The sequence below is a fragment of the Vitis riparia genome, chromosome 13 (assembly GCF_004353265.1).
Source record: "Vitis riparia cultivar Riparia Gloire de Montpellier isolate 1030 chromosome 13, EGFV_Vit.rip_1.0, whole genome shotgun sequence".
In the NCBI taxonomy this organism is placed as follows: domain Eukaryota; kingdom Viridiplantae; phylum Streptophyta; class Magnoliopsida; order Vitales; family Vitaceae; genus Vitis; species Vitis riparia.
This window is the reverse complement of record NC_048443.1, coordinates 18554346-18617379: the sequence shown is the minus strand read 5'-3', so window position 1 is coordinate 18617379 and position 63034 is coordinate 18554346. Positions and strand designations below refer to the sequence as shown.

General features: G+C 35.3%; 2 protein-coding genes across 4 annotated transcripts; one reads left to right on the top strand and one right to left on the bottom strand.

The window, feature by feature from the left end:
- The first annotated feature begins 4114 nt into the window (after positions 1–4114).
- LOC117928624 (protein SUPPRESSOR OF K(+) TRANSPORT GROWTH DEFECT 1-like) lies at positions 4115–13809 on the top strand. 3 transcript variants are annotated; one of them, XM_034848560.1, is made up of 9 exons: positions 4130–4389; positions 4667–5174; positions 6550–6655; positions 10446–10644; positions 11995–12063; positions 12154–12228; positions 12319–12417; positions 12528–12683; positions 13384–13809. In XM_034848560.1, the coding sequence occupies exons 2-9, from the start codon at positions 4700–4702 to the stop codon at positions 13507–13509; spliced, it is 1305 nt and encodes a 434-aa protein (XP_034704451.1). In that variant the 5' UTR covers positions 4130–4389; positions 4667–4699; the 3' UTR covers positions 13510–13809. The 3 variants fall into 3 exon arrangements, with proteins under 3 accessions (XP_034704452.1, XP_034704451.1, XP_034704450.1); XM_034848559.1 differs by having other exon boundaries at positions 4130–4393; XM_034848561.1 differs by lacking the exons at positions 10446–10644; positions 11995–12063; positions 12154–12228; ... (1 more) ...; positions 12528–12683; positions 13384–13809 and having other exon boundaries at positions 4115–4393; positions 6545–6631.
- A 450-nt stretch (positions 13810–14259) lies between these two features.
- LOC117928626 (organelle RRM domain-containing protein 1, chloroplastic-like) lies at positions 14260–21522 on the bottom strand. The gene is made up of 10 exons (XM_034848562.1): positions 21102–21522; positions 20910–21007; positions 20520–20760; positions 20334–20431; positions 20181–20246; positions 15625–15706; positions 15167–15261; positions 14976–15082; positions 14732–14875; positions 14260–14528 (listed from the first exon to the last, which is right to left on the bottom strand). Exons 1-9 carry the CDS (start codon positions 21473–21475, stop codon positions 14789–14791), a joined length of 1248 nt encoding a protein of 415 aa, XP_034704453.1. The 5' UTR covers positions 21476–21522; the 3' UTR covers positions 14260–14528; positions 14732–14788.
- Between the last annotated feature and the right edge of the window lie 41512 nt (positions 21523–63034).

Genomic DNA, 63034 nt, shown 5'->3' with positions numbered 1-63034 from the left:
GAAGATAATATATGACTTATTTTAAGTTTTGAAAAGAATATTCAACCCTAATAATTTGTCTTTTAATTGACTCTAAGTTGTGTTTAAAAAAAAGTAGGTAAAAACAAAATAAGATAAAAATAAAAATGAATAAATAAATTAATAAATTACGAAGATTAGAGGCTTAAAGATTTATTTAGAATTAAAGCAACCCAATGGGCTAACTCAATGCGGAAATGGGCCATGAGGGTGACTGGCATGGAGAGCATGAGGGCCTCCATCAACATGCTTGGGCTGGGCTCCAACTCAAGCCCAAATCCGTCACCTTAGGCAAGCCCAAAAAAGTGTCTAAAAAAAATTTCAAATGCAAGCATTTAACTTATTCAAAACTCATCAAGCCCATCTTGCAGGTCGTGCCCATGCATTTCTATCCCTAACTCCCCACTTTTTGATCCCCTTAGGCCTTTCCCTCACCACCGATGGAGCACCTCTCATGCACGAGAGCATTAAGAAGGCTCAACGTTGCTGGTCGGCGAGGACATCTGGGATCTTGGCCTCCATCTTTTCTTCTTCGTTTCTGGGCTCGATGTGGCTACACCTACAGATGGCGGCATCGGCATGGATCTCAGTGCTGGGGAGATGGTCGACTGGAATGGCGCGGGCTCCCATGGTTCGTCCAACGGCTCCGTTAATGGCTGTTATCGCCACCACCAATCCAAGTCAACCACTGCGAGTTGCCTCAACATCTTTCACGAGCTTAACAATAAGATTGTCATGTAGGTGGCGGCCAAAATGATGAGGGTGAAGCTGCATGTTTCTTTTCAAAACCACGTGGAAGAACGTCTTCAGCTGCTAGCCTTTTAGATTTTGCAAGGATTGAGAGTGGCAGAGGAAGGGAACCGCCGCTTGGTAGCTGCCCATTTCCCAGCCATAGAAGAAGGCTCACACATAGAGAGGTTGGGGTAGTGGTAAGTATGAGAATATAGAGAGAGAAAAGGTGGTGAGGGGTAGGTTAGAAAAATGAATATGAGAGGAGCTTTAAAGAGAGAGAGAGATGGGTTGGAGAACGAGTGTGGATATGGGTAAGGGGGGGGGGGCTATGTGCATGAGGAGTATGGAAAAGTATGTATGGTAGGCTTGAAAGAAAAGAGGGTATGAAGATGGGGTGGGCATGCATGAAAAGAAGGCAAATAATCTAAAACAAAGCAATGTTGAGCTTGAAAACTAAGTGGTGGCATCAAAATAGATCCAAGGACAACACTAGTAAATGCAAAACTTCCAACAAAAATCCCACATCCAAGCCAAAGAAACGATAACCAGAAGAAGTAAAATAAACTGAAGAATAAAAATGAGTCCATGAAGTCATACCTGAGAGCGTTTCCTTAGCCTCCCAAGTTGAATAAGATCCCCCCTCTGTAGGTACAACGCCCGCTCCCTCCCAGCACCTCTCTGGATTTTTTTTCCTTTTGTTCTCTTCTCTCACAGAACCCTCCTCCTCCCTGCCTCCTAATCTCCCGGTGCCCTCTAAAACCCCTCAACCTCAAAAACCCTCTATCACAGCCATCACTCCCTCTCCTATTTCTCCATCAGCAAGCATGGCCTCCCAACCACCCTCATGGCTAGCCATTCTCTCCTGTCACCCGTCCTGTGCTGCTCCTCTCTTGGGAGGTGCCCCCCCTCACTTCAAAGGAATGCTGAAACAAAGCCTCTTCCTGGGTGGTCCCAAAACCTAAGGAAAAACTATTTTTTCCTTTATTTTTTAAGGGGTCTACAAGGACGTATATCCTAACCAAAACTATAAAAAAAATGATTTTTTTTTTTTTAATTTAGACGTCATAATTTTTTTAAAAGAAAATATTCAAGGATTTTCCTCATTATTTTCCTTAAAGTGACCATTATTTAAAGAAATACATTCCTAATACTTATTTTTCTTCTTTTTAACTTCTACATAAGTCATCAAATAAGTCCTTTTACATATAAGAAAAACCATTTGATTTAGAAACATTTTCTTTTTCTTTTTTAAAATTCATAGCAATGGTTGGGCCTTATATTTTAGAAATAATTTTCAAAAACAAAATCAAACAATGAACAGTTTTTAAATATTAAAGACCAATTTGGGAACTGTTTTTTAAAACAGTTTTATATTCTCCAGAACAAAAAATATAGTGTTTTAAGATAATATCTTTTAGTTGTTTTCTATTGTTTTTATTTGTTTTCTAAAAACTATTTTTAAAAAATAATTATACAAACATATAGAATAATTAAAAATAAAACATTACATATAAAAATTATTTTTAAAAAATATTAAAATAGGTTAAAAACATTTTAAGTTTCTAAGCAAACTTTTGTTCTACAAAAATTAGAAAACAATTTTTAAAAATTGTTCTTAAAAGTTATTTTCGAAAATAGTTACCAAAAAGGTCCTAAGTAAAAGTTGTTACCATAAGCTTTTAAAAATAAAGGGAAAACATAGAGAAAACAAAAACAAAAACCATAAAATGCAAATAATGTAAAATATGGTATCTTTCTTTTATATTCTCTTTTCACTACCTAATACCGATACCAAAAATCCTCAAATATGATCTTTCTTTGAATTACATGTGTTTTTGTGAATTTTCTTTAACTTCTCTAAATTTTTCATTAGGGCAAATAGATTCTAAATCAAATAATACTTTATACATGAAATTTATTAATGTTTTAAGATAATTTGAAACTCAAAAAATTTGATTCGATTAGTAACAAAAAGCTATGAAACTCAAAACTGATCCAATTAACATAAGAAAGTTACAAGTCATAATTCATTTTGAATGACTTTGCTACTTTCTTCTTTGCATTTAATCATACTTTTGCAATAAGCAAGAAAAAAATATAAAAAATAAAAAACCACTAGGCTAGTAAACTCTAAATCAAGTAAGACTTAATGCATTAAATTTATTAATGAATTTAATAAAAAAATAATTTTAAACTCAAATAGTAAATCAATCATTACTAGAAATTTATGGATAAAAATTGATCAAGAATGATTTTATTTTTTCAATTCTAAATGGAACCATAATTTTTTTATTCTTTTTATAGGTAAATAGACTTATAATCAAGCAAGATTTAACATGTTGAGTTCATTATTGAGTTTAGTAGTTTTTTTTCCCAAATGGAACTCAAATAATGAACCAATTAATATAAAAAAAATTATAGACAAAAAGTGATCTAAAGTAACTTTATTGTTTCTCTTATGTATAGAATCTTATTGTTATGATTTTTCTTTTTACTAGACAAATATGTAGACTCCAAATTAAGCAAGACCTAATACATTCCAGTCTGATAATTTTTAAAAACAACTTTCATATTTATCTCATTAATTTTATTTTAAAAAATTACTATCACTTCAAATTTAATTTTTTTTATTTATCTTTTTAATTTTAAATTTTTTTATTTTAAAATATTAAAAATATATTTTTTTATAAATTAAATTTAATTTGATAAGATAAATTATTAATAATTTTAATTATTTAAATAAATTAATGTTAATAGAAAAGGTTGGCACCACATATTTATAATAAAATTTTAGAAATTAAATCTCAAATGAAATATTTTATATAAATTAATTAATTTATTTTATTTAAAATATAATAAAACATGTTTTAATAAAAATACTTTTTAATTTTTAAAATAAATGAATATAAATATATTAAAGGAATTTGAGTTAACTTATTTTATAAAAATTTGATAAATATTATCTTTATTCATATTTAGGTTAATTATATTTATAAAATAACTTTAATATGTATATTTTTACTTATTTTGTTATTTTAAAAAAAAATTCTAAACATTTTTATGAGTTTTGAACTATTTCTTTTTTTTTTTGTTGATATTTTTGATATATTTATAAAATTTAAGTATAGACCGTATTTACTAATATTTTAAATCTTATTTGAAAGTCTATTTGCTGCCACACGAAAACTGGCGTACTCTCTTTAACGGGAGGATCTACACAGAATAAAATATCTACTTCATATATTATCATTATAAAACCCTGATATAAAACATTATTTTATTCATAAGCTCCCCCTCAGCCGCCAAATGTGAAATCAAATAGGTGATCAGGCACTTTCCTCTCTACAATACTCTCCCAAATTTCACAATTCGTTCTTTTCCACAAAAAAAAAAAAAAAGAAGACCAAAAAAGACCAAAAAGAAGATCCTTTTGGACCCATTGGTTTTTCCATAGACCAATATCTGTTCTTTGATTTCCGGTTTGAAATTTCTTCAGAATTTTAATTTGGAGGGTTTTACATTTTTGAGGTTTCAGAATCCGACAAGCATCGCGTGAAGGGTCCTTTTGGGTTTGATTTGTTTATCATTCTGAGTATTGGGTTTCTCGATTTGATTGAAGCCAAAGTGTTTCAAGGATTGGTGGGTACGATCTCGTTTGAGATGTTATAAATTTTTTGGTTGTCTTTTTTTTTTTTTTTTTTTTTGTGCGTTTGATCCAATCGATGAGCTCTTAGAATCGGATTGTATTCGAAGTATTAGAATTCTCGGGAAAACAATGGAAATGACGATTTCTGAGTATTGGGTTTTTGGATTTCGATTTACTTGGACTGTTTAAGGCATTCTGCTTATTCATAAAAATTTTCTATCAATAATTAACAATTTTGAGTATGGGTCTGATCGTGCAAAGCTGTTTCAGGTTTGATTTCCATGCATTTAATGTAATTGGAAGATGTATAGCAATTTTAAGGAGCAAGCTATAGAGTATGTTAAGCAGGCAGTTCAGGAAGATAATGCTGGCAATTATAGTAAGGCGTTTCCGCTTTATATGAATGCCTTAGAGTACTTCAAGACGCATTTGAAATACGAGAAGAATCCTAAGATTAAGGAAGCTATTACTCAGAAATTCACTGAATATTTGAGGCGGGCAGAGGAGATCAGGGCTGTTCTTGATGATGGGGGGACTGGTCCAGCCTCAAACGGGGGGAATGCGTCAGTGGCTGCAAAGCCAAAAACAAAGCCCAAGAATGGAGATGGGGGAGATGGGGATGATGCGGAGCAAGCCAAGCTTAGGGCTGGGCTTAATTCTGCTATAATCACTGAGAAGCCAAATGTGCAGTGGAGTGATGTGGCTGGGCTTGAGAGCGCCAAGCAGGCACTGCAAGAGGCTGTCATATTGCCTGTTAAGTTCCCACAGTTCTTTACTGGTTAGTTCCTCAATCCTGATATCTGCCTTTTTGTCGGTCTGTTCTTTATACTCGTTTTCCCCATGTGGCTATCTGAGAAGGGGATATCAGTTTGGTACATGCGTGCACAGTCACATGTGTATAACAATATCAGGGAGCACCATTGGCAGAATAAGTACAACTAGTGGTAATTTTCCTTTTTCAGAACCGGGTGCCATATGGTTTTCTTGTGTGGTTCGAGTTGAAGTAAGTGTGGAATAGCCATTGGGTTTATAGCACACTCCGACCAGAAACTCGTGGATTATAATGGGAGAATTCAAAATTAAATTTCCTTTCTCTTATTGTAAAATGTTAAAATCTGATTTCTATACTGTTCTTAATTACTTGGGATCATGGATTATTAAGGTGGGTGTTATTTAGGTGAAATTAGATGTCATTTTAGTTCATATAGTTGCTATGCATTTATGTTATTGGGCGTATTGGTTAGTTAAAGGGATAATGCAAAATGCTGGCTTAAAAATAATGACTAACAAAGTGAAATTTAAAATTGTTTTATTTACAAAGAAAAAACAAAGAAGCAAAACAAATTTAAACTGAATCCGCAGATGATAATGATTATGTTGTAGTGTGGTGTTGTAGCAAGACTATTTGCTTGCTATCATCTGTATAATTAGCTTTATTGTGTTTACTGGAAGGAGCATATACTGCATGTAAGTGGCCATTGCAACAAAATTCATGGCAATGGAAGTTCTATAAATTTTTATGCTGAAAATTGTGAAATATGAGTAGGTCGAAAACCATAGTGAGGAGCCAATTCAAATTGGCAGAGACATGGGATTATTAGAGGTTTCCAAGTTTTTTCAATTTGAATTGAAAACCTATTTATCAGATTATAGTTTCAATCTCAGTTCAGTTAATCACATGAAAGATCCCTTATTGATATGGGTGTATGCTATGACACTTTCCTAAAAAGACAATCATAGATATGATTGATTCATAATAAGAAGGTATTTACTACCCTCCATGTTGACACTGCTAGTGAAGAAATGTTTCATTCATCAGCTATGCATTTTAAGTTCTTCACAAGCAAACCCTTCTCAGGTTTTTCTCCCTTTTCAATCCAGTCTCTGGGCCTTGTTTTTCTAAGTATAATCTTCATGCAAAGAAGAGGATCTGCTTCACCTATGACGTTAGGGCATGCTATCTTTGCTGACATTTGTACAATGAAATTTGAAAGAGACAAGATACCCATTTTTTGCATTGTTATGCTATCATTTAAGCTATCGCCTGGTTTCAGTTGCTTCATCTTTATCATCTGTTAAATTTAAAATGCTAAATGGTTATTCTTTTTCCTTTTCGTGTTCAACAATTTGCTTGATCTCTTACTCAAGTTTAGGGAAGAGACGGCCCTGGAGGGCTTTTCTATTATATGGTCCACCTGGAACAGGAAAGTCATACTTAGCCAAGGCTGTTGCAACAGAAGCAGACTCAACATTCTTCAGGTAGCATATTCATAATCATCTAAAATTAGCCATTTACTTTACTATAGCAGATACAAAGCTAGTAAGCATCTATTTCATAAGCAATCCTGAACTCCAGTTAACATTTTCACCTCATTGTCATTGTATTTTTGTTGCTTCATTCAATTATCGAGCTCACTTCTCCATCTTATGTTCTATTTTTTAATTTGGTATCTTTTCCATGCTTCTCTTTCAAGTTCCTTTCTTTCATGGAATTCTTTAGCTTGTCTTTCAGTTATGGTTCATAATGTCAATATCATAAGGAAATTAGATTTTGAGGGTTCTTATTGTTAGTTTCAATTTAAAACTGCATTGAGGATGGTGTGGATGAAAAATTAGAATTAAACCTGATTGTTTATTCATGATTTTCATGCCTATTGGCATCTCATGATAACCATATAGCATGGTAGTGTGTTCTAAATAGTGCATTTCATCCTTGACATGAAAGGGAAACTATTGCATGCCTATTGACATCTCATAATAACCATATAGCATAATGTGTTATGAATAGTACATTTCATCCTTGAGGAGCATTTGTTCATGGAAGTAAAACTATTCCAGAATGTTTGCGATGTATTTAAATTCACAAGTTGTTCAATTGGAGGAGTAATCAGCTTAATTTTCTTTTTCTTTTTGATAGATAGGAGTAATCAGCTTAATGATAATAACAAAATAAAAATGAGGTTGATTTTTGAAATATTGAAGTAGCAAATAAAAAAGTTCAAAACGAAAAACAATTGGACTCATATTTAAGTGCCATAGAAGGCACAGAATGACACCTTTGGTTTTGATTAAAAATCCTTAGATCTGAAATTTTAAATTCAGAAGGGTTTAGTGCATTAAAGTGCTACTAGAGTTTCTTGTCCAGAATTTTTTTTTTTTTTTTAAAGGTACTTGAGTTTTAAGTTTCTCTGTGTTGTTTTCACTTTGTGAGAAATTGTACTAGACTGACCAATGGGAGTAGGACTTTGCCAAGTGATTGAAGAACTTAAGTTATCAAATAGGTAAGTTTGACAATGAAAAACAAATTGAAATGTAATTGTATTATATTTGTTATTTGTTAACAGCCAGCAGGCTGACAGGTTGTACTGGGTTTGGCTGAGATCTAGTGGTGGTGAAAGCCTTAACATTTTCCCTTCTTTTTTCTCCTTCTTATCTGATCAATTAATACTTCATTGGTGGTTGGATTTGTGAAACTTTAAGAACAAGAATAGTTTTCTGGTAGATATTCAATGTTTTCCTCTTTTCAATATAGAATTTTTTAAAAACATGGGGAGTTGCTTTTCTTTTCTTATCTATTCCCTTTTTAATTCCTTTTTCTTTGTGGTAAGGAGAAAGAATATTATTAAAAGTAAAGATTAGTTACACTTTCTCGATACCATAGTACCTCAGCTTCTTCACATATATTACCTATAAAATTATTCCTTGGAAAAATGTCAGCTGCAATAATATCATGATCTGCTCTAGCTGTACTATCAGGTAGTTTATTAGCTTCTTTGAAAACATGCCTACAAGTTATTTATTTATTTTTTATAGGAAAATGAGAATATACTAAAAGTTCTAGTCAGACAAAAGGGTGTACATCCAGTACACAAAATGTATACATCTAAAAAGAAAAAAGATACAACCAACAATCACAACCACAACCATGTTTTAATTACTTAGAGCACAACCACTGAATGAAGTCTAGCGGGAATGGGAACCAGCTTGAACATCATCTTGAAGAGACCCTCATGACCACAGGTATAGGTTACTTATAAGGGAATCCTTAAGAGATTGATTCGAGCATTGCACCTCTTTAAGGTTGGTTGATTATGCTCCTGCCAAACTGTCTAGAATGGGCAAAAAGCAGTTGTTCTTCAGGCCTTTCTTCTCTTATCCACAAAACTCACATGCCAACCTACTAGCAATTCCTTCACTGAAGAAGGAAGAATCTGTAAGGTGCCAAATGAAGAGAATAAAAGGTGCCACAGTATCCTAGCTTTCTGCATATTGGATAAGGAGATGGCCAATTCTTCTGCATTTTTATACATATGTCTATAACTCGCCAAGAACCATCCCCTTTTTTGAGTTGGTCTATGGTTAGGATCCTTCTCCATGCAGCCTCCACATGAAGAAACTCACTTTGGTTGGAGCCCAAGAGCCTTACACTATCTTTGAGGTAAAAGAGTTTTCCCCCACTAACTCCAAGGTAGAGTAAAAGACTTAATGGAGAATTCTCACTCTCCCTAGCCTTAAAATGCTATTCTATCCTCCTCCCTACTCTTCCTTCCTAACACATGAAGCTTTCAAAGGGGCATTTAAAAATGTTATCCATCTCTCAATCTTGGAAATGTCTTAAAAAACATGGGTTCCACAATACCAGCCTGCCCTCTATAGCTTGAACATCATCCACCCAAGCCTCCTTGGAAGTTGCAAAAGAGAATAGAATAGAGATGGAAAAGAGTCCTTTAAAGGAACATTACCACACCACACATCTTGCCAATATTTGATTCTTTTCCTGTTGCCTACCTCAAACCTTGTCCTAGCCTTAAAAACTTCTCATCTTTTTCTTATTGCCTTCTACAAGCCAACACCATACCCTTTCCCCTCAATCTAAAGTGCCATCTTCTTGGCTCTTCCCCAAACTTTCCCATTATGACCTTTCTCCATAGGACATCCCTTTCCAAAGCAAATCTCCCACACCATTTTCCTAGTAAGGCTTTATTGAGAAAGGATAATTCCTTGATACCTAGACCCCCCTTCTTATTATCTTTGCAAATCAACAACCAATTCAGTAAATGTGGTTTCTTATCAAGTTATGAACTCAAATGATTTAGAATGTTCCAGATGTTGTACACTAAAATAGAGATGCTATCAGGGACCTTTAATTGAAGCATTTATAACTATCCTGAGGAAACATTTTACAAGAAATCTCATAATCCCATAGCAGACTGCCCAAAAGAAGACCATCTCTAAAAGTCACAGTCAGTAACACCACTGAAGCATCTCCCATATATTTAACTCCTGCACTGCAAATACAGCAATCAGAATTTCCAATGACCTAACATTACAGCATGCAAATTACTTATGGAGCCATCAATATTGAGCTTAAAGCTGTCTATATCTAGAGGAATATATCAAATCTATGATATAGCTGGTCATGACTGAAGAAAAAACTTCTAACTACACTTGAACTATAAATTAAAGATAAAGAGAAGAAAACCCCAGTAGTTTACTTTCAATAAATGAACAATCGTTCAGTGTAGTAGCCTGATATAGTAGCAAACTGTTGCAGTAACTACTTGCTAAACCTTAAAACTTGTCTAGCGTGCTCTTCTATTGACTTGCTAATTTGTGACTTCTAATCAATTTATGCCTACTATTTATATATATAATATAAATGACAAAACTTTACTGGCAAACTTATTTGCCAGTCATAGAAAAAGATTTCCATGGGAAATCTTATTGAAGCTATTCATCCATTTGATTTTGTTTCCCTGGAAAATGCATTTGCATGTTATTTATGTCTTTAAATGCATAAATTGGTGAAATGCATATGATATATTGGCATGGTACAAAACAAACATGTTTGGCAGTCTTTTCATGCATGCAGCGACTTGTATAATAACTTTAAACCCATATCCTGCATATTTGTGCTTTGCACCTTCTGTAGAGTTACAAATGCATAAATACAAACGAAAGAAGGGTTGGCTTAATATCATAGATACAGGTTTATTTTGATAGACTTGAGCCTACGAAGTCACAAATGCCAAATATTGTCTTTCCACAGTGTGTCTTCATCTGATCTAGTTTCAAAATGGATGGGTGAAAGTGAAAAGCTAGTCTCAAATCTGTTTCAAATGGCTCGTGAAAGTGCTCCTTCCATCATTTTCATTGATGAAATTGATTCCTTATGTGGCCAACGAGGTGAAGGCAATGAGAGCGAAGCCTCCCGACGTATTAAAACAGAGCTTCTTGTTCAGATGCAGGTACTCTTATAATGGATAAGAACAGCCTTAATCTTCCTTCTGTTTACAAGTATTATGATTAGACCTAATTGATATAATTTGTATGTAAATGCATACTCATTTGCATGTGGAGATTGTGGAGTGCATTTGAGGGTTGGGGTGTTGAGATGTAGTTGTTTGGAGATATATTAGCAATCAGTTTCACTGAATTTTATTTCATGGACTGGTACAATGAGAAATTTTTATTGTTTCTTAAAAATCATGTATATGTATTACTGATGGGTAGCGAAGTAAGGGCTGCTGATTTCATCTTCCAACTTTGTGCAGTCCATGACAATGTCCACTTAGGTTTCTGAACTCTTTGGTTTGCTACATATGAGTTAGGTTAATGTTGGTTATTTTTTTATGCATCTTTAACTTAGAAGAGCTCAGAAACCTCTTCTTGATTAATCAGAAACTCATCTATGGTCCAAGTGTCTCTTAAAATCTGGTTTATGACCCTACTGAAGAAGCCGGGATTGAAAAGATCTTGTTGATGGAGTCTTTTTTTTTTCATTTTACAGACATTAATGATTATGAAACTGCAAAGGATCTATTACAGTAGCTTATGATACCACATATACTAAATTTCTAGCATAACATGATCCCTTGACTTATGTCTTCTTGAGATTTGGTTTCTGACCTAACAGGGAACTGGGATTGTGAAGGTTTGGTTAATGGATTATTTGTTTTCTTCTCACTAGGGTGTGCAAACTGCAAAGGATGTACTACAGCAGTTTTGATATCAGTGTACCAACTTAAATTTTATGCTCTCTACTTCACACATGCCACATGTGCATGAACACATGCGCACATGTGCGTATGGCACACATACACAGATATGCAAACTGCAAAGGATCTATTATATCAGCTCCTGATTTCAGTATACCACATATTCTAAATTTATAGCTCTCTCTTTTCACACACATATATGCTTACTTCACCCTCCTCCCCCCCACCCTCCTCTCTCTCTCTCTCTCTCACACACGCACACACGCACACGCACACACACACACACACACACACACACACACACACACACACACACACACACACACACATCACCCTCCTCCCCCCACCCTCCTCTCTCTCTCTCTCACACACACACACACACACACACACATCACCCTCCTCCCCCCCACCCTCCTCTCTCTCTCTCTCTCACACACACACACACGCACGCGCGCACACGCACACACCCACCCATGCATACTCATGTAAAGATTGATCAGGCTCAATGCTTCTCACACACACCTATGCATACTTGTGTAAAGATTTTTCTGGCTCTTTGCTTCTCATTTTCAAATGGGGTTTTATCTATTTAAATTTTAGGGTGTAGGGCACAATGATCAGAAAGTTCTTGTTCTTGCTGCCACAAACACTCCCTATTCCCTGGATCAGGTGAGAAAAATCTTATCTTGTAGAACTAACTTTACCTATCTGAGATTGTCAGAATTGCTACTTTTGGGCTAAAGTTACAGTGACTTGCAGGCCATCCGACGGCGATTTGACAAGCGAATCTACATTCCTCTTCCAGATTTGAAAGCAAGGCAGCACATGTTTAAGGTAATGGGATTTTATTAATGTTACTGTATGTTTCTACAGAACATTATTTGTTTGACCGGTTGCCTTATGGATCTTGATGGCTATGTGTAGGTTCATCTGGGAGACACTCCTCATAACTTGACTGAACATGATTTTGAACACCTGGCTTATAGAACAGATGGATTCTCTGGTTCAGATATTTCTGTTTGTGTAAGTTTCAGGTTTTGTATCAGATGCAAACCCTTTTTCTTGCTTAGCAGTTTCTTAGTGAGTTATGTGGCTGAAAGTAGTTGGCTGATCCTCTTTTCTTTATTCGATAGGTCAATGATGTACTATTTGAACCTGTTCGGAAAACTAAGGATGCTTCTTACTTTGTAAAAACTTCCAATGGCATCTGGGTCCCTTGTGGCCCTACTCAACGCAGAGCTGTTCAGGTTACTTTGCAGGAACTTGAAGCACAAGGCCTTGCTTCAAAGGTATGGATTGGTGGAAAACTGAAACTACATTTACCTCATGTTGGGTTATTGGAAAATTGGAAATTTTGAGGGAAAATGCAGAGAAAATGAAATATAGAGAAAACAGGGGGAAAAAAAAGTGAAAGAAAATTAAATACAGATTTAAAGCTAATAAATTATTTTTACATGTTTCCTCAAACTCCAAACTTATTTTACTTATTTTTCTTCTTGTATATAAAGATTAATTATATTTGATTTTCTTTCGTATTTTCCATTGTATGCCAAACAAAAGAACGTCTTTTGGCTTTACATTTTTTTTCCTTTTCTTAGTACTTTCCTAGAATGAAACATAGCATTGGAGCTTCAAAAAATCCAGTGCCAGATATTATTCCAGAAAAAATCACATTGTTCTTTCTGTTGATTAATTTCAAAATTTCTTAGGATGACAGGAAAATGACTTCTTTTTTGCAGTAAGTAGTTGTAGAAAGGTCTGCATAATATGCCTTACAATCATTGAGCACACATTATTCACTACTTTGACAGCAATAGCATGCCTGAATAAATAAATAAAAATGAAATATATACATTTTCTTTCCGCATTATTTTTCTCAGGAAAGGGATTTCTAAAGAACTGCAATTTCTAGCTTCAGCTAATTGCTTGTGTTCTTTCATCGTGAAAGGTAACTGAATTTATCCTTGTTGGTTACTGATGACTTGGCAGATCCTCCCTCCGCCCATCTCAAGGACTGATTTTGAAAAAGTACTAGCAAGACAGAGACCAACAGTGAGCAAAGCAGATCTGGAGGTGCACAATAGATTCACAAAGGAGTTCGGGGAGGAGGGATGATGCCCCTTTTGGATCTTAGTCACAGGACTCCTCATTGATTGAGCCCTTTGGCTGCCATCTGGGTGGCATTGTAAATCCTGCCAGCCCTTCCAAGAGGGGGAAAATACTTGTGTGTTAATGTTAATTTTTGCCTGTTTCAAATCAGGTGGATGTTGTAAAGTGATGATACTGATTCTGCATGATTAATAATGCCGACAACTTTGGCTCTTGTCAATGTCCTGGAAACTACTGCTGGATTATTTGATCATTATCTGTCACATATAATGAAGATGAGTCAATCCATGGACTATTCCTCCCCCACCAACAATTCGATGCCATTGGAATATTTTTGAATGCTTGGTCCACAAAACAGAGCTATGGGTTTCATCATGCAGGAGCTTCTGACACAAAAGGGCATCAGTTGAACAGTTCTATTGTCATCAAAGACAGTAGGAAATCACTTCATTTTTTTTCTTCTTTTGCAGGGAATTGTCAGGAAAATAGGCCTAGCATTACTGTACCATATTACATTCATTTCCCGTCAAAACAAACAGACTGTCATAGAAGAACAGACAAGTAGAGAGTCCAACCTCTTGGTTTATTTCATGGCCAAGAGGTGACTGAATGTGTCAAACCAAACAGATTATTATATAACTGGTAACAGTAACAGTAAGTAGCATTTTCTAGCTTTAGTCAACCTATTCCTTTTTTGCATTCCTTCTAAGCAAAGCTGTAGGTGCATGAAAGATTCATGAATATGGGGAAGAAGACTGATTCCAAAATCCAAGACCCAGTTTTCTTAGATAGTGAGCACTTTAAAATAAGAATGTATTAGCAATAGAAATGCTATGGAATCTAAACTGATGAATCTTCAATTAGACATGTGAAAGGCAATGGACAGGTAGGCTTTAATAAAGTGCACAAAATTCTCCACCAAGGTATGAAGTTCAAATCTTCAATTAAATATGTGAAGGCTTAAGGCAGATGAAGGTTTTTCCAACTACTCAATTCACAATTAATCTGGTGAACAGCCAACACTCCTGCAAAACCAGCAGCCAATTCAAAGTTAAAAATCATGTATAGCCAGCACCCCCCAGCCCAAAAGAAGAAAAAAAAAAAAATCCAGTTCTCACTCATCACTGAACCTAGCAATCTTAAGATTTTCCTCATGCTTTGGATCTTTAATTCTGCTTACTACAGGATTAGTATGTTCTGAAAAATCCGTACAGCTGATGATACTGACCTTTTATCAGATTGCCTATACTAGTAGAACCCTCTTGTTTTGGCAGGAATTCGCATGTCAGACTGCTGGTCTTGGACGGCTCCTGCTGTACTTTTGTGGGGTTGGCTTGGCAACATCAACAACTATCATCCACCCATTAATAATCTGAAAGCACCACCAACAGAAAGTTGGAGTCAAGTCTTTCTCTATCTTGAAGAATCAGATTTGAGTTTACAATCACACAAGGGCTCATCTCTGAACCTACCTTGCCATTCATTTCTTTGAGAGCTGCACTAGCAGCCTCTTCAGTCGTATACTCTATAAATGCATAACCTTTGGACCTTTTAGAAATTTTATCCATTATAATCTTAACTGTCAAGAAAAGAAATCCATCAGTTCATTTTTGCTACATGAATCAATAATTTATTTTGATGGGTGGAAAAAGGTGAAAAATACCTTCAACAAGTTCACCGAATCCTTCAAATGCTCCGCGTAAGGTTTTCTCAGATGTATAGAAAGATAGCCCTGTCCAAAAATAAGTATTTCCAGCACTGCTTTAAGTGGAAAGGGAAACAAGGAAAAAAAAAAAAAAAAGGAGGGGGGGGGGGGGGCGGTGGGTGTGGGGTGTTCATCTAAGCCTTAAATTCCAACTTCAATCAGGGGCTTAGTTTCTAGGATTTAAAACTTTGGAAGATACTAATAGTTCTGATGTTTCAGAGCTTTTATTTTTTGGTCCACCCACACTAAACATTATTCACATTATTCAAAATATAGACTTGTCAGAACATCACAAGTATATGCAGATATAATTCATATGTAGAAGACTAAAAGACAAATACCAACAAAGAGCAAGGAGAAGTAAAATAAACGAGCAGAAAATGTCTTAAACTAGATACTTGCAACTTACCAGTTACAAAAGTTTCTTAGTTTTTATATTTGTCGGTTGATTTGCTTCCATAGAATCCAGTGAATCTGTAGAATTCTGTAAACTACCACCTGGAAAATGCATATTTTGTTACTCTACAAGGTAAAATTCATGGAATGGTATAATATTAAATTAAACTAAGATCCCATTTACGAGTGATTTTAAAAGGGGTTAAAAGTGCTTTCTAATACATGGAAGCACTTTCTTACAAAAATTAGGTGTTTGACAAATTTTTTAAAATCACTTCCAAATATCTAGAGAATCACTTGAATTGATTCCTAGACAATCACTTGGAAGGTGATTCTCCCAAAAATGACTTTTTTATTATATAATACATCATCAAAAACACTATCAAAGCACTTTTTTTTTGTTCATCTCCAAGCACTAAGCAATTCTCTCTAGAAGTGTTTCTCATGGAAGCGTTGCTAACCAAAGTGCCACAAAAGAAAAATGCATTAACTAGAATCACTCTCACACGGCCTCTAAAGGTTATTGAAATGAAATACATGACAATTTGCATGTACAAATAAAATAAAAATAAGAATAGTAATTCAGAATATTGAAACACAAATTTTCCACTAAGAACTCAGATATTAAATGCAACTTTTTACAAGGTACTAGAACAAACTTCGTCTCCCTTAAAATAAAATAAAAAGCTTAAACAAAAAAAGTTGCAATAAAAAATATAAATAAACAAGTACTTATGCTGGCTATACTATTTATCTGAACATGGCTGAACAGTTGAATCCATATTAATTAACAAAAAGATTATCCTTGTGTTAAACATGTCTAGATCTTTTTCCTCAACAACTTAATGATCATGGCCTCTTTCTTGAAGCAGTCAAGTTCTATAGAACTTAATTGAACCTCATCATAATTTCTGGGGTTGACAACACAAGTTCTGTTTTCAACTTTCCAGGGTTTATATAGATGACAGTTTGACGGATGGATTTACATTGGCTGTCAACCTAAGACAACCTCCACTTTATTGAGTCCCATGCCAACCACATAAAAAAGATGATCCGCTATGTCCAATACTGCAGCAACCAAAAGACGAATCTTTATTGAGTCTTGTTCATCATCCTACTTTATGTCCAATACTGCAGCAACATACTCATGAATTCATATAGATAATCTCAGCTACTGAGAAAATGTAGCTGATGGCTTCTTGTATGCAATTATGGCAGGTAAACATAGCCAGTGGATTTGTTTCACTTTGACAGCCTGAAAATCAGGCTTTCAAGGGACTTTAATTAATGAGTTAAAAGTTATATTCAGGTCAGGTTCATCAAACTTATGACTTTCTAAAAGTCCTCGTGAAGAAACTCTAGAGCCTTAATGTTGTGAAAAACCACAACAAATAATAATAATATGGAGAAGAAAATAAGAAATTTTTTTAAAAAAAAAAAAAAAAAAAAAAAAAAGCAAAGCACGCAACGATTTACGTGGTTCAGCCTACAACCTACATCCATAGGCAAAGAAAAGAAAAACTTCCACTATTATATAAGGAAATTACAACCTAGGGCTCTCAAATCTCAAAGTCCTAATTACACCCAAAAAGAGACTTTCTCTCCAAGTCAAAATCTCTTCCTACATATTTTCCTAATTACACAGGAAGATTCCATATGAGAAACTAATTGTATAATTGTTAAAGATACCTATTTCTAAAAGCAGATCTCACAATAGGATATTTCCTTTATGATAATAGGAAACTCCCTTACAAGAATATGTCCTATTAGGAAACTATTAATGATTTTCCAATTGACTCATAAACAAAATCTCAGACCCTTTCCAACACTTAATATGTTAGATCACTTATAAGGCATTCTAACTCAGATCAACACTTAAAGCAATCATGAATTGAACCAAGTCACTTATCAGTGTTGTGCATAATGCGCGCTCCACATATTCATTGCCTATAGAAATATCTTCTCTTTAAACAGATGCATTCTCAGTAAAAATGGTGATGAATCAACTAATCACATCTTGAGCCATTAAAATGTTGTTCAGGTTTCTATTAGCAATCATTAGGTCTGAATCAGATGCTTCTAGTTTCAGTGAAAGATCTTCTCCTCAGGTGGAAGTTTAAGGGCTTGGATAAGAAGAGAAGTAAGGTTCAGTACATGTCTCCCTTATTCCTGTTTTGATGCATGTGGAAAGAGCGTATTCAAAGGATTTTCAATGAAGAAGAGCTGTCAAATCATAAATTGAAGGAAATCTTTATTAAATCCCCATTAGAGTGGTCCCATGCTTTGTTGGGAATGGATAATTATGCATTGTTTAAGGGCATTCCTCTCAATGTTATTCAGCTTGACTGGCTTTCAATGTTCAAGTCATAAGGGTTAAGAGAGGAGAGGGGATTTGTTTCGATTTCTGTTTGAAGGAGCTGTATTAATATTGATGGAGGGGTGGGAGGTTTTTGTTGTATATTCTCATATGGTTCTATATAGATGTATAGGTCTTTTTATTTATTTATTTATTTTTGGAGAAGGCTTAATCTTCCATTTCTTTTATTAGTTTTTTTAAATTTGGGGAGGATTTCTCATCCTTCTCAAATACTTGCTTTACCCAATTTCTAATACATTTTGTTTAGGATAAAAAACAAAAACAATACTATTAGTAGTAGTAGTAGTAGTAATAATAATAATAAGAATTACACATTGTTGGACAACAACAACAACAACAACAACAATAATAGTAATAATAATAATTACACATTGTTGGATTTTTTAAATAGCCTCAATTGTGGATAGTTATGTCTTTATGAAGGTTGTTTTGGGTAGATGCATTTTATTTTGCTTCATTCAGTGCCTTCTGTATGCATTCTGTGTACTTTTGCACAGCCATACTATCTCCCAATCCTCCCTTACTCATCAACAAGTTGGATACTCTTGCTGGCTTGCTTCAAAACTTTTGGATTCAAAGCATCACTTTATTTTTTTTTGGTATCCATCCGCAACTCCATTTTTGTGCCACATTCCTCATCTGACTCCAAGGGCATGTAAATGAACCATAAGCTAGAAATAATACAACAAACGTAGCACAAAGTGAATATTTCATATGAACCAACTTTTATAAAAATAACCTACCCTTCACCAAATGTTACCATACTAGGTAAACCCTTAGTGTGTGTGAACAATCTCTCTCTCTCACTCACACACACATACACATACACACATACATCATAACCAAATATCCATTATCAAAGCCTCTTGGCATCATAAAGCAGTGTGAACAATACTTCCTTCCTATTAAACCTCTCTATAACAATTATTTCATTCCACTTTTAGAATGGCATTTGTATCCTCTAATCCCCTAAAACCTAATTGCCTGTACCTGAACTTGGTCTCCCTTGGATGGTATTATTTAAGAATATTATGAAATTGGACCCAATCTATAATCTCAGGGGCAACTACAAAAGATTAATGCATCCACTGCTATTCTTCTCTCATTCCAGAAACTTTTCCAGCATTTTATTACATTCTCTTGCGTTGTCAGTGGTGATTAACATGCTAATCCTATAGATCCCAGCGTAACCCTTATGATTGCCTTGATTTACCACTTCCTTATCTTGCTCCACCAGCCATCAGAAATTTTCTCTTTGTAAAAACTGCATACTAAGCCACATAGCAGGAATTCTTTTAACCCCTCCAACAGTCTACAGAATTTTTGAAGAACACTATAATACTTTACTTTGAGAGTCTCGCCTTAAATAAATAGCTTAAAAGGTTTTGAATTTTGTCAACCATTCAAAGCTTTTCACAAATTCGAAGTGCACTGTGGAAGTTTGGCACACACCTGTAATAATTCATCCTGTTATTTGAAACTTTGACAACTTAAGACCAGTTATAGATTGCTCAACACATAATCCAATGTTTAACCTGAAGTTATGAAGGTTTTACCTCTATGGCTGTTCTTAAGTACAAGTATTGACCTTAGAACTGGTCATGAGACTAGTGGCTTATGGGGGTGGGGGCTTGGAGTTTTGATCATTGGATATGGAGAAGTTTCAGAAATGTTAGATGCAAAGAGAAGCTTAGAATATGAAGCCTTGGGTGCAAGGGACTTCAACACAGCTGGTCTAAAAACAAATTGGTACATACTGACACATGCTGAGACTTGCAGATAAGTTGGTCAGATTTCTTTACACATAAAAATAAATAATGAAACTCATCCAGGAGCTTGCACCAAAATTTGATGTTATGGATATTTTAGTGGTCTGGAGAATCAGGGTTATTGTCTTTAAAACCATACACTTTCTATGATATTAACAGGCATTTGTGTGTATGTTTAGACCCATATGACAACAAAAGGCCATTAAGCTGTGATAGCCTAACAACATAGGAAACGAACTGTTTCAGATTTGAAATTACCAATGACAACAGAATACCCAGAAGATATCATCTAGAAACTTCTAAACTAAGATTTGAAGTTCCAAGCCAGAAAAAAGAGCAGAGAAATAGAAGACATAATTTCTGCTGGATTGCTACCACAAACAGATGACATGTAAATTCAAAGCTAAGGAAATTAAACCAAAGGACAAACCTCCATAATCCTTATTATTGGACTCAAAGTTCTCATCTGGGCGAACTGATAAAACACCAGGCACACCTGCAGTCATAGGAGCATCTCTTCAAGTGACAGTATCTACCTATAATAAATTGGAAATACAAAAAAAATATGACAGCATAAACTAACCTGCCAGTTCTCTTGCACACTCCTCATCAAGTTCACAACAAAATCCAAAATCAGATTGCCAGGAAATGTGATATATACACATTTGGGCATCCTTCTCACTACAGAAGAAACTCTAACTTCTCAGGAAAACACATAAAATGGCACAGCAAAACAGAGTAAACAGATCTTCAAACAATCAATACTTACTTTCCCAAAACCTTGGTTAGTATTTGAGCATAAAAATCAACCATCTGCGCCTTGGTAACAACTCCAACTGTTGGTCTGTCCATTTGAACAAGCCAGTGCTTGGAATTCCCCGCAGGAAATAATTGAGGACTTCCAATGTCTGAGTTTGACACACTACCCAGTTGAATATTCGAAAAGGTATAGTCCTTTTTCACAGAGTTAAAATCGGGGTCGGGTTTAACAGATAAAACCCCCTGTAAACCTGCAATGCACAAATCCCAACAAATTAAATTAAAGCCATTTGGCATAAAAGCAAAGCATTTGAGCACTCCCTATGCTGTAATTGAATGATTGAGGGTCCTATAGAGAAGCTATGGAAGAAAGAACAATGAACAAGAACTAGAAACAAACCAGAAAGCTCGCGAGAAGTTTCTGCATCGATATCGCAACAGAAACCAAAAGGGGCATCCCAAGAAGCATCATATATACACATCTGAGCATCCTTCTCGCTGTTCAAACCACAATTGAAGCACAATTCAGGCCCAAAACAGAAGAGAAATGAAATGGGTTCAATTAATTTTACAAAGAAGAACACGAACCCACCTGCCCAGAACCGTTTCAAGGGTTCTAACATAGTAATCAATAATCTCAGCTTTGGAACGAAGCACTTGCGGAGGAGCCTCCATTTGCACCATCCAGTGGCGCTGCCGCTCACCTGCAGAAGCAGAGAAAGCAAGGGAAGTGGAAGTCGTAGATGCTGATACTGCGCTTGTTGCTGTTGATGAAGATGAAGAAACACAAGAAATGGAACAAGAAGAAGAATAAGATAGATTCAAGAGATTGTTGTTGTAGTTGTTTTTGAATGGACTGGGAAATGCAAGGGTTGTGTGGAAGAGAGAGGAAGCTTGAGACTGAATTTTGTGGGAGAATTTTCTGGTAATGTTGAAGGTGGTGGCTGAGGGACATAGAGTTTCCATAGCAGAGTTCAATGTTTCATTTGACAGCCCACACTCACCCCTCACAATCTACTCCACGCTCTAAATATCTAAACGCCCTATGGTTTTGGAGGGGTTCTCCATCTCACGACCTTCTTTATTTCTTTCTCTTTTATTTTTTTATTTTTTTGTTGGTAATAAAATAAAATATAATTTATCCGTATTTATCAAAACTAGGTTAAATAACATAAATTTTTTTAATTATTTAATAAAAGTTATAAAAAAATAATTTAGTAAAAAATAAAACAAAATTTAAATTTTTTTTAAGTATATGTATTTAAAAAGATACTCATCATCGTAGTAAAGTTAATATGTATTCTGTAATAAAAAAAATCTATCATTAAATTAAAAGTAATTAATACCATAGGTTTAAATCCAATATTACATTAAATCAAAGATTAAAAATAAGTTACAATCAAAGAAAATAAATTTAAGACATTACAAAACAACTAAAATGTGCAAAACAATAGGTAAAAGAGTGTGACAATCTAAACTCCAACTACAATAAGTTTTTCTTCCCAAAAACTCTCTTAAGGAAGAAGAAGATGCTCATGAGGCATAGAAAAAGGTAAGAGATCCAATGGTGGCTTAGTAATTTTATTTTATTTTTTTAAAATACGGTCCCTGCATGTTCTCGGAGCTCTAGAGCAAAATGACAACAAATTTAGGCAATGACATGAGACTATAGGGTGACACCATCCTAGCGCTAATTTTTCTAGCAAGGGGGTCTTCCACATCTCAAAATGGTGGCACCACTAGGGAGAATGGTGCCAAGCAATAAGGTGGCGCGATTATCTCTAGGATGCTCCAAAACTCCTTCAACATTTCTCTTATTTTTTACCAATCTTGCCCAAATTTTTCCATATAGAAAAATGATGTCCAAATCTTATAAAACTTAGTGAGCTTAATTTTCAATAAATCTAGAATTTTTTTAAAAAAAATTATTTGAGCATAGTTGAAAATATGTGACTCCCTTAGCCAACCTAAAACTTTTTGTTTCTTGAAATAGGATAGCTATGGATCTTCATGTGATGATCATTTGGCTTCACTCATACCCACCCTTGCATTCTACATGTTCCAAGATATTTCTAAGATCATAATTATTCAAGAAAATAGTTGTAAACATAAGAAATAATGGAAATGTGAGAAAATCGAGCATACACAAGGTAGTATACAATTGACTAGCTAGGAAGTGCTTTCAATGTTAAAATCCAGCTTAACATGTGATTTTTTTATCCTCATTATCATGCAATATATGACATCTATCAATTGGTATGATGCATTAATCTATAAATTAATATAGTAGGGTAAGACAATACTTCTAATGGTATTGGGTTTGTTCCAAGATGTAGATATAACAGTGTAGATGGTCCAAAGTCCTTTCCACTTTTTTTATTTTTATTTTTATTTTATCATTTCATTTTATTTTCTTTTTGTTTTATTTATTTTCATTTATTATTATTATTATTATTATTATTATTATTTCCTTCCTTATCATCCCTTCATTTGGGAAAGTTGTGTTTGCAGGTTATTGCATTTGCTACATTTTCCAATCATCAGACTGCAGTTGCAGCACTTCATGCATTTAATGTAAGAATGTGTGTTATTGACATAATATATCCATTCATTTTTCCAGGGAAAACCTTATTGTCATTTTAACAAAGTTTGATGATCTTCGGTAGATATCTATAGATATGTCTTCACTTGTCATTAATAGAATTTTGAAATTCATTACAATTTAATAGCTTGTTAACTGTAATGAAATAAAAAAAAGGGGAAAATGTTGCTTCATTAGTCAATCAAAAGCGCTAGATGACTTATTATTTGTGTTATTATCTCTTGATTAAGGATTTATTTTACATGGTAACATAACAAAGAAAATTGTAAATCAGCATTAGATTATTAGGTTTGTTTGAACATTGTAGGGCAGCCATTCCCAATTTTAAGGTTACAAAACCTTGACCCAATGGGTTGAAGCATTGCTTCGTGGCTTATCCTTTTACAAATATTATGCTCTTCCTCATTTCTTCAAAAATTTTTGTGGATGACTGGATTACAATAACACTGATTTCAGATACAGCTTGAAGCAGCAAAGTCAGAGATTCAAAAGCGGCATTCTTCATTTCAGAATGATTCCTTCAAGTCCTTCAGCTTCTTTCATTATATATTTTTCATGTATTTGCAACATATAATTGTCATGCTATTAGAACTAAAGCTGTTTATCATCATATGGTGTGCGTTTCATTTGCTTTCTCAAAAACGTTATCCTCTTTTCTCTTTGTTGAACCTAATCTAGTGGTCAACTATCTTCACACTCTGAAATCCTTTGAAGAGTCATTGAGAGAACATGTTTCTTGTCAAATTTTGTTTTGTCTTGTATAGTTGCATAAGAAGTCATCATGCTTCATGTTGGATTTAATCCATGTTTTTTTCCTTGTAATCAGCTAAAAAAACCAAAGAAAAAGGAAGCTGCTTCCATTGTACCATTTGCTAAACGGGAGCAGGAGATTGCAGAATTGAAGGTTATTATTTTTAATTTTTTATGTTTGATCCTTATTCTATTTTATGTGCACAAGGTATAATTCCATGTTACAATCTTTGATAGAATTATCTAAAAGAAATGTATATACCTTAATTCTTTTAACAGTTGCAAAATTTATTTGGAGGAGTAGAACCATATTTCTTTTAAAAATGTTTTTGATTGAAACAGGATATTTATTAAATTGAATTGGAAAATACAAGGATCGACTATCTTTCAAAAATTGGAGACCGAACAGAAAATAAAAAAGGTTCCAACCAAACAAACTCAATAAATACCACGACATCAAAACACCAAAGTCTTAGAAGAATCCTAGAATACATAACGGAAATGCAGTACCAAACACCCTAATCTTGCATTGAATCTCTCACCAAATATTCTAGTAGGTGTTTGTATTGAAATCGCTTGACCTTGCTCTCAATGAGTACAAATCATTGTGAAGTTAAAACAATCTGATTCTGCGTTTGTTGTTGAAATACAAGAATCAGAATAAGCAAAATTTCTTCAATGGTTTTCAAAATTGATGCCTCAATATTAACATATATTGTACGGTCTCCTCTATTTTCTCTTTATCATTTGGTTATCCTTTGATCATACTGTTTTGTAAAGATTTGTATTATTTGCTTCTTCAGTAAAGGACATTGGATTCTTGAATGTAATTGTGTAATGTCACGTTTGCCTAATACCAAATTCACTTTTAATTTCCCAGTTTGCAGTCCGGGATTTGAAAGCACAACTGAGCCACCATCAATGCAGGTATTATACAAATTTAATTATGTTCCTTATGGGGGCATTAAGTTTTTTTAGAGGTGAAAGTTCAGAGGCTATGGATAATATTATTTTTCTTCTTTCCTGTTCTTGCATTGTTTATTTATAATATGTCTAGGGTCTGGGTCTTGGATTTTTCGATAGATTAGGATTTTAATTTAAATTCCATTTTCTTAGCCATATGTATGGCATTTAAACTTGCTTTCTGCCTTACACATGAAATGTCTTTTTTTTTTTGATAGATAAATAGGACAATATATTAGAAAGGGTTGCCAAAAAAGCAGCCCAAGATGAACAAAAATTATACAACTACCACCAGCCTCCACCACAATAAAACCAAGTTACAAAATAAAAGGAATACAACCAGCCCACCCTCACCAATGACCCAACCAATCTAGCAAGCTAAAAAGAGTTAGAAGAGCATCATCTAAGCACCTCTTTGCTTCCAATAGTGCAGCTGGTTTGTTTCTCACGAAAAAAGACTGATTGAAAAGGAAAACCCTTTCTACATGGCTTGTGAAGAAATTTACCCTTTCATTCTCTTTCATGAACAAACCAAAACCCAATTTTTACAAGTCTATCAGACTTTGAGCTGATTATGCATTGATTGATAAACAAAGGATTATGCCTTATGGAATTTCTCTGCATATTTACATGTCAGTGTTGTTTCTTAAATCAATTGGTTAACTTTCCATCTACGCAATTATCAATAATTATTTTTTTCAGTTATTCACTTGAATACGTCCCTAGACTATGATGTTTTTGTTTGCCATCTGTTAGGTGATCCTCTTTATGTTCCTGGTGGTCAACCAAAGTGCTGTGATTCAGAATTTACCAATGAAATTTATGTAGTAGACGAGTACAGCTTTGTCAGAATTAATATTGCTACATATCTCCAACTTGTTTCTGTTTTCATTATTTGATTAATAATTACTCCACTAGTGGAATATTTTTGTCATTTGCTTAATTTTGCTTCATTACTAGTCACCAGAAAACCATACACATACATACACAGGATTATATGTATTCTGCATAAGTAGATATGTATAAGTTAGGCTTTCTTCAGTGAGGTAATGCATGTTTACCACTAAAGAAGTATCTTCCACAATTAACTTGTTATGAGACTGCAATTGGTTTTTCCAAGTGAAACATTTTTTTTTTATCAAGTTTGAAAAAGTGCTACGTAAATTTGTTGGATTTCCAATTTCTTTTAGGATGAAAATAAAACAAATTATGATATTTTCCTATCGAAGCTTTACAAACATAGTTATCCAAAAACTGAATCCATTTTTTAAGTTTTGTATCACCTCCCAACTGATTTGTATAATATTTGGGATCAATTCTGATCAACTGATGCAACTACAACACTATAAATGTGGGTTTTTAATGTTCTAATGCTTTTAATCAGGAATTCATATTTAAAACTGGTCATTTCATTATGCAGGTACAATAATTGCCCCTTCTATTGTAGTTGAGACGGTGAATGCTCCATTCAAAATATGTTGGTGCGGAATTTTCCACAACTCCTATTGTCCACCGTTGCTAGAAATAGTCAATCAAAAGAAACACTCCATTTAAGAAAAACATGGACAACAAACAAAGGAAGCGGAAAAACCATGTTCCACCAAGATTTGTATCGGTAAAAGATAGGAAAGTTCTTTAACTTATTTTTAAAACTATTAACCTTTAGGCATAAATCAGATATTGCGACATATATGTAATATTTTTTCCTTATTTCATGTTGTAGGTTAAGTTATTGATATCTTGCTGCTCAGGGAAAAAATTCCAATCAGTCATAGAGACACTCCTAGTTGAGAAAAAAAAATGTCATCATGGATATGGGCTTCGGGGGATTTGTAAAGAGTTGCAGTATGAGCTAATAACGTGGATAATCTCCAATTACAACATTGGCTACCACCACTTATGTAAGCAGTCAAATGTTGCTGTCCCAGTTACTCTCCAAGATGTTAGGGAAGTGCTAGGCATTCCCGACAATGGCGTGGACTTTTTCGTTTACAATAGGCATGACACACCCAACTGCACATACGACATTCATATATTGGAAGATAATATGTGTAATCTACCAGTTGGCGAAGAATTCAAAAAGTCCTTCCTCATTTTTACCTGTGTCACTATCCTTGCCCCTAACTCAAAACAAGAAGGTATGCATGACTTGTGGGACACGATTTGGGATAGTGATGTGGGTGTCCACAAAAATTGGGCAAAGTTTGTTCTACAATATGTAGAGGACAGAATAAGGGACTATCGTAATAGTCACCTGACATACATTAAAGATTGTGTGTTGTTCCTTCAGGTATTGCATTATCACCCTTTGCACATTAATGTCATATGCGTCTTTCATATTAATTTGTGATGTTGTTGATCTTCAAAAGGCTTATCTAACTCACTTATATTTGCTTCCCACTACACAACTTTTCTATATGACCAAGTTCTACATGACGTCTGTTCAAGTTGAAGTGCGAACTCCACTATGTGTTACATGGACAGATGACCAAATTAAGCAGCGCTTAGCAGCAAAAATTTAGACTTATGGCAAGTATGGTCATGTCCAGGTATGCTCAAATTCAGCTACTCTATAAATTTAGATTGGTTTTATCATTATTTTATGTTTCAAACGTAATCATCAATTGTTTGTTTGATGTATGGGTAGGTTATACAACCAAAAGAACCAGTTGTACAAAATGATGTACCTCCATACGAGGCCACAAGCTCACATTACGATGACCCCAATGAGGTACTCCATGGCAATACAAATTTATAAATTCACAAACAAACTTGAGCACCATGATTATTATAGTTGACCTTGTTAATTTATACTCATGTGCCTATCACTAGACCATTGAAGCACGGGTGATTCAAAAATTAGAACAACTTCCGAATCTCACCTCATCTTTGGCACAAGACATTGCCACACTACGTTCAAGATCTAGTAGAGGACAAAGTGGGTGTGCAGTCCCCCTACCAGATGTAGCAGTAAATGTGGAAAGAAACAAAGCGGAGGTAAGCACTGACATGAACCCTTGTAGTGATCAAGTTATGGGAAAAGGAACTAGTGCAGGAAGAACACATTCTGCGCGGCAAAGGGGCACCATTGCAGCAGTAGATGATGGCCCACTTATTAGCCAAGAGTCATGTCCACCTTCCAAAAATAGTGTTGAATTTGATTCACCTAAAAGGGTGAAAATTGGTGTTCAAGAAGGAAGTGGCAGCAACCCGGTTATACCTACCTCTAGGCGGAGATATAAACAGCCAGCAAAAGGCTTGTCAAGCCTGCAACAATTTGCTAATCCCCCTTCGTCTCTCAATGTCTTAGACTGATTTTCCCTATTGTAGTCGTGCCATTTGATTCTGGCCCAGACGGGTGTTATCAACAAAATTTATAAAACCTAAATCACTTCACACTAGGGTAGCATAGCTAACATAGTATAGTGGCTCTAGGATCGTCTATAAGGATGGGTTTTCATTGTACAATTGACTTTAGTGAAGGAAATAAAATGGTGTTTTTCCTTATGAAAATTGCTTTTAAAGAAAATGGAATTGTGGTTGCAAAGATTGATTTTAAGTTAAGCAAAAATAATAAGTGAAGTTAACTACAAAGAAAAGGTCTCGTGGAGCTTTAGGTCACTAGGATCGGGTTCCTTAGACAAAGGGGGAGATTTCGAATCTTCTCCTTATGTTGGGGACAATAACATAAAGGATGGTTATCTCCTGAACCGGTTTTATATTTAACAATTAAGATTTGATCCAAAGGGTTCATGAAAAATGATAGTTGCTTCCCATTAATGGCTTCAAACACTAAAGACCCTCACCTTGAACCACCTTCCAATGACTCGTAAATGATAACTAATAAACATCCATGGATCTAGCAATAAGCATCCATAGAATCCGAAAAGCTTACCAAGTATTGGCCATTCAAGGTGATTTTAAGGGATTTAAAGCTAAACCTTGAAATAAAGATCATTAATGGTTAACAACTACTTTCATTTAAAGCAAGGACAATTTCCATCTTTGCATTCGTGTCCTTCACCTAGCTTCTCTCACTCCAAGAAACGTAAAACCTAGCCACTCATGTGAATTCATCCTCAGAGGTTGTTTGGCTAGAAAGAAAAGTGAAAACAAAATGAGAAGGAAAGGTAGAGCAAAAGCTCTGTATATTTCTTAATATTGGGAATTTACAAGTGTTCAATAAAAAACATATATTTCTCCCTCTGTCTTTCTCCCTATATAAGATGTTACTCAAAAGATATATAAAAAGATATAAAAAAAAAATATCTAGGTTGGTTACAAGGAGAAACTAGGAAATTCCACAAAATATTTGAAGATAAAAATCTAACGGAGTCGGTGCATAAGAAGATTTTGCATACCATGTGAAATTTTGTATGGTGTGTGAAATTTCGCATGGTGTGTGAAATTTCGCACAACCATGTGAAAATGCTGGTTGTTGGATTTCTTCCTTGCATATCTGATTGGCTTGGCAAAGGGCTATGAAGTGCTCCAAAGCTCAGATTCTTCATGTATTTGAGCTTAAACTTGCATTGCCATGGATTTGAGCTACCAAAAACTGATTAGTAACCCTTGCTAGGTTCCTTAATGTGCCAATTGAGTTAAAACGTATTAACTACTACTCAAAAGTGTTTAAAACAGTTGGTTTCAAGCTATAAAAGAGTACTTTTTGAGTAGTAATCACTCCTCCCAACCGACATATTGCTAGTCCCTTAACAATGAAGGAGTGATAAAGAAGAATAGACAGTAAAATAATTTACAAAATCATGCTAATCACTCCAAAAAAATTTTCAAGTGGCATGATGCGGATTATACTCTCTCATGGAACATCAAAGAGGTAAAACCCAACCTTTAACAAGAGTCATCAAATCTCTTGCCTAATCACAATTTATAAAGAGTAGGCATTATGCAAATTTAAGCATCAAAAGAATTCCCATTCCCAAAGGTCCAATTCTTACTCTTCCACAAAGATCTAAGTGTTAAGCTTATTAGTTTCCGATTATAGTATGTCGGACTATTCTCTCCCCCTAACCTAGTTCTTTCTCAAACTTTAGCAAACTAACCAACCTCCAATAGGCTAAGAACGCACCTCTTTTATTTCAATTTTTTTTTTCATTGTAGGAGTGCAATGCTAAAGGTATTGTTTTCTAAAGTGTCCATGTAACAGGGATCCATCGATGACTCCCAACCAATCAAGGTTTAGGGCATCAAGCTTTAAGGATCTTTCGACCGCTAACTCCTCAGATTTCACCCTGGATTTTTGAGATTGAAATTCAATACCCAAATGCCTACAATATGTTAAACTCCACCTATTCACCCTTGTAATGAGCATTGAGGTCTATGGCTCCCAACCAATAAAGGCTTAGGGCACCGGGTTTTAAAGACTTTCGCCATATACCCCTCGGACCTTGCTCGGGTTTCAAGGCAAGTGAAACACTTTGTTTTTTTTTTTTTTTTTTGAAGGCTCATTGGCCTTTTATAAGGTGTCCCAACACTATTAAAATGAGGTCAAAGGTACTAAGCCAAAATTTTCCTAAGTTCAGGGGGTGAGATAGTTTTTCATCTTATAATCGGAACCTAATGTGGACAGTGTGTGGTAAGATTAAAGTGGAAGAAATAAGGTTAAATTCAATAGGAGTTTCAATAATTCATTAACTTCAATAAGCATAATACACACTCTAAGATTCTAGTAAAAAGACAAGAACTTAATTTCTCCCATTTCATTTTGAGAATTTTTCCTTAATAACCATGAAGAGTAGAGTGAAAACTTCTAAAATTAAGAAAAAAGTAACTAAATTAACAAATTAACCTAATATTATTAACAAAACTTCCTTCATCAACTTTCCCCCCAATTGAGATCAACATTGCCCTCAATATGTCAAGAGTAATTGAAAATAAATGGAGGAAGTGATACCTCTTGAGTGAAATGGAGTCTGAGTCGTATAGGAGAAACCACATGAGTCAAAAAACAAAAGGGTACTGAGTAGAGGAAATAGAAAAAGGCCAAGTATAATAAAAAAAAAATGAGGTTTATATATTAATATGAGAAAGTACAATATGAGATATGATCAAGTAATACATCCAATCCTAGAATATAAAGCATCAAAACAAGGACAATTCTCCACTAATATAATATGTAAATACAATAAGATAAAGAGATGTCATATGATCAAGTAGTGGCAGCCTCAGGTGGAGATGATGCATCCTCAGGTGTGGTTGTGACTATGTCAACTGTCTGAGGCTCATCCTGAGGATCATCTGAAGCAATGGCATCTGTGGTGGCCTCCTGAGATGGCAGGATCTGGACCTCTACTGTAGTAGTGTCCTCAGCTGGAGCTAAAGGCTATGATGATGCAGGAAAGTCAAGCTAAGGCGGAGACAGAAGTCCCAGGTGCTGCTGAATCTAGTGGAGTATAGCAGTCTGCTGGTCCTGATGGGCACGCATCTTAGCCATCTGCTGCAAGAGAGTAACATGTGTGGTGGTCAGTGTCTGAAAGTTATGCACAAGGGTGCGAAACTCCGAAGCAAAGATGGTGATGGAAGGCTTGAAGGTAGTAGGAGTGACTGGTGGTGGAACAGTAGGAGTCATAAGGAGAGTAGCAAAAGTAGCCTCAGGTGTGGGCACTGGTGGTGTAGTCTCTATTAGAAGTTCACCCTGCTCTAGTTGTGGGGGCACTGGAGGTGCTACCATGGGAGGGGCTCCTGGAGGTGCAGAATAGCCCGCCAACTGATTCCATTTGTCAAGAGTGAATCGCTCTCGACAAAGACGGCAGCGCTTGAGCCGAGGCTCAGTAGGAAAGCCCATATACTCCAAGATCTAGCAAAGCAACCTCGGGAATAGTAATGGAATGGTGTCCGCCCTTTAAAGCTTTTTCCTATGGACCTTCTCCTCAAATTGGATGAGGGAGGCCATGATCAAGTGGTGTGGCCAAAGTAGAAGCCCTCTGATATACGGAATAAAGCGTCCAAAATAGCTCATCGCCTCTATACCGAATGCTGTAGGGGAAAAAGGTTGGAGCGTAGCACCACATCTACGAGGAGCATCCCAGGTGGAAGCTCATTCCGTAGAAGGATCGAATCTGTAGAGGTCCCCCTAGATAAAATGTAGACCATGTCTCTCTGAGATACTGGGGACCATTGGCGGTAAATAGATGGATCCACTGGCTCGAAAGGAATCTGTAGAGTCTCGGCAATATACTGGCCTCAAGGATACCATGACGTCCATCAATGGTGAAATGAATCGCAGTAGGACTCGAGACGCCATGAGTAGTCATGGACTGGTAAAAGTTTAGTGCTACTATGGGATAAAAGAACTCGCGAGGAGTCATAAGGTGCTCAAGCTGCTGTTGCATGGCCTCCTAAACAAAATATAACTCTGAGTGGAAAAGTCTCGCTCTGCAATCTAAGTTGCCCTCAATGGGCGGTGCTATGAGCATCGGGCATCTGATAATAGACTCCGGTGACATGTCAGTAGGAACCTTAGAATCTACAGGAGGCTCAGGCTGTGAAGCTCTGGATGACTCACCTGGGCACCGCACTGAACTCTCATAGCGCGAAGTAGTCGCCCCTAGTGTAGTAGGTGGTCTCCTCATCTCGTAACTACGCTGAGGAACAAGAAAGGAAGGACTAATGGCCGCTCCACCCTCAAAAGGTGGAATCTGAGGGGCCTTCACGGCCTGAGATGGAGAATCACTAGGCACCTAAGCAGCGGAGGCTCTCTGCCTCATAGTGCGACGCGGTGAAGGGGCGGGAAGGGCTCCGCGGGTTCATGCCATATCGGAAATGGAGAAATGGCCTCGGGTCCGCACTCGAAGTGGGCTCGGAGTGCGAGTCTTCGAAGTGATGTGTGCGGGACAGGATATTGACTAGAGAAAAACGAGGTTGCAAGGTGGCAGAGGAAAATGAGGGATTAGCAGGGTGTTTGGTGTTTGCGAAATGAAGAAGTTAGGGCTCGGGGGTTTAAAAAGGGATGGTAGAGAGACTTTTCGTTTTCGCACAACGCCTCTTGATTTTCGCACAGCGTGTGGAATGGCATTGGGGGTGCGAAATTACTTCGCAGACCCCTTAGGTTTTCGCACAGTGTGTGAAATGGTGTTGGGTGTTTGAAATTTTTTTCATGCTCTGCGAAAATTTCATAGTGTGCAAAATGAGTCCACAGGGTGTGCGAAAATTTCGCACCCCATGTGAAATGATTCATTAATTTTGCATGCCCTGCGAAAATTTCACAGGGTGTGTGAATTGTCTTGGTTTTTCCTTTGCCAAGAATTATTAAGGACATGCCCAACTGCTTTGAAATCCCCCCTATAATTGATCATCAAAAACCTAAGTTAAATCAAATCAAAATAAAATTACAACGAGAAATCTAAATCAAAACAAGTAATAATATAGAAAACTCTCTAATCAGAAATAAAACAAAAAGATATGGACTCGATAGTCTTTAGAAAAACTAAGTCCATAAAAAAACTGGTCTTTCAAGCTTAATGTGGATCAAGGAGGATGAATTCCTCCTTGTCGTGAGAAAAAAGGCTCCACAAAGGGCTTGAGACGGTGGCCATTCACTTTGAAGCTCTCGGTGCTATTGGAGTTGAGTAGTTCCACTACTCCATTTGAATGCACTTGGTGAATGGTAAATGGACCTATCCACCTTGATTTCAGTTTGCTTGGAAAGATGTGGAGCTTAGAGTCATAGAGCAAGACTCTTTGTCCTTTTTGAAAATCCTTGCGGGAAATCAACTGATCATGCAACCTCTTTAATTTCTCTTTTGCAATTTTTGAATTGATGTAGGCATCATTTCTCAATTCCTCCATCTCATTGAGGTCTAAGAACCTCTTCAACCCAGTTCTGCTCAAATCCATGTTGAGCTTCTTGATTGCCCACCAAGCCTTGCATTCCAATTCCACAAAGAGATGACATGCTTTGCCATAGACTAGGCGATAAGGAGACATCCCGAGAATGGTCTTGTAAGCTGTTCTATATGCCATAGTGAATCAAGGAGCTTGACTGACCAATCTTTTTTGTTTGTGTTCACCACCTTCATCAATATGTTTTTAATCTCCCGGTTTGCTAACTCAACTTGCCCACTAGTTTAAGAGTGGTAAGATGTAGCTACCTTATGCTTTACCTCATACTTGGCTAGGAGAGTTTCAAAAGGCTTGTTGCAAAAATGAGTACCCCCATCACTAATTATGGCTTTGGGCACCCTAAATCTTAAGAAGATGTTCTTCTTAAGAAACTTGAGAACTTTGCATGGGACTGCCTTAACCTACTTAGAAACATAATCTACTTCCACCAAGATGTAAGAGTAGCTAAAAGACATAGGGAAAGGCCCCATGAAGTCAATGCCCCAAACATAAAAAAGATCAACTATCAAAATGGGGTTCAAGGCATCATGTTCCCGCGTGTCAACTTTCCAAGCCTCTGGCATCGTTCACAACTCTTGCACATAGTGTGGGCATCTTTGAAAAGTGATGGCCAACACAAACCCGATTGCAACACCCTCATGACTGTTTTCTGAGAAGCAAAGTGGCCTCCACATGCATTTTCATGGCAATGACTGAGGATCCCCTATTGCTCTTCTTCAGGAACGCACTTCCTTCTTATTTGATCCGCACAATACTTGTATAGAAATAGCTATTCCCAATAGTAGGCATGAATTTTTGCAAAGAAGTGTTTCTTCTCTTATGCTTTTCACTCGGAACTTCTCCTATGACTAGGTAGTTCACAATATGAGCATACCAAGGAGCAACTTCTACCAACATGAGAGACTCCTCTGGAAAATCGTCATTAATGGGCAAACCATGGGAATTATGTGTGATAGCTAGCTTTGAAAGGTGGTCTACTACCACATTCTCCACTCCTTTCTTGTCTTTGATCTAGAGATTGAACTCTTAAAGTAAGAGAATCCATCTAATCAGCTTTGCTTTAGCATCTTGCTTAGTCAACAGATACTTCAAAGTAGAGTGATTAGTGAAAACCACGATGAAGAACCCCACCAAGTAAGCACGAAACTTATCCAAGGCAAAAACTACAACTAACAATTCTTTCTCGGTGGTTGTGTAGTTTCTTTGCGTCTCATTCAATGTCTTGCTCGCATAGTAGATCACATAGGGTTTTCCATCTTCTCTTTGCCCAAGAACAACTCCTATAGCAAAGTCACTGGCATCACACATTACCTCAAAGGACAGTTGCCAATTGGGAGCCCTCACTATTGGTACAATTGTCAGAAATAGCTTCAATTCTTCAAAATTCCTTTGGCATCTATCATCCCGTATTAATTTAGCATCCTTGACCAATAGTTCACAAAGAGGCCTTGCAAGCTTAGAGAAATCCTTGATAAACCTCCTATAGAACCCGACATGGCCAAGGAATTGCCTTACTCCTTTGACATTTGTTAGGGATGACAATTTAACAATGAGTTCAACCTTTGCTTTGTCAACTTCGATGCCTTGCTTGGAGATGATGTGTCCAAGGACAATCCCTTGGTGTACCATGAAATGGCACTTCTCCTAGTTAAGCACTAAGTCTTTCTCAATGCATCGGTTCAGAACAACTTCTAAGTTGATCAAGCATTCATCAAATGCACTTCCATATATGGTGATATCATCCATAAAGACTTCCATAATACGTTCCACCAAATCACTGAAAATGTTAACATGCATCTTTGGAAAGTTGTGGGTGAATTGCATAAGCTAAAAGGCATTCTCCTGTATGCATAGGTTCCAAATGGGCATGTGAAAGTGGTATTCTCCTGGTCTTCAACATCAATTTCTCTCTGAAAGTACCCGGAGTAGCCATCCAAGAAACAATAAAAAGAATGCCCAGAGACCCTCTCAAGCACCTAATCACTAAAGAGCAACAAGAAATGGTTCTTCCTTATCACTGCATTCAACCTCTTGTAGTTGATACACACCCTCCAACCTATAGTGAGGCTTGTAGAGACCTCTTCTCCCTTATCATTTTTCACCACCGTGATCCTAGACTTCTTTGGTAGAACTTGAGTAGGACTCACCCATGGGCTATCTAATATGGGGTAAATAATACCGGCTCGAAGTAGCTTAAGAACTTCAGCTCGCACCACCTCTTGCGTGTGAGGGTTCAACCTTCTTTAAGGTTGACAAACTAACTTAGCTTCATCCTCCATGTAATATGATGGGTTCAGACTAAAGGGCTAATCCCTTTCAAATTAGAAATTTGTCACCCTATTGCCTTCTTACATCTTCTAAGGACTTCAAGTAGACAATCCTCCTAATGAATGGTAAGAGTTGAAGATATAACAACAGGGCACTGCTTGTCTTCTTCCAAGTATGCGTACTTCAACTCTGTGGGTAGTGGCTTAAGAATAAGCTTTGGGGGCTCCTCCTTAGCAGCTCTTTGTGTCTCATTTTCTTTGAATAAGGGTAGAATTTCTTCTCTCCTCCTCCAAGGGGGCAGGGTAGCAAGCAAATCTGAGGATTCAGGTAACCCTTCATCAAGATCCCCAAAAATCTCAATCAAATCCTCCTACATTCTTTGATCATAACGCTCCTCCACTAAAGTGTCAATCATGCACACTTTCTCTGGACCTTCTTCTTCTTCCGGATGGATATGCTTCTTGTACAAATGGAAGATGTTGAGCTCTAATATCATGTTGCCAAACGTGAGTTGCATGACTCCATTCCTACAATTGATGATTGGATTTGATGTAGCTAGGAATGGTTTTCCAAGTATGATAAGAACATAATTAGTTCATTTGACAACCGGATCTGTATCAAGAACAATAAAATCCACTGGATAGTAGAATTTGTCAACTTAAACCAAGACATCTTCGATTATCCCTCTTGGAATCTTCACTGATCTATTTGCCAGAGATAGAGTGATGGATGTTGGCTTCAAATCTCCAAGTCCCAACTGCTTGTAGATAGAGTAGGGTAGAAAATTCACACTTGCTTCCAAGTCTAACAAAGCTTTCTCCACACAAGTCCATCCAATACTCACTAAGATGGTAGGGCAACTCGGATCTTTGTACTTCACTGGAGACTTGCACTGTATGATGACACTCACTTGCTCAGTCAAGAAGGCTTTCTTATTCACATTCAACCCTCTCTTTACAGTGCACAAGTCCTTCAAGAATTTTGTATATGTCGGCACTTGTTTGATCATGTCTAGCAAAGGGATATTGACCTTCACTTGCCTCAACACTTCAAAAATTTCTGATGCATTATTGGTTCCCTTTTTGCCATGCAAAGCTTGAGGGAAAGGTGGAGGCATGTGTTTCTTTGTCATATCTTCCTTGATGACTATCCTCTTGGGTTCTTCATCCATACCAGAATCATGGTCATCTTTCTTTGTACTTTTTCCTTTTCTTTTTTCCTTTCATTTTCTCACTCTTTTATTTTTCTACTGCACTCACTTCATCATGCTTTTGCTTGGATGTGGGCTAATCAACCTCTTTACCACTCCTCAAGGTGATAACTGCTTTGACTTCCCTCACCTTTGAAGATTCTCCCTCTTGAGCCTCCACTTCATGGATACCCTTGGGATTTTGATGAGGTTGAGAAGGAAACTTTCCTTTCTCTTGCACTGTGTTGAGGTTGGTAAGCCTTAAGTATTGCGTATTGGACATTGTCTATCTTCTAAGACAAATCATTTTTCATCCCATCTATCATTTTGTTCAATGTACTCTCCACACTATCAATTCTCTGATTCAGTTGAGCATTGATGGACTTCTGATCTCTCACAAAGTCTCCCACAACCTTGCTAAGGTTCACAATAGCTTGTTCAAGATTCGAGGCTTGCTGAGGTGCTTGAGCAGGTTGTGTATACTGATGTGGCTTTGGTTTTCAAGAGAAATTTGGATGGTTCCGCCAATTTGAATTGTAGGTGTTGCCATATGAAGCATTGTTATTGGGCTTGAATTAACCAATAACATTTGCTTGATCTCCAAACATCTCTCTCACAGCTAGAATTGTAGGACACTCCTCCACTAAGTGCTCATAAGATTGACAAATGAAACAAGGCATAGTTTGCACTAATGTCTTAGAAATGGTTTGCACTTCTTGTACCTTCTTCATTTTTAGCTCTTCCAATCTCCTTGCCATAGCTGCTACCTTTGCCTTCATGTCAATGTCTTCATTCAAAACATACATCCCACCCTTAGCATTAGTTTGAGATTTCATTCTTCCCATCTCTCTAGCATTTGGTTCATCCCATCCTCTTGAAACTTCAGCCACATAACTCAAAAAGTCCATGGCTTCCTCCTGATTCTTACTCATGAAGTTTCCTCCACACATAGTTTCTAGGATTTGCTTCATTGAAAAAGACATACCATCGTAAAAATAGCTGACTAAGAGCCATGTGTCAAAGCCATGGTGAGGACAAGCATTAATAGCTTCCATGTACCTCTCCCAACACTCATAGAATTTCTCATTCTCTTTAGTTGGGAAGTTCGAAATTTGCCTTTTCAAACCATTGGTCCTATGAGTAGGGAAGAACTTCTTAAGAAACTCAGCTTGCAAATCAGTCCAAGTTTGGATACTCTTTGGCCTTAGAGAATTAAGCCAAATCTTGGCCTTATCCTTCAAGGTGAAAGGCAATAGCTTGAGCCTCATCAAGTCAATTGAAGCTCCTCCTTCTTGGAATGTATTACAAACCTCCTCGAATTCCTTAATATGCGAGTAGGGATTCTCACTTTCCATCCCATGGAAAGTAGGTAGGAGTGGCACAATGTGAGGTCTGATTACTAGCTGCTCAGTGGGAGGCACTATGCATGACGGTGCACTCATACGAGGTGGATGCATGCGGTCCCTCATGGATCGGTATGCATTGAAATTATCCTCTTGACCATGTTGGCTATTATGGTCTTCAGGTGGAACATCCATGATGTTCAAGCACACTTTCAACTCAGTTGCTCGAGGAGTTTCAATCTTCACAAGTCTTCCCTCAATATCTCTTATCCAATAGGGCATGCACAACTAAAGATCACTGAAACAAAAACAAAGAAAACAGAAGAAATACAATTCTAAGAAAAAGTTAAGGTTAGTTAAAACTTAAATAAAAGATAAGCTAAAATATAGACAAAGGAAAAGAATTAGTAAAAGAAAAATCACCAAACTTGTGATGAAGATCACAAGTGTTCACCAAAAGTCATGTTAATGTACTTTGGCACCATCCTCGGCAACGACGCCATTTGATTCGTCCCCATTGCAGTCGTGCCATTTGATTCTGGCTCAGACGAGTGTTATCAACAAAATTTATAAAACCTAAATCACCTCACACTAGGGTAGCATAGCTAACATAGTATAGTGGCTTTAGGATCGTCCACATGGATGGGTTTTCATCGTACAGTTGACTTTAGTGAAGGAAATAAAATGATGATTTTCCTTATGAAAATTTTCTTTTAAAGAAAATGGAATTGTGGTTGCAAGGATTGATTTTAAGTTAAGCAAAAATAATAAGTGAAGTTAACTACAAAGAAAAGGTCTCTTGGAGCTTTAGGTCACTAGGATCGGGTTCCTTAGACAAAGAGGGAGATTCCGGATCTTCTCCTCGCATTGGGGACAATAACATAAAGGATGGTTATATCCCGAACCAGTTTTATATTTAACAATTAAGATTTGATCCAAAGGGTTCATGAAAAATGATAGTTGCTTCCCATTAATGGCTTCAAACACTAATGACCCTGACCTTAAACCACCTTCCAATGACTCGTAAATGATAACTAATAGACATCCATGGATCTAGCAATAAGCATCCATAGAATCCGAAAAGCTTACCAAGTATTGGCCATTCAAGGTGATTTAAGGGATTTAAAGCTAAACCTTGAAATAAAGACCATTAATGGTTAACAACTACTTTCATTTAAAGCAAGGACAACTCCCATCTTTGCATTCGGGTCCTTCACCTAGCTTCTCTCACTCTAAGAAACGTAAAACCTAGCCACTCATCCCCTGAGAATTCATCCTCAGAGGTTGTTTGGCTAGAAAGAAAAGTGAAAACAAAATGAGAGGGAAAGGCAGAGCAAAAGCTCTGTATATTTCTTACTACGGGGAATTTACAAGTGTTCAATGAAAAACATATATTTCTCCCTCTGTCTCTCTCCCTATATAAGATGTTACCCAAAAGATATATAAAAAGATATAAAAGAAAATATCTAGGTTGGTTACAAGGAGAAACTAGGAAATTACACAAAATATCTAAAGATAAAAATCTAACGGAGTCGATGCACAAGAAGATTTCGCATACCATGTGAAATTTCGCATGGTGTGCGAAATTTTGCACAGCCATGCGAAAATGCTGGTTGTTGGATTTCTTCCTCTGGTTTTCTTCCTTGCATCTTTGATTGACTTGGCAAAGGACTATGAAGTGCTCCAAAGCTCGCATTCTTCATGTATTTGAACTTCAACTTGCATTGCCATGGATTTGAGCTACCAAAAACACCAAAACTTGCCAAAAACTGATTAGTAACCCTTGCTAGGTTCCTTAATGTGCCAATTGAGTTAAAAGGCATTAACTATTACTCAAAAGTATTTAAAACAGTTAATTTCAAGCTATAAAAGAGTACTTTTTGAGTAGTAATCATAGACTATTTCCTAAAATCAGCCCTCAAGAAAGGTTGGTTGCTGATTATGCAGTGGCAGAAGACGGTGAGCCAAGGTACTTCACATGAGTTCACCATATATTGTTAATGGGAGCATTATTTTTGCAGCTTTCGACTTTTGACTTAATGTATTTTTTACATTGTAGTAAGATATTGTGCGATATGCATGGAGCATACATCACATGGGATGTGTTTTCTTTACTCAATGGAGGTCGTTGGGTTAATAGTGTGGTATGTGTTAAATGTTTCGACCTGGTCCATGGTAGTTAAATAAGAATCACATTATTTTGTTTTTTTGCTAATTAACATGTGTACATATTCAAATTATAGGAGTGGTGTGTCGTATGCTAAATGCAAAATAAGCAATACCACCGCAAGCACACTACTTTGACCCATCGTTCTCAATGAGGCCTTAATCAGAATTCTTTAGTGCATTTCTCTATTATTTTTAATTGGAGACTATGTGGTGAGCCGTAAAAACAAATGTATAGGTAGTGCGGGGCAGCTTGACGAACAAGGCAAAAAAACATGAAATCAGAGACCGGTGTCAGATGTTTCTTGATGTTGAAAATATGGGACATGATTTCTCCACTTGTGAGCTGGTACTAAAAACTTGTTACAATGGGATCAGAGCCAATTATATTTTTCATAAATTTAAAATATGATTTTTCCCTACTGACCTATTAATGGAAATGTCCTCAATCCGCATACAACTTTTCTTTCCAATCTGTGATAACAACCATTGGCACGTCCACGTGTTCAATATTCCAGCAGCGAGAGTCAAAATATTATCTTCGTTGCCTTTACGAATGGGTAACGGGATAAGTGTCGTACCGAAAAGATTTTCTGAGGCGATTGATAAAGCATTCTATGATCATGGCATGCACAGGCAATTGGAAGTGTCAAAATTCGCGCACGTCCAACCCCAGATTGTGCAGCAACGAAATGGATAGATTACTTTCGTTGTTATAATTTTGCGTATCATGAACTATGTTGTAGTGATGTATTTGTATTTTTTGCTTGATGTATACATATGATTGGTGAAATGCTATTGGTAGTGTAGATATGATTGTGGGATGTTCGCAATCAAGTACATGTAATATTGGAACAGGGCCACACTAGCACATTCAATCGCGGAGGTAAGCACAACCAATACATTATTGTTTCGTTTTGTCAAAGTTATTCCAAATCAGGCTATGATTTTGGTGTGTGTTGTATAGGACAAGATGCATCTATATAGCTTGAGGCTAGTCGTGAACTTGCTTACCAACGAGGCAAACAATGCTAGAGAGAAAGTCATGAAGGCATGTCCAATGTGGCGTATAAGGGTTGTGCCACTTTTGTCAGTTGCAATTTATAATAAACTCAAGGTTGCTTATACAAGACAATGTGAAAGAGAAGGGAAAGACAACGTGTTTGTATATAATCATGGTTTGATTTATTTGTTTATTAATAGTGTCTGCCACAGTGCACGAATTTGTGGTAATGCAATTATGCACGCTAGGACAACAGTGGATACATTTTTCAGGGAGAATCTGGTGGGATTTGTTGAACTTCTAACATTCCCTTTGTCTTTTATTCTTCATGCTTATTGTCTTCTATTTTACAGGATTGGCTGAGCAGAGCCACAAATTGGGTTATGTTCAGTGCAACAACAGGGCTAGGTGTGATTCATAGAGGCCACCTGTAACAAGGAAGATCACTTATGGCACCTTACTTGCCTCAGAGTGGGGCTGGTGGTGGCGACAGTCCATAATCAGAAGGTGGAGTCCTCTATGCTCTTGGTTTGATTCATGCCAACCATGGAGAGAGAAGAAAGCAATTCCTTCGTGATAGCTTTCCTAATAGAAATTTTGAGGTGTTTACTTTTGTAATACAGTTCTAGCATTTTTAGAGCAATTTACTAGTCAATATTGAATCCAAATTGGTAAAATATTTTGTTGTTGCATGTTTTACAGCATGGTTCATGTTTGGGTCTTGGTTTAGCTGCTCTTAGGATTGTTGATGAAGATATCTATGACAATATAAAAAATGTGCTCTATACTTGTCACGCCCCAAAATCCACTCCAAGGGCATGACGTTCATTTCACACCTCAAGCCCTAAGACTCAAAGTGGAAACGACACAAACATTCGCATTGTAACTGGAAATTTACTAATTACCAAATTCCTGTTAAGAGTAGTAGGACAAAATTTTAAAATCTCCAAGTATCAACTTTAAAAAAACTAACACATCAACCAGAGTGTTATTGTCCAAACAACTCCAAATTCAAATAATTTAAACGAGAATTAAATTTTAACATCTAAACAATGTCCAAAAATAAAGTTTGAACCAAAATCCTAACAAAGAAAAATTCCCAAGCCTAGCCATCACTTCTCACCTTAACTGAAAGTACCTGAAAAATTATCAACAAAGGAGCATGAGCTTAAAGCTCAGTAAGGAACATCAATGCAGTTTCATGGATCAAACATTTTCAATCGTGCTTGCAAATAGGAGATATAACATATACTAATATTTTGGCAGCGATATGTCTTTGCTATATTCCTCTAATTTATTAGCTTTTTCACTTGACTTTTGTTTGTTATGAAATCCTAGTCAATGGTCTACTTGGTGGGATGCTGTGCAAGCCGAAATACTACAAGCAGCCGCTCTAAAGGTTGACGATTGTCAGTATGTGTTCAGAAATCTTTCTTGATACATGTTCAAGACCATGTTGTTAGATCGATTTTTCAATTTGTAACTGGGAATTCTTTTCATTTATCAAATGAAACAGGAAAAAAGAAAGAAGGTTTTATTGGGTCATGTGTAAACAACATTGGAAAGCCATCATGTAAAAATTTGTCCATCTACACTAGCACCCTGATTCAGTATGAGAAAGAATGAAGAGAAGGGAAAATCCTCTGCTGAGAAAGATGGAGACTCTATGCAGGTAAATATCACATACCATCTGTTTCGACTGTATCAATGCATGCACTACATCCTCCTCTTACATGGGAACTTTGGGTGTGTTCCCTTTTATTTTCCTTTCCTAGTTGGAATTGATATAATTTAATGGGTAAATAATTATATTTTACTGACTCAGTGGTGACTAAGCTCCAAAAACGCGTTTCGGGGCGTTAAGCAAGCCGAATTGACAAACCCTGTTTGTAGATCACCTTTGAATAATGGAAAGTTGTGCAGAGATCGAGAATGGGCCAGTCGGTGATGTGGAAAACACAAATTTTTGTGGCGGTTGGTAAGAAAGTGGAGAAGAGCAAATACATTTACTGTTGGGATTGAGAAGATTGGAGATTCAACTCCTATTCAAGATTTTGAAGCCATGATGTCACGCAGAGATAACCCAGAATGGGTTGGGAAAGAAATTAACGAAATGAAACCTATTGGAAGACTCCTATGAAGGGGATAATTATCTTAAAACACTGGAATATCTAGTTGTCCCTCGCAAGGGTTGCTTCCTTGAGCAAGTATACCATCACACCTCTCTTCTTTCTTCGTTGCGTTTGTTGTTTTTGCTTTTTTTGCCTTGTTCTGTTTTGCACTCCTTGGCATGATAAATTTTGTTGGTAGTTTCTATTATGTTTGGTATGTTATATATGACCAGTACAATGAATGAATGCGAGGTGCATTAGCAATGTGGAGGCCTTGCACTCACACTGGTGTTTTAACAACCATGGCTAGACTGCGCATGCTCAGTTAAGTTTTGTAAATTTTTCTTGTGCAGGAACCAAAAGAGTTCAATGATTTCCTTCACCATCTTTACAAATATTGTGATAACCATAACCTTAATAGTTTCTGCGAATCTCTTGCATCCAAGGAGATCATGCTGATCAACAAGACAGAAGCAACAAATAGGTTAGACCACCTACATTTTCGAATGTTCATTACATCACCCTCATTTCTTTCAGCATTAATGCGTTTTTGTGTCTACTTTTTTTTTTTCTCTAAGTAGTGAAGTTACAGAAGATGAGGCTAGAAGATTTATGGTGAAAAAAGAACCAAAACTAGAGTAAACAAATTGAGCAGCTCCATGTTAACTTTTGTTACTTATTGTTAACCACACACTTACTGAGGTCTGACTCCTTTTAGGTGTGTTTGGTATATGGGAATAGGAAAGGAAATGTAGGTTAATCATGATATTATGTAGGAAAAAGGAATTCAAATTTTGATACGAGTGAGTTTTGGTTTCCATTAGTATGATTCTTTTCATTTTGGATTTTAGCATTCCAAGCCTTTTCACAATTTATAGACAAAAATAAATAGGTAAATAGATAAATAAATAAATCTATTTATATAGAACTAACATGTGGTACATTTCTTAAGGTCATGTTTGGGTGACTCAATAGGATATACATATTTTTGGATATTATACTTAATAGGATATGTTATTATTATGCTTATGTTTCATTTGTGGAGGAAATAAAAAATAGAATGAAAAACGTATTCTATTTCAATGTTTAGTATTTTTCTAAAATATAAAATATATTGCATCTCAATGTTTGTTGCGGTGGCCATTATGCTTAGCAAAGCATTGTGTTGATTTATCACCAAGTTATGGGTAGAGTTAAGTTGCCTCACCAAGTAGGGCAAAATTGAATTCATGATATGAAAGGTGTGTATTCAACCTACTGTAGAAAGGGATTGTAGAAATCATTACTCAGAAGAATATAAAATGGCTTGTTTTGGGAGCTGCAACAGATAAATATTATTCAAAGTATTAACCATCTATTACAAGTTCTTATTGTTGACTGCATTGATTTATTTGATATTGTTGTAAAATTACTCGAGGCTTCCACCCTAGGCATTTGGGATTAAAGTTTTGTTGAATTTAGTGGAATTTCTTGAAGCTTCTACAAGAGTTATCCAATATTAGTGCATAAGTATTGTTGCTCTGTAGGAGGCCTCTTGATGTAGCTCAGTCGGTTATAAATTGCTATGAAACTGATTGGTGTTAGAATTATATAATCTTATTGTGAACCTTTTATATCACTGCCTTCTAACTAGACAACTTCATCCTCTTAATTATTTAATATTTTAGAAGTACGAATTCTGTGAAAGAATTTGAAGACTGTAGCCTGTAACAGCATGAGTGAGAATGAAAATTTCAGCAGAAGGAAGAAAATGTTTATTTAAAGTTAAGTCGCTTGTTGTCGTGATTTTAACTCAATGCATCAGATTTGGAATGTGCCTGTCCAATTAATTATAACTAAGGTATTGTTTTTAGGCTGATAACATTAAAATGGCCTGATAACCTTAAAATGTGTAGATATCAAAATAGCTAAAACTTATACCAATTTAATTGAACTTGCATTTGCTTTCAGTTTCTAAATTTACTGATCCAGACTCATGAAGATTGCAGGAAAATGGCTGAGCTCAAGTCTTTCAGAGAAGAAGGCGGAGCCTGAGGCATCTTTTGAAATTTTGACCAACCCAGCGAGGGTGGTTCCTGCTCAGGAGAGGTTCATTAAATTTCTGGAAGAAAGCAGATATGTCCCAGGGGAAAAACTCATAAAGAAAGAAAAGAAAGAAAAAAATTTGCATTTGTGTTGAGCTAGTACAGTATGATTAGATTATGTAACTCTTCTATATTAGTGAACTATGTTTAGTTCTTCACTTACCTTACCACCCTTCCCCCACATTTCTTAGAAACAAAATAATGCTCTCAAATCTCTCCCTCATTGTAACTGTGTAAATGTGGATCTAATTGAAATCGGTCTTGTTTGCTTCAATCTTGTAGCTTGATTTTTCTTCCTGTTTTTTTTATGATAAGTTATGATGTTGAAACAAATCCTTTTGTGTGCACAATTGGGGATAAATAGTTTTCATTGAAAATAGATCTCTACTATCGAGTGCTTTAAAGTTTTACCTTATCCCCCAACTTTTTTAGTTTGTCAAAAAAGGGCTAAAATTTGATCTAGGTTTTTTTTTTTATAACATATTTCATCTATTAATCTCTTTTTATGGAGTTTCATATTCCTTAAATGGAAACTCCCCCACAGTTCCCTTTATTCCTCATTTTTAAAACCTCATCCCAAGGCAATTGGCTTCTAGATATAAGTTGAGGGACTGAAGTTACAAAATGTGGCAGATACTGTTTTTAGTCTTCTCCCATGAAAACAGAAACAAAAACCAAGACCTTTTTTTCATTTCTTTCACTTTGTTAAGAAATTACTGTTTGGGATTCTCTTAGTTGTGTGTGTCTATGTGGAGAACTGAACATTACATGAGTACCTCTCTGGAAGACAACAACTTTGGATAATCTTTTTGGTTCCCAATCACACACCACCACAAGAATAGAATCTCATATAAGAGATGATGAACTTTTGAGCAATTTTTTATTTTGGTCTTGCCAATAGGAATATCTCTGATGGTATTGATTGGGAAAAAAATAGATAAAGTTTTCAAATAGGAAGTTCAAAACAAAGCACAGTGGTTATTTGAGATAGACATATATGTATAAACAGTAACCCCCAACAACATGACAAGGGACACAAAGGTTCCTTTTTGGGTTGGAACTCAGCTTCTCCATGCTTATCTCTTTCTCTTCTTAGGTTCTTTGTTTCTTGCTTTTTCAATTTTTCCCTCTTTCTTATTCTCTGTATGCAATAAATTTCTTTTATAACTACCTTGAAGTTGATGATTCCCTACACATCTCTCTCTCTCTCTCTCTCTCTTTCCCCCTAATTGATTGAGCAGGCGTCTTTGTTGATTGCCAAAGCGATATGCAAGGAAAATGTTAGGGTTGAGAGGGTTGTGCTTGTAATTTTCGTGGCATTATGGTGAGCAAACAAATTTACTTCCCAGATGGAACAGACAAATTAAAATGAAGCCAGAAAGGGTGAAACTCAGTAATCCAGGGATAGAGAGTACATCATGTTTCCTACAATTAGCACTTACTCATCCTCATACCACCCATCATACAATTGCTATGTTATTTGGAATATGGTACGCTTAGAAACTTGAACTACAATTGCCATGAACATATTTCCAGAACCTATGTTAAGCTAAATATTACAATTGCCCAGCTAGTGTATGGCCTATTGATCGGTGATCAATCAACTGGTGTACCTTGATTTTGGTCTTCAGATGGGAGTAATCAACAAAATTTATAACCTATTTCACCATGTACTAGGATAGCCTCAACTAGCATAGCATAGTGGCTCTAGGATTGTTCACTGGGATGGGTTTTCAAATTACAATTGATATTAATTCAAAGCTGAATTGGTGCTTTTTCATTTCAAGGTTAACTCTAAAAGAAAACATAAAGATGTTTGAAAAGGTTGGTTTTTAAGTGAAACCAATAAAGTAACGGGAATTACTTACAAAGAAAAATGTTTCTTGGAGTTTTTAGATCACTGGGCTCAGGCTCCTATTATAAAAAGAGAGTTCCGGTCACTTGAATCTTTTCCTCGCATTAGAGATTTAACATATAGTTATTTCCCAAACCGGTGTGGTACAAATGCTTCCCTTTTATGGATTCCAACACTAATTCCTGTCACTGAATCATCTTGCAATGGCTCGTGCCTCTCACCTAGCATTTTCCATTCAAGGTGATCCTTAACCTTGGATTACCCTTCAAAAGCTTGCAAGAGATAACTAATGGATGTCTCCTTAGAGTCCAAAAGCTTACCAAGTGTTGGCTATTCTAGAAAATCCTACCTTTGAACCACCTCCCAAAGGCTCGCAAGAGATAAACTAGTGTATCTCAATGGATGGAGATCACTTGCCTTACCAAGTGTTGGCTCAGGTGATTTTAAGGCATTTTAAGTTAACTAAAAACATAAAAACCATTAACGGGTCACAATTTCTCTTCATTAAAAGCTGAAACAACAAAACTTCCAATTTTTGCATTCGACACCTTATCCAGCTTCCTTAACTCCAAGAGACAAAAAGCCTAGCCACTCATTCTCTAAGGAAACATCCTCAGAGCTTGTTTGGCTAGTGAGAAAAATACAATCAAAATGAGTAGGTAAGGCAGAGCAAAGATCTGTGTATTACTTTCTTCAAAACTATACAAAGTTGGTTTCTGAGAACAAGCTCCCGAGATATCCTTAAAAGAAAATTACAATTGATTATATAGAAAGGTTATTCACCCTTTCTTCTTACTTCTTAACTAAGGAATCCTATGATTGGTGGATTACAAGGAGAAAATGGGGATGTAAACAACAAATATCAGAAGAAAAAAACCTAAAAGAGTCGGTCGCAAATATCTAGGAGCACACAGGCAGATTTCGCAGCTTACAACATGAGCTACAAAAATTTCACAAGCTGAAAGTCTCCTTTTCGCAAAAAAAGGTTGATTTCGCAGCTAGCACTTTGAGATTTCGCAGCTTGAGAAATTACCTTTCAGCTTGGTGCGCTTGTCTTCCAATGGCCATAACTTCTTCATTTCAGCTCTGATTTGCACACCATTTAAAGCGTTGGACTCCTGACTTCCCGAGATTCGAAACGACATATAGTATGCATAAAATGGACTCCATAAAGTGCTTGAAATGTGTCCTATAGTTGCTATCCTCTTGAATTTCTTCATGTTAGATTCCTCTCTCTATTTTTCCTCCTTGCATTTTTGATTGGCTTTGGCAAAGGACTATGAAGCTCCAAAGCTTGGATTCTTCATGTAAATGAGCTTCCATTTGCTTTGCCATGGACTATATAGAACTCTCCCTCATCTTAGATTGCTTTGGTGATCATAAAGCTATACAAACACCTGAATAATGACTTATTGGGAGTTGCCTTATGCTAGGTTTATGTTCCATTTCATATTGAATCAGAGAAAGATCCTTGTAGTTTAGAATGTGAATTGAATTTCCATGGTCAGCAATTAGAATTTCTGTATAATCTCCCATCTCACTTGTAGTCCATGGCTGGTATATCATTTGATTGATGCCTTGTGGATGATTTTTTACTTGAACGCAGTTATTTGTTCCAACATAATGGGGGTGAATCAAATCAAGTGTGGGTGGCATATTATCCTAAGGTTGCTATTAAGAATGAGTACTGGTCAAATGAATGGAAGCATTTGAAGATTTCTTTGGTGGTAAACCAATGAAAGTGTTTGGGTGTGGGTTTCATCTTTTATATATGGCCAAGATTATCAACAGAACCATCTCACAAGATACAAATATAGCAGGCGTCAAACACAATCATGCAGCAATGACACAGTACCTTGATGTGCAGAGAAGCTATGACAACAAATCAGTACTTGAAGATGCTAATGTTAATGTAAAGAGAGGTTGTGACAACACATTAAGTACAGGTTGCGAGGATTCTCTAATCGGTATAATAACAAAGAATATTGATGATAATGTTGGTGATGCCCATGATGATGAAGACGACTATATGAGCAAGTGGTTGGAACTTCTTTGCAAATTTGTCCAATGGATATGATGTACAAGATATTAAACATTCTCAAGCTTTTCATAACTCGCCTTTCTTATCAATGGGCCTAAATTATTTATAATGATTTTAATTGTTTTATTTTTCTTTTATTTTTTTCCTAGCTACCCTATTATGAAAATCCAATTATACACTACGAGAAACATAAAATTCCCCAAGTAAAGATTATATGAAGGATCCACAACATTCCACTTGCATCTAAATGAACTAGTCGACCACCATCTCAAGCGGTTGACATTTTTTTTGCAACCAGTACACACTAACCATTTTGGTGCTTCATAATAAGAGATGGCAGTATCTACCGGCTGAGAATAAGGGTACATCGGTAGCATTTATGCGGTCAACCTCTAAATAGATACTAAAGTAAGATGTTAAAGTGATGCAATCATGCATAGATTCTTCTCACCTTATTAAAAAGTACTTTCTTTGAGCATGTGATTAGGTAACACTACATATGCATTGGATATTATTTCATCTAAAGTCCATTACACTTAAGGGGTCTTAACATTCCTCGTACCCTTCCCATTCTCCAATTCTTTGAACTTTTTAAAAATTTCGAGGACTTCAAATGGCTTGGATGATGTTTAAATAGGTTCATTAGACATGAGGAATCCTCACATTCTTCGTACCCTTCCCATTCTCCATAATAATTGAACTTTTTAAAAATTTTGGAGACTTCATATGCCTTGGATGACGTTCAAATAAGTTCATTACACTTACAAGATGGTCAAATGATATCTAAAAAAAATCAAAATTCAAAAATACTAAAAAATTAGGAAGTGTACGAAGAATGTGAGGAATCCTCACATTCTTCATACCCTCCCATTTCTTCACTTCTTTAAACTTTTTAAAAATGTTGGGCACTTCATATCGCTTGGATGGTGTTCAAATAGGTTCATTACACTTAAGAGGTGGTCAAATGATCTCTGAAAAAAATCAAAATCCCAAAATACTAAAAAATTAGACAAGGTACGAAGAATGTGAAGAATCCTCACATTCTTCGGACCCTTCCCGTTCTCCACAATAACGAACTTTTTAAAAATTTTGGGGACTTCATATGCCATGGATACTATTTAAATAGGTTCATTATACATAGGAGGTGTCAAATGATCTCCGAAAAAATCAAATTCCAAAAATACTAAAAAATTAGACAATGTATGAAGAATGTGAAGAATCCTAACATTCTTCGTACCCTTCCCATTCTCCACAATAATCGTACTTTTTAAAAATTTTGGGGACTTCATATGGCTTGGATGTTGTTTAAATAGGTTCATTATACGTAGGAGATGGTCAAATGATCTTTAAAAAAAATGAAAATCCAAAAATACTAAAAAATTAGGAAGGTTACGAAGAATGTGAGGAATCCTCACATTCTTCGTTCTCTCCCATTTCTTCACTTCTTTCAACTTTTTAAAAAATTTTGGGGCTTCATATTCCTTGGATGATGTTTAAATAGGTTCATTACACTTAGAAGGTGGTCAAATGATCTCCAAAAAAATAAAAATCTAAAAAATACTAAAAACTTTTGGGGACTTCAAATGGCTTAAATATTGTTTAAATAGGTTCATTATACATAGGAGGAGGTTAAATGATCTTCGAAAAAATCCAAATCCAAAAATATTAAAAAATTAGGAGGTGGTCAAATGATCTCCAAAAAAATTAAAATCCAAAAATACTAAAAAATTAACAATGTACGAAGAATGTGAAGAATCCTCATATTCTTTGTACCCTTCCCATTCTCCACAATAATTGAACTTTTTAAAATTTTTGGGGACTTTATATGCCTTGGATATTGTTTAAATAGGTTCATTATATGTAGGATGTGGTCAAATGATCTCCGAAAAAAATCAAAATCCAAAAATACTAAAAAATTAGGAAGGGTACAAAGAATGTGAGGAATCCTCACATTCTTTGTACCCTCCAATTTCTTCACTTCTTTGAGCTTTTTAAAAATTTTAGGGACTTTAAATACCTTTGATATTGTTTAAATAGGTTCATTATACATAGAAAGTAGTCAAATGAACTCCAAAAAATTCCAAATCCAAAAATACTAAAAAATTAGGAAGAATACGAAGAATGTGAGGAATCCACACATTCTTTGTACCCTTCCCATTCTCCACTTCTTTGAACTTTTTGAAAATTTTGGGGACTTCATATGGCTTGGATGATGTTTAAATAGGTTCATTACACGTAGGAGGTGGTCAAATGATCTCCAAAAATACAAAAACATTAGGAAGGGTACGAAGAATGTGATGTATTCTCACATTCTTCGTACCCTTCCCATTCTCCACTTCTTTCAACTTTTTAAAAATTTTGGGGACTTCATATGCCTTGAATATTGTTCAAATAGGTTCATTACATTTAAGAGGTGGTCAAATGATCTCTGAAAAAATCAAAATCCAAAAATACTAAAAAATTAGACAAGGTACGAAGAATGTGAAGAATCCTCACATTCTTTGTACCCTTCCCATTCTCCACTTCTTTGAACTTTTTATAAATTTTTGAGACTTCATATGACTTGGATGATGTTCAAATAGGTTCATTACACTTACGAGGTGGTCAAATGATATCCAAAAAAATCAAAATAAAAAAAATACTAAAAACTTAGACAAGGTACGACTCTTCCCATTCTCCACAATAATTGAACTTTTTAAAAATTTTGGGGACTTCATATGCCTTGGATGATGTTTAAATAGGTTCATTACACTTAGAAGGTGGTAAAATGATATCCAAAAAAAATCAAAATCCAACTATACTAAAAAATTAGGAAGGGTACGAAGAATGTGAAGAATCCTCACATTCTTCATACCCTCCCATTTCTCCACTTCTTTAAACTATTTAAACATTTGGGGACTTCTTATAGCTTGGATAATGTTTAAATAAGTTCATTACATTTAGGAAGTGGTCAAACGATCTCCGGAAAAATCAATAACCAAAAATACTAAAAACTTAGACAAGGTACAAAGAATGTGAAGAATTCTCACATTCTTCGGACCCTTCCCATTCTCCACAATAATGAACTTTTGAAAACTTTTGGGGACTCCATATGCCTTGGATATTGTTTAAATAGGTTAATTATATGTAGGAGGAGGTCAAATGATCTCCAGAAAAATCCAAATCCAAAAAAATTAAAAAATTAGGAAGGGTACGAAGAATGTGAGGAATCGTCACAATCTTCGTACACTCTCATTTCTTCACTTCATTAAACATTCTAAAAGATTTCAAGACTTCATATGCCTTGGATATTGTTTGAGTAGGTTCATTATACACCAGAGGTGGTCAAATGATCTTCAAAAAAATAAAAATAAAAAAATACTAAAAAATTAGGAAGGGTACAAAGAATGTGAGGAATCCTCACATTCTTCGTTCCCTCACCTTTCTTCACTTCGTTGACCTTTTAAACTAGTTTGGGGGCTTCATATTTCTACAATGATGCTTAAATAGGTTTATTATACTTAGAAGTTGGTCAAATGATTTCCAAAAAATCAAAATCCAAAAATACTAAAAAATTAGACAAGGTACGAAGTATGTGAAAAATCCTCACATTCTTCGTACCCTTCCTATTCTCCACAATAGTAGAACTTTTTTAACATTTTGGGGACATCATATGTCTTGAATATTGTTTAATTATGTTCATTATACGTAACAGGTGGTCAAATGATTTCCAAAAAAATAAAAATCCAAAAATAGGAAAAAATTAGGAACGATACGAAGAATGTGAGAAATCCTCATATTCTTTGTACCCTCCCATTTCTTAACTTCGTTGAACTTTTAAAAAAAAATTAAGGACTTAATAGACCTTGGATATTGTTTAAATAGGTTCATTATATGTAGGAAGTGGTCAAATGATCTCCGAAAAAATCCAAATCCAAAAATACTAGAAAATTAGGAAGGGTATGAAGAATGTGAGGAATCTCACATTCTTCGTACACTTCATTTTCTTCACTTCTTTGAACATTCTAAAAGATTTAAAGACTTCATATGCCTTGGATATTGTTTGATTAGGTTCATTTTATGTCGGAGGAGGTCAAATGATCTCCGAAAAAATCAAAATCCAAAAATACTAAAAAATTAGGAAGGATACAAAGAATGTGAGGAATCCTCACATTCTTCGTTCCCTCTCATTTCTTCACTTCGTTGAACTTTTAAAATATTTTAGGTGCTTCATATTTTTTGGATGATGTTTAAATAGGTTCATTACACTTAGAAGGTGGTCAAATGAATTCCGGAAAAATCAAAATCCAAAAATACAAAAAAATTAGACAAGGTACGAAGAATGTCAAGCATCCTCACATTCTTCGTACCCTTCCCATTCTCCACAGTAATAGAACTTTTTTAAAATTTTGGGGACATCATATATCTTGGATATTGTTTAAATATGTTCATTATACGTAACAGGTGGTCAAATGATTTCCAAAAAAATCAAAATCCAAAAATAGTAAAAAATTAGGAAGGGTACGAAGAATGTGAGAAATTCTCACATTCTTTGTACCCTCCCATTTCTCAACTTCTTTGAACTTCTTAAAAAAATTAAGGACTTAATAGACCTTGGATATTGTTTAACTAGGTTCATTATACGTAGGCAGTGGTCAAATGATCTCCCAAAAACTCCAAATCCAAAAATACTAAAAAATTAGGAAGTGTATGAAGAATGTGAGGAATCGTCACATTCTTCGTACACTTCATTTTCTCACTTCTTTGAACTTTCTAAAAGATTTAAAGACTTCATATGCCTTGGATATTGTTTGATTAGGTTCATTTTATGTCGGAGGATGTCAAATGATCTCCGAAAAAATCAAAATCCAAAAATACCAAAAAATTAGGAAGGATACAAAGAATGTGAGGAATCCTCACATTCCTCGTTCCCTCTCATTTCTTCACTTCGTTGAACTTTTAAAATATTTTAGGGGCTTCATATTTCTTGGATCATGTTTAAATAGGTTCATTACACATAGAAGGTGGTCAAATGAATTCCAGAAAAATCAAAATCCAAAAATACAAAAAAATTAGACAAGGTACAAAGAATGTGAAGCATCCTCACATTCTTCGTACCCTTCCCATTCTCCACAGTAATAGAACTTTCTTAAAATTTTGGGGACATCATATATCTTGGATATTGTTAAAATATGTTCATTATACATAATAGGTGGTCAAATGATTTCCAAAAAATCAAAATCCAAAAATAGTAAAAAATTAAGAAGGGTACGAAGAATGTGAGAAATTCTCACATTCTTTGTACCCTCCCCATTTCTTAACTTCTTTGAACTTTTTAAAAAAATTAAGGACTTAATAGACCTTGGATATTGTTTAAATAGGTTCATTATACGTAGGCAGTGGTCAAATGATCTCTGAAAAATCCAAATCCAAAAATACTAAAAAATTAGGTAGGGTACGAAGAATGTGCGGAATCCACACATTGTTCGAACCCTCTCATTTCTTCACTTCGTTGAAATTTTAAAATAATCTAGGGGCTTCATATTTCTTGGATGATGTTTGAATAGGTTCATTACACTTAGAAGGTGGTCAAATGATTTCCGGAAAAATGAAAATCCAAAAATACAAAAAAAAATAGACAAGGTACGAAGAATGTGAAGAATCCTCACATTCTTCGTACCCTTCCCATTCTCCACAATAATAGAACTTTCTTAAAATTTTGGGGACATCATATATCTTGGATATTGTTTAAATATGTTCATTATACGTAACAGGTGGTCAAATGATTTCCAAAAAAATCAAAATCCAAAAATAGTAAAAAATTAGGAAGGGTACGAAGAATGTGAGAAATTCTCACATTCTTTGTACCCTCCCATTTCTCAACTTCTTTGAACTTCTTAAAAAATTAAGGACTTAATAGACCTTGGATATTGTTTAACTAGGTTCATTATACGTAGGCAGTGGTCAAATGATCTCCCAAAAACTCCAAATCCAAAAATACTAAAAAATTAGGAAGTGTATGAAGAATGTGAGGAATCGTCACATTCTTCGTACACTTCATTTTCTCACTTCTTTGAACTTTCTAAAAGATTTAAAGACTTCATATGCCTTGGATATTGTTTGATTAGGTTCATTTTATGTCGGAGGATGTCAAATGATCTCCGAAAAAATCAAAATCCAAAAATACCAAAAAATTAGGAAGGATACAAAGAATGTGAGGAATCCTCACATTCCTCGTTCCCTCTCATTTCTTCACTTCGTTGAACTTTTAAAATATTTTAGGGGCTTCATATTTCTTGGATCATGTTTAAATAGGTTCATTACACATAGAAGGTGGTCAAATGAATTCCAGAAAAATCAAAATCCAAAAATACAAAAAAATTAGACAAGGTACAAAGAATGTGAAGCATCCTCACATTCTTCGTACCCTTCCCATTCTCCACAGTAATAGAACTTTCTTAAAATTTTGGGGACATCATATATCTTGGATATTGTTAAAATATGTTCATTATACGTAATAGGTGGTCAAATGATTTCCAAAAAAATCAAAATCCAAAAATAGTAAAAAATTAAGAAGGGTACGAAGAATGTGAGAAATTCTCACATTCTTTGTACCCTCCCCATTTCTTAACTTCTTTGAACTTTTTAAAAAAATTAAGGACTTAATAGACCTTGGATATTGTTTAAATAGGTTCATTATACGTAGGCAGTGGTCAAATGATCTCTGAAAAAATCCAAATCCAAAAATACTAAAAAATTAGGTAGGGTACGAAGAATGTGCGGAATCCACACATTGTTCGAACCCTTCCCATTCTCCACTTCTTTGAACTTTTTAAAACTTTTGGGGGCTTCATATGGCTTGGATGATGTTTAAATAGGTTCGTTATACGTCGAAGGTGTTCAAATGATCTTCGAAAAAATCAAAATCCAAAAATACTAAAAAATTAGGAAGGATACAAAGAATGTGAGGAATCCTCACATTCTTCGTTCCCTGTCATTTCTTCACTTCATTGAACTTATAAAATATTTTAAGGGCTTCATATTTCTTGGATGATGTTTAAATAGGTTCATTACACTTAGAAGGTGGTCAAATGATTTCCGAAAAAATCAAAATCCAAAAATAAAAATAAAAATTTGATAAGGTACGAAGAATGTAAAGAATCCTCAGATTCTTCGTACCCTTCCCATTCTCCACAATAATAGAACTTTTTTAAAATTTTGGGGACATCATATGTCTTGGATATTGTTTAAATATTTTCATTATACGTAACAGGTGGTCAAATGATTTCCAAAAAAATAAAAATCCAAAAATAGTAAAAAATTAAGAAGGGTACGAAGAATGTGAGAAATTCTCACATTCTTTGTACCCCATTTCTTAACTTCTTTGAACTTTTTTAAAAAATTAAGGACTTAATAGACCTTGGATATTGTTTAAATAGGTTCATTATATGTAGGGAGTGGTCAAATGATCTCCGAAAAAATCAAAATCCAAAAATATTAAAAAATTAGGTAGGGTACGAAGAATGTGCGGAATCCACACATTGTTCAAACCCTTCCCATTCTCCACTTCTTTGAACTTTTTAAAAATTTTGGGGGCTTCATATGGCTTGGATGATGTTTAAATAGGTTCATTAGATGTAGGAGGTGGTCAAATGATCTCCATAAAAATCAAAATTGAAAAATACTAAAAAATTAGGAAGGGTACGAAAAATTTGAGGCTTCCTCACATTCTTCGTTCTCTCCCATTTCTTCAGTTCTTTCAACTTTTTAAAAATTTTGGGGTCTTCATATTCCTTGGATGATATTTAAATAGGTTCCTTACACTTAGAAGGTGTTCAAATGATCTCCAAAAATACTAAAAAATGAGACAATGTATGGAGAATGTGAAGAATCCTTACATTCTTTCTATGCTTTCCATTGTCCACTTCTCTGAACATTTTATGAATTTTGGGGACTTCATATGCCTTGGATACTGTTTCAATAGGTTCGTTATACGTCGGAGGTGGTCAAATGATCTCCGAAAAAATCAAAATCCAAAAATACTAAAAAATTAGGAATGGTACAAAGAATGTGAGGAATCCTCACATTCTTCGTACTCTTCCCATTCTCCACTTCTTTGAACTTTTTAAAAATTTTAGGGACTTCATATGGATTGGATGATGTTTAAATTGGTTCATTAGACATAAGAGGTGGTCAAATGATCTCCAAAAAAATCCAAATCCAAAAATACTAAAAAATTAGGAAGGGTACAAAGAATGTGAGGAATCCTCACATTCTTCGTACCTTTCCCATTTTCCAATTCTTTGAACTTTTTAAAAATTCTGGGGACTTCATATGCCTTGGATATTATTCAAATAGGGTCATTACACTTAGGAGGTGATCAAATGATCTCCGAAAAAATCAAAATTCAAAAATACTAAAAAATTAGACAACATACAAAGATTGTGAAGAATCCTCACATTCTTCGTATCCTTCCCATTCTCCACTTCTTGAACTTTTGATAAATTTTGGGAACATCGTATGGTTTGGATGATGTTTAAATAGGTTCCTTCCACTTTTGAGGTGGTCAAGTGATATCCGAAAAAAATCAAAATCCAAAAATACTAAAAAAATTAGGAAGGGTACGAAGAATGTGAGAATTCCTCACATTCTTCGTACCCTTCTCATTCTCCACTTCTTTGAACTTTGTAAAAATTTTGGGGACTTCATATAGCTTGGATGAAGTTTAAATAGGTTCATTACACGTAGGAGGTGGTCAAATGATCTCGAAAAGAAAATTAAACTCCAAAAATACTAAAAAAATCCTTTTAAAAATTTTGGGGACTTCATATGCCTTTGATATTGTTTAAGCAGGTTCATTATACTTAGAAGGTGCTCAAATGATCTTTGAAAAAAATCAAAATCTAAAAATACTAAAAAATTAGACAAGGTACGAAGAATGTGAAGAATCCTCACATTCTTTGTACCCTTCCCATTCTCCACTTCTTTGAACTTTTTATAAATTTTGGGGACTTCATATGGCTTGGATGATGTTCAAATAGGTTCATTACACTTACGAGGTGGTCAAATGATATCCAAAAAAATCAAAATCCAAAAATAATAAAAAAATTAGACAAGGTACAAAGAATGTGAGGAATCCTCACATTCTTTGTACCCTTCCCATTCTCCACAATAATTAAACTTTTTAAAAATTTTGGGGACTTCATATGCCTTGAATGATGTTTAAATAAGTTCATTACACTTAGGAGGTGGTCAAATGATCTCCGAAAAAATCAAAATCCAAAAATACTAAAAAATTAGACAAGGTACGAAGAATATGAAGAATCCTCTCATTCTTCGTACCCTTCCCATTCTCAACTTCTTTTAACTTTTTATAAATTTTGGGGACTTCATATGGTTTGGATGATGTTTAAATAAGTTCATTAGACATTAGGAGGTCGTTGAATGATATAAAAAAAAAAAAAAATCAAAAGCCAAAAATACTAAAAAATTAGACAAGGTACGAAGAATATGAGGAATCCTCAGATTCTTCGTGTCCTTCCCATTCTCCATAATATTTGAATTTTTTTCAAAAAAAATTGGGACTTCATATGGTTTGGATGATGTTTCAATAGGTTCATTACACTTAGGAGGTGGTCAAATGATCTCCGAAAAAAATCAAATTCGACAAATACTAAAAAATTAGACAAGGTACGAAGAATGTGAAGAATCCTCACATTCTTCGTACCCTTCCCATTCTCCACTTCTTTGAACTTTTTATAAATTTTGGGGACTTCATATGCCTTAGATGATGTTTAAATAGGTTCATTACACTGGCGAGGTGGTCAAATGATATCTAAAAAAATCAAATTCCAAAAATACTAAAAAATTAGACAAGTTACGAAGAATGTGAGGAATCCTCACATTCTTCGTACCCTAACCATTCCACAATAATTGAAAATTTTAAAAATATTGGGGACTTCATATGGCTTGGATGATGTTTAAATAGGTTCATTACATTTAGGAGGTGGTCAAATGATATCCGAAAAAATCAAAATCCAAAAATACTAAAAAAATTAGACAAGGTATGAAGAATGTGAAGAATCCTCACATTCTTCGTACCCTTCCAATTCTCCACGTCTTTGAACTTTTATAAATTTTGGCCACTTCATATGGCTTGGATGATGTTTAAATAGGTTCATTACACTTACGGGGTGGTCAAATGATATCCGAAAAAATCAAAATCCAAAAATATGAAAAAATTAGGCAAGGTACAAAGAATGTGAGGAATCCTCACATTCTTCGTATCCTTCCCATTCTCCATAATAATTGAACTTTTTAAAACTTTTGGGGACTTGATATGGCTTTGATGATGTTTAAATGGGTTGATTACACTTAGGAGGTAGTCAAATGATCTCTGAAAAAACCAAAATCCAAAAATATTATAAAAAAAAATAGACAAGGTACGAAGAATGTGAAGAATCCTCACATTCTTTGTACCCTTCCTATTCTCCACTTCTTTGAACTTTTTAAAAATTTTGGGGACTTCATACGACTTGGATATTGTTGAAATAAATCTCATTACACTTAGGATGTGTTCAATTGCTTTTCGAAAAATTCAAAATCCAAAAATACGAAAAAAAAAATAGCTAGTGTAGTGAACCCATTTAAACATCATCCAAGGGATATGATGCCTTAAGGGGTGTTAAAATAATGCCCAGAAAAAGCATACTTCAAAAATACTAAAAGCTTTGCAAGGGTACGAAGAATGTGAGGAATCCTCATATTCTTCGTACTCTCCCCATTCTCCACTTCTTTGATACTTAAAAACATTTTTGGGGCTTCATATGACTTTGATATTGTTTGAATGAGTTCATTACACTCAAGGGGTGTTCAAATGATGCTCGAAAAAATCATACTTAAAAAATACTAAAAAATTAGGAAGGGTATGAAAAATGTGAGGAATCCTCACATTCTTCATACCTTCCAATTTCTCAACCTCTTTGATGCTTAAAATTTTTTTTGGGACTTTATATGGTTTGGATATTGTTTGATTGAATTCATTACACACAAGGGGTGTTCAAATGTTGGTCGGATAAATCATACTTCAAAAATACTAAAAAAATTAGGAAGAGTACGAAGAATGTGAGGAATCCTCACATTCTTTCGTACCCTCTCCATTCTCCACATCTTTGATGTTTTAAAAAACAAATTTGGGACTTCATATGGCTTGGATATTGTTTAAATGAGCTAATTACACTTAAGAGGTGTTCAAATGATGCCCGAAAAAATCAAACTTAAAAAATACTTAAAAATTAGAAAGGGTACGAAAAATGTGAGGAATCCTCACATTCTTCGTACCCTTCCCATTCTCCACTTCTTTGATGCTTTAAAAACATTTTGAGACTTCCGATGGCCTAGATATTGTTTAGATAGGTTCATTATACTTAAAGGGTGTATAAATGATGCCTGAAAAAAAATCAAATTCCAAAAATACTTAAAAATTAGAAAGGGTACGAAGAATGTGAGGAATCCTCACATTCTTTGTACCCCCATTCTCCATTTCTTTGAAATTTTTTTTAAAACAAATTGGGAGTTCATATGGCTTGGATATAGTTTAAATGGGTTCATTACACTTAATGGGTGTTCAAATGATGTCCGAAAAAATCAAACTTAAAAAATACTTAAAAATTAGAAAGGATACGAAAAATGTGAGGAATCCTCACATTCTTCGTACCCTCCTCAATTTCCACTTATTTGATGCTTTAAATTTTTTTTGAGACTTCCTATGGCCTATATATTGTTTAGATAGGTTCGTTACACTTAAAGGGTGTCCAAATGATGCCCGAAAAAATCAAATTCCAAAAATACTTAAAAATTAGAGAGGGTACGAATTCCTCACATTCTTTGTACCCTCCCCATTCTCCATTTCTTTGAAATTAAAAAAAAAAATTGGGAGTTTATATGGCTTGGATATTGTTTAAATGAGTTCATTACACTTAATGAGTGTTCAAATGATGCCCAAAAAAATCAAACTTAAAAAATATTTAAAAATTAGAAAGGGTACGAAAAATGTGAGGAATCCTCACATTCTTCGTACCCTCCTCATTTTCCATTTATTTGATGCTTTAAAATTTTTTTGAGACTTCCTATGGCTTAGATATTATTTAGATAGGTTCACTACACTTAAAGAGTGTCAAAATGATGCTCGAAAAAATCAAATTCCAAACATACTTAAAAATTAGAAAGGGTACGAAGAATGTAAGGAATCCTCATATTTTTCGTATCCTCCCCATTATCTATTTCTTTAAAATTTTAAAAAAAATTGGGAGTTCATATGGCTTGGATATTGTTTAAATGAGTTCATTACACTTAAGGGGTGTTCAAATGATGCTCGAAAAAATAAAACTCGAAAAATACTAAAAAAATTAGAAAGGGTACGAGGAATATGAGAAATCCTCACATTCTTCACACCCTCCCCATTCTCCACATCTTTGATGTTTTAAAAATATTTTGGGACTTCATATTGCTTGGATATTGTTTAAATGAGTTCATTACTTTTAAGGGGTTTTCAAATGATTCCTGAAAAAATCAAACTCCAAAAATACTTAAAAATTAGAAAGGGTACGAAGAATGTGAGAAATCCTCACATTCTTCGTACCCTCCCCATTCTCCACATCTTTGATGTTTTAAAAAAATTTTGGGACTTCATATGACTTGATTATTTTTTAAGTGAGTTTATTACACTTAAAGGGTGTTCAAATAATCCCCGAAAAAATCAAACTTAAAAAGTACTTAAAAATTAGAAAGGGTATGAAAGATGTGAGGAATCCTCACATTCTTCGTATCCTCCTCATTTTCCACTTATTTGATGCTTTAAAATTTTTTTGGGACTTCCTATGATTTAGATATTGTTTATATAGGTTCATTACACTTAAAGGGTGTCCAAATGATGCTCGAAAAAATCAAATTCCAAAAATACTTAAAAATTAGAAAGGCTACAAAGAATGTGAAGAATCCTTATATACATTCTTTATACCCCCATTCTCCATTTCTTTGAAATTTAAAATTTTTTTTTTTGGAGTTCATATGGCTTGGATATTGTTTAAATGAGTTCGTTACACTTAAGCGGTGTTCAAATGATGCCCGAAAAAATAAAACTCCAAAACTACTAAAAAGTTAGAAAGGGTATAAAGAATGTAAGGATTCTTCATACCCTCCCCATTCTCCACTTCTTTGATGCTTTTAAAAAAATTTTGGGACCTCATATGACTTAGATATTGTTTAGATAGGTTCATTACATTGAAGGAGTATCCAAATGATGCCTGGA

Coding starts and splice junctions, on each gene's coding strand:
- LOC117928624 (XM_034848560.1), top strand. CDS start 4,700: ATGTATAGCAATTTTAAGGAGCAAGCTATAGAGTATGTTAAGCAGGCA. Junction 10,645..11,994: donor AGCTTCTTGTTCAGATGCAG/GTACTCTTATAA, acceptor TTTAAATTTTAG/GGTGTAGGGCACAATGATCA. Junction 12,064..12,153: donor CTCCCTATTCCCTGGATCAG/GTGAGAAAAATC, acceptor AGTGACTTGCAG/GCCATCCGACGGCGATTTGA.
- LOC117928626 (XM_034848562.1), bottom strand. CDS start 21,475: ATGGAAACTCTATGTCCCTCAGCCACCACCTTCAACATTACCAGAAAA. Junction 21,008..21,101: donor CTTGAAACGGTTCTGGGCAG/GTGGGTTCGTGT, acceptor TGGTTTGAACAG/CGAGAAGGATGCTCAGATGT. Junction 15,083..15,166: donor ATTCGGTGAACTTGTTGAAG/GTATTTTTCACC, acceptor TTTTCTTGACAG/TTAAGATTATAATGGATAAA.